General features: G+C 44.0%; 3 protein-coding genes across 3 annotated transcripts; 2 read left to right on the top strand and 1 right to left on the bottom strand.

Moving 5' to 3' along the window:
* Positions 1 to 17,995: 17,995 nt before the first annotated feature.
* On the top strand, positions 17,996 to 27,826 carry C2H2orf69 (chromosome 2 C2orf69 homolog). The gene is made up of 2 exons (XM_054971014.1): positions 17,996 to 18,350; positions 24,711 to 27,826. Exons 1-2 carry the CDS (start codon positions 18,027 to 18,029, stop codon positions 25,542 to 25,544), a joined length of 1,158 nt encoding a protein of 385 aa, XP_054826989.1. The 5' UTR covers positions 17,996 to 18,026; the 3' UTR covers positions 25,545 to 27,826.
* A 1,153-nt stretch (positions 27,827 to 28,979) lies between these two features.
* On the bottom strand, positions 28,980 to 46,681 carry TYW5 (tRNA-yW synthesizing protein 5). The gene is made up of 9 exons (XM_054971015.1): positions 46,598 to 46,681; positions 45,124 to 45,309; positions 43,755 to 43,909; positions 41,628 to 41,697; positions 36,816 to 36,860; positions 34,977 to 35,114; positions 33,372 to 33,459; positions 31,644 to 31,760; positions 28,980 to 29,255 (listed from the first exon to the last, which is right to left on the bottom strand). The coding sequence occupies exons 2-9, from the start codon at positions 45,244 to 45,246 to the stop codon at positions 28,999 to 29,001; spliced, it is 993 nt and encodes a 330-aa protein (XP_054826990.1). The 5' UTR covers positions 45,247 to 45,309; positions 46,598 to 46,681; the 3' UTR covers positions 28,980 to 28,998.
* MAIP1 (matrix AAA peptidase interacting protein 1) lies at positions 46,604 to 55,242 on the top strand. Its single transcript, XM_054971016.1, has 5 exons — positions 46,604 to 47,275; positions 49,399 to 49,470; positions 51,184 to 51,310; positions 52,672 to 52,822; positions 55,002 to 55,242. Exons 1-5 carry the CDS (start codon positions 46,925 to 46,927, stop codon positions 55,078 to 55,080), a joined length of 780 nt encoding a protein of 259 aa, XP_054826991.1. The 5' UTR covers positions 46,604 to 46,924; the 3' UTR covers positions 55,081 to 55,242.
* Positions 55,243 to 71,421: the final 16,179 nt, after the last annotated feature.

Here is a 71,421-nt window from a genome sequence, read left to right as displayed (position 1 = left end):
TTAAATCGCCCTGGCACAAAGGACAATCTAAACTTCCCTCTGTCTGGAGATCAGGGGGCGGGCCACTGGCTGTGTGACCATTTTCAAGAGGTGCCGGAACTCCGTTCCACCGCGTTCCAGCTGAAAAAAAGCCCTGTGTCTATCAACACCTCTGCCTCCCACCAGTCCAGTCCTTGCCAAATATTCTGCTGTTTCAGTGGGGGAAAGACTGCTTTTTAGTTCATCATCCTTTTCTTTACTCTGCTGTAGTAGGCATTGCTGCAAGTGTAACCAGAGAGTGTCAAGATACAGCATCCCATTCCAAAATCTTTCACTGAAGAGTGTTAGGAAACATTCTTTTTGGAAAATCAAGAGGGAAGTGGATGTTGTTGCTATCTTCCTTTTGACAGCAACAGCCGCTTCTGAAAGACCTCTGGGATCGTTTTTTTTAGACCACACACATCAGAACTGCCATTCCTGTGAACGGAAATTCAGGTCTAAATAATATACATACAGGAGCCACGTGTCAAAAGTGAATTTGGGACAAATCAGTGCTGAGATTTGAGTAGCAGAACATGCAGCAATTCCCAGCTTGGATCGCTACTCTTGGGCTGCATAAATACACCAAGAGATATCCAAACCCAGAACTTCCTCATCATGTGAACCCACACATTCCCTAACACGCCTTGGGGTTTGTTACCTTGATTTATATAACAATAACCTGGTGAGATGATGTCATAATAAATTAAGTCAAGAAACTACATGTTACGTACATTTCTATGGAGTAAAAATTCTTTACCCTGCAGTGGTGGGTTCTAATAGAGTGATTCCGCACACGTTGGATAATGCACTTCCAATCCTCTTTATAGATCATTTGGAATGGATTTTTTTGTGTGCGGAACAAAAAATCCACCTCAAACGATTGATAAAGTGCATTGAAAGTGCATTATGCAACGTGTGCAGAATTAGCCATTATAAATGGGTTGGATCCCATAGATGTGTTCTGCTAACAGTGGTGTTTTCTCAGTATGCCACTGGTATTTCTGAATCTTAGAACAGAGACAACAAAAAAAGAAACCCACCTTTAATCAGGCAAACCGTGGAAGCCTCAAGCAGCCCATACTTTTTATGAAACAGACTCAGAGTTACACAGTCAACACATACACACAGACACGCGCACACACACCTGATTTTCTAGTCTGTTGATCTCTTCATCCAACAATGTTTATAAATTGTCCCCAAATTATCAAGCCGACATGTTATCATACGAAACTGATACCACTCATCCTCCAGAATTCAATGTCATCAAGCTTTAATTCACAAATAGTGGCACATATAATTCCTCTGGCACAAACCCTATCAGTGTTCATTCCATGGCCCCCAGCCAACTCCCCCACAAAAACCTCTATCATTTTCCCAAGAAAGCCGTATGAAACATTTCCAAGCCATTTTGCTAGAGTAGCCAGCAGATTGCCACAGTCACCAAAGCTTTCTGTGTTGCATGTTATTTTATTTTATTTTGCAGCAGCAACCTTTATTGGCATTACATCCATGTTAACAAAAAACACTCGACGCAACCAGAACTCAGCCTACAAATACACAACTCGCCTCATAGATGCAAGATACAAAAATTTAGCTACAGTTTCGATAACTTTTTGGTTCTGAGTAGCCAATAGGAAGATAACTTTACATTTATCAGATTTTCCAATTTGCTCTCTCAACAGCGGGTCAATAAGTGTGGGACGTATATCACAGTAATAAGTACAATACAAAAAAAATGTTCCAGGGTTTCTATGTCTCGCTGAGCACAAGTGCATAACCTGTTAGCATATGGTGTTTTATGGAATCTCCCATAAAATATCACAGAAGGTAGCACATTAAACTGAGCGCTGCAATAATGTGGGGTCACTAAACAAGTGAGATATTCTGCCCTATACCCATGGGGTAAAAACCCCAAGCCTAGGGGTGAACATCTGCCTATTGCAAGACTCCTGAGATTCTGAATCTCGATGTCAAGGAGTCTTTGTCTGATCAGTGCATAAGCTGATTTTTCTGTGAGGGAAAACAAATCTTCAATATTAATCCCTATTGAGTTAATTTTTTTTCTATGTTGTTAAGCTACATGGATGACTGAGACTAGAGATGGGCACGAACCAAAATATGAACCAAAATTAAATATGAACCAGGCTGGTTCGTGGTTCGTGAACCGCAGTTCATCAGATCCCATTTCTGATGAACTGCCACAAACTTTAGGCTGGTTCATTTTTTGGTTCATGACTGCAGACAGCCTGGTGCCAATCAATCAGTTTCCTAGGCAACAGGGGATGGACTTCCTGCAGACCTTCTGCTGACCAGGAAGTGACCTTCTGCTGGCCCAGAAGTGACCTTCTGCTTATCAAAAAGTGATGATTTTCTGACCCGGATGTGACATTTTCATGAACCAAACGAACCAGTTCGTGAACCAGGGGCAGGTTCGTGAAAGTTCATGGTTCATGGTTCGTGAAATTTGACGAACCACGAACCGCAAGGTTCAGTTTTTTTCCAGTTCGTGCCCATCTCTAACTGAGACTACATCAGCTTGTAAAAGATGAGGCTATCCTCATTATTCTTAAAATGTAGATGTAACCAAAATTTGATAGTATTAATCCATGCTTTAGTTTCAAGGAGTTATTTTGATTGTCCTGTTTCATAGGAAAGCCATCCCTTCTCTTCAAGCCCCCTGCACTATCTCCCCAGAGATAACTTTCTCTCTCTTTTGCCTTCGCTGATCCCTGAATGTCTACAGTCACGTCGCAACTCATCACCTATTCTATCACCTCCAGGGCTTTTTTTCAGCTGGTATGCGGTGGAACGGAGTTCTAGAACCTCTTGAAAATGGTCACATGGCTGGTGGCCCCGCCCCCTGATCTCCAGACAGAGGGCAATCTAAACTCCCCTCTGTCTGGAGATCAGGGGGCGGGGCCACCAGCCATGTGACCATTTTCTCTGCTGGAACCCACTAAGTTCCACCACCTCTTTTCCCAGAAAAAAAGCCCTGATCACCTCCAATGCTCAGGAAGTAACTAGTCAGGGTAGACTGAGATGGGTGGTCTTCTGTCTCTATTTTTCTGAGACTGACCTTCAAATGGACTCTGACAAAACCTTTCCTTACACACAGATAAGAGACCCTCATCTTCAACGACATGAGAATCTGGGTGGTCTTAAGGCCAGAGGACGTTAGCTGGATATAGGAGACCACAGGTCCAAGGTGATGAACTTATTGTGTGACCTTCTGTCAGCTGCCACCTCCTATCTATCAAATTAGTGAGCTGTCGCACTAATAGTGCCAGCTAAGTGAGAAAGCCTAATAAAAGCAGGACAAATAATGACCAGCTGTCAGTGATTATCACAGTGGTTCCCCCCCACCACCACCACCTGTTTTGCTTGCTCATTCCTGCTCAAGGAATTTGTGCCAGATGAATTTGGTGTGCAGGTTAAGTACCCTGAAGGCCTCGAAGGCGGATGAGAAAGTAACCTACCAATTGCAAACTAAGACTGAGATTGAAGGGGGAAGAAAACAAGCCGCAGCCAAACCCATGTGAGCCCCAGACTATGCATTCTCTCCACACAACAGCAGACATCTTTCCCATCACCTGCAATGCTGCCCTTGAAACTCTGGACATCTTCAAGATATGCAATGAAGTCATTTTATTAAAAACAAAAACCAATTGTCTTGCAAGCCCAAAGTCAGCTTGCCCCAGGTATATACTAATGGGCAGAGGTCATTTTGTAGAAAAAGAGCTGGAGGAACTCATTAGCATAACTGATTTGCATATGCCACACCCCCTGACCACCTATTCTGGCTGTTTTGGACCCAATCCTGGCCATTCAGGGCCAAAATTGGGCCCAAAATGGCAAAAAGGGGCTGAAAATGGCCAAAAAGAGGCCCAAAATGGTCAGGATCAGGCCGCTGCTGAGTGGGAGAGTGATCTACCACCCGTCAGAGGCCCGATCTAGGCCATTTTGGCCCCAATCCAGGCTGAAACCGGCCCAAAATGGCCGAGAGTCAGGTGGGCAGGGCCACCTGACATGTAACCTCTTTGGGGAACTGCCGGAACAGCGTTCCTGTGCATTCCCCCTCGAAATGAGACCTGCTAATGAGTCCCAACTCCTCTTGTTACCAACCCCCCTACAAGCACTGAACATTGTTAAAGGGTCCCCCACCTTTTATTAACACAATTAGCATATGGTCCAATTACTCCATGAATTATCCTATTAGTACAGCTAATATTGTGGTAGAATTGGCAAGGGGAAAAGAATGCTTCGGTACCAAATCCAGCCAAAATTTAGGGATCCTGGAATGTAAGCAAATATTGTTACATTGATTTAGGCTTTGTTTCAGCTGAAGGAGAGGACAGTAAACAGACTTATCTAGGTAACTAGACTTTTCTATACTCATAGACCTGCACACACACACACACACACACACACACACACACACACACACACTTCCCTTCAAAATTGAGCAAAATGACAAAGAGTTGTACAATTCTAGAACATGGGTATACTCTCCCATATACAAACGTTAATAATAATAATAACAACAATGTTCGATTTATATACTGCCCTTCAGGGCAGTTTAACACCCACTCAGAGTGGTTTACAAAGTGTGTTATTATTATCTTCACAACAATCACCCTGTGAAGTGGGTGGGGCTGAGAGAGCTCTGAGAAGCTGTGACTGACCCAAGGCCACCCAGCTGGCTTCAAGCGGAGGAGTGGAGAATCAAACCCAGTTCTCCAGATTAGAGTCCTGCTGCTCTTAACCCCTACACCAATCTGGCTTTAAAACATTTTGAAAATCCTATCACCTTTAACCACATAGAGGAAGGAGGCAGGCAGTGCCTTTTAAGCAGGCAATAGGGCACGGCCAATTTCCCTCTTGGGCGGGCAGAAACACGGGTGATTTCTCTCCCTTCACCTCCCTTCACAGATGTCTCCTGCAGAGCTGCATTTGTTCCAACTGTGGGCTTAAAGTCAAAGGCTACAAGTCACATCTGAAGGGATGAGGCTTGGGCTGCCAGCTCCAGCTTGGGAAATTCCTGGAGATTTGGGGCCAGAGCATGGGGGGGCAGAGTCTGGAGAGGGAAGGGGGCTCAGTAACGCTGTACAGTCCATCCACTGAAGATGCCATGTTCCCCAGGGGAGCTGGTCTCTGTAGTGTGGAAATCCATTGTAATTCTGGAAGGATGCCAGATGGCTCCACTTGGAGGCTGGCATCACTTCAGTGCTCTGAAGAAGCGTTCCAGGAGCAAGCGAAACAAGGATGTTGTGAAAAGCAGATTTCAGACTCAATTCTGAGCTACCTCAGGACAGAGGCCTAGCAGTAGCCCACTGGCCCAGTGTTGGCACAAACAGCCGCTGAGTTCAGGACTTTCCTCCCCACCAGAGAACAGACCTTCTCTCTTGCTCATAAACAATGTGAGAGAATGGGGTGCGGGGGGGGGATAACTGGTCTCCTGGTAGTGGCTGGAGAGCTCCTGGAATTACAACTGGTCTCCAGGCCACAGAAATCGGTTCACCTGGAGAAAATGGCTACTTTGGGGGGGGGGACTGTATGGAATTATGCCACGCCAAGGTCCTTTCCCTCCCCAAAACCCACTTTCTCCAGGTTTCTCTAGGTTTCACCCCCCAGATCTCCAGGAATTTCCCAACTTGGAGCTGGCAAGCCTAGGGATAACCCACTTGGGATAAATAAGCACGGCAAAATATTCTATTTAATATATACTAGGGAAGAGAGAACACGTATAATGTTTCTTTGAGGTTTCTGGATTTTCCCCTCTTGAATTTCTGACTCATTGTCTGAAAAGAAACAAAGATCTTTACAGTTAACAGAAAATAACGCAAACCCTCAAGGCCAGATTGTTGAGGTAGAGGAAAAATAAAAAACAAAAGCACTAATTAACATCTGGTGTGTATTCTTTTTTTTCTCTCTTCCAGACATAAATGCAGTATTTGTGTTACAGCCTTGGCAATAAGGACTGTGAACTATATTATTAAGTCTGTTTTAAGGATTCTTGTGGTGGGATGACGTCTCAAGCAACACAAAAGGGGAAAAATAGATTCAGACAAAACAATGGTGAAAAGCCCATTAGAAATATATAAAACGGTGATCACAGAAGACAAAATATTTCTTTCCTCGGAGAGTTTTATTCACATATCATAATTGCTCTGGATCCAAGCACTGTTATTTTCAGTAAAAAGAAAGGCGCCCAAAGTAATTTTATTAAATGTAAGCATGCACAGGGAGGGGAGTGGGTTTGCAGAAAAATATCTAAATAGGTTAATTCAGCAGCACTATTGTTAAGTATTCTCTCGATTTCCACCCCCCCCCCCCCAATTAAATATTTAACTGTGCTAGTTTAATAGAGCATTCAATGTAATTTACAATGCACTCTTATGTCGGTCTACTGAGATCCTTACTGAAGTCTACCCTATGGGGCTTGCTTAGAAAGCATTCTTAAAATTGCATGGCTTAGTGGGCCACAATCCAGGAAGAATACCTCCATCTCAGTCATACTGAAATCTATGAAATATATATTTTTCAAAGAAATAAAGGATACTTGAGTGCTCAATTGTGTGCGTTCAAGGACAGCTACAGAAAGAAGACTGTTGGTCTGATAACCACACAGCAACTGTGCCCGTCTAGGTATCCGTGGTGAACATGTAAAATGGCTGTTTCCTGCCTTTTCTTCCCAAGGAGCAGGGCTCATTTTGCGTTCCGGCAGTTCCCCAAAGAGGTCACATGTCAGGTGGCCCCGCCCACTTGACTCTCGGCCATTTTGAGCCCATTTCAGCCTGGATTGGGGCCAAAATAGCCCGGATCAGGCCTCTCACGGGTGGTGAATCACTCTGCCACTCAGCAGCAGCCCGATCTTGACCATTTTGGGCCCCTTTTTGGCCATTTTCAGCCCCTTTTTTGCCATTTTGGGCCCAATTTCGGCCCTGAATGGCCAGGATTGGGTCCAAAACAGCCAGGATAGGTGATGTTAGGGGGTGTGGCATATGCAAATCAGTTATGCTACTGACACACTTCCGATGATGGCAAGGGGTGTGGCATATGCTAATGAGTTATGCTAATAAGTTCCTCCAGCTTTTTCTACGAAATGACCCCTGCCAAGGAGGAAACCCACACAGCCTCCTATAACCTTGAGAACTAAGTTGGTTTTGAAACGTAATCCTTCCCTTCAGTTGCTAGACGTTCTTAGGGTAGTGAGTGAAAAGGCTTTGGGTTCACAGCTGTAAGGTAAGTGTTGTGGTGAGATCACTGAAGCAGGGGATTTATAGAAATAACAACAACGATATATTCATGTGCATGTTGTTTTTAAAAAAAACCTATTCGCCACCCAGGGACTCCCCACATTCAAGGGAGAACCCTGGCTGAGGCACACAAATTTAAGATAGTTATGGCTTCAGAAAATGGTCTGAATTCTCTTTACTTCTTGCAGGCACAAACAGGCTTCACTGCCTAGCCACCAGGTTAGATCCTCGCTTGCACACATAGGATTCCCGCCACAACAGCCTGCCCTTTCCTGAATCAGACTAAAGGGTACAAGGGCTGCTTGTCACCAGAGACAAGACTCACAACTCTGTCCTCTCCCAGAGGTAAACCACTCTGCCATACCGGCTGGCAGCGCCATCCCTGACACTGCCTGCTGTCTTCCTGAGGCAGCCCGGAATTGAACTGCTGCTGTGTTTCCTTCCAACATCCCACCCCTTCTCTGAAAAGTGATTGGATGTAGGGGCAGCACTCCCATAGGCTCAGAGAGCTGAGTGGCTGCTTTACCTTTCAGGGGTAGGACAGCCTTCTGTCTGTTATACTGCATTATGGAGAGTCAGTCCTAGAATAAACAAGCAAAAAAGAAAAAGGAGTATTCCCACTTGTTAAGGAATACCTGCTTGTTGGGCTTTCTTGCATAAGCACCCAATCTTTGTTTAGTATTATTAGCAGAGTTGCATTCTTTGCAAGGAAAATGTGGGGGTGTCGGAGCTTGTGTGGCTGGTGTGTACCAGAGAGAGAAAACAACAAACTTACCCCCAGAACCCTTAGTTAAAGTTTGGAAAAGAAACGAGAGTGCTTTATTGTAGGAACTCCATATTTGATAGGAAAAAGAGAAATAGATCCCTACCTACCTATATAGTCTATGGATGGCAGTAGATAGCAGGACAAGTCTTGCATCCGTTATGCAAGGTAGTGAGGAAAGGAGATTGTGACAAAGAGAGGAAGAAGACGAGTTACAAGGAGGAAGCCCTGAGAAGAATAATCTACACATGAAAGGATAATGCCAGGGCAGTAAAGAGCAAAGGCTAAAAAGACCTCTCTGTGATTCTAACTTTCTGGTTTGCCCCCTCTGAAATATGAGATAGAAACAGTGTTAGTCTTCCTCTTCCAACAGCTATCATCAACTTTGTATATGAATAAGCATGTTTGAATGTGATCCCTGGAAAAGAGGAGATTGTTCCTTCCTCAATCAATTTGAATTTTTTCTTATAGTAGAATACCCTTTTGGGACCAGCCAAATGGGCAGTTCTCTGGTAGAAAGGGAATCTGCACCTACCCTTCCTATGTAAGGCTTCATTTATACTATTGGTAGGACAGAGGCTGGGTGAAAAGAGGCAGAGAGCAAGTGGGAGAGAACGGGGCGGTTGGTGGAGGAATTGGCTTGATGGAGTTGTGAGATGGGGTAGCTCAGGATGGAAACAAGAGTGCATAAAGCAATGAAAGCAACAAGCGAGGGGGGGCAGTAAGAGGGGGAACTGTGGGAAGTTGGCTACCAGGTTGTAACAGCCAGGCTGAGTGCTTCTGTCATGTCTCTGTATATCCATGCCATGTTTGTTTGTTTGTTCTGTCACCGATGCCACAGTATATAGGCCTCCTGTTATCTTACAGAACCAGGCCTCATTTCGAGGGGAAACGCGCAGAAATGCAGTTCTGGCAGTTCCCCAAAGAGGTCACATGTCAGGTGGCCTTGCCCACCTGGCTCTTGGCCATTTTTGGCCCATTTTGTCCTGAATTGGGGCCAAAACGGCCCGGATCGGGCTTCTGACGGGTGGTGGATCACTCTCCCACTTGGCAGGGTCCCGATCCTGACCATTTTGGGCCCCTTTTCGGTCATTTTCAGCCCCTTTCTGCCATTTTGGGCCCAATTTCGGGTCTGAATGGCCAAGATTGGGTTCAAAGCAGCCAGGACAGGTGATGTCAGGGTGTGTGGCATATGCAAATCAGTTATGCTAATGACATGTTTCTGGTGATGTCAAGGGGCGTGGCATATGCTAATGAGTTATGCTAATGAGTTCCTCTAGCTCTTTTTCTATGAAATGACCCTTGTACAGAACTATGCATCTCCGAGCTGGAAACGACCTTGGAGACTCCAAACGCTTGCCTTTGTTACTTTGCCCAGATGCTGGGAATTCAGTATTGTGTACTCACTGCTTAGCCATAACTATAATGGGTTTTCACAGAACCAGTGTACCCCTGCGGACCAAAACGTAACCGTTGCTGGAACACGGGAAAACTCGAGTATAATATTGACCTGTTGTTTTAAATGGTCACTTCTACCAAGCTCTGTGAAGGAGGTCAGACCTGAACTGTAAAATCCTGAATAAAGCCTTTTCTATTGGAACCAATGTGTGTTCATTGGAGAGGGACTGAGGGATCTACCTGCCAGGAACTGACAGCTTCTCTCCCTCCTGCTAACGGCATTTAAACCCTTGGTGTGACCATGGACACAAACAAAGAAGCCTAACTAAGGTCTCTTGGCTCTCAGCCTGTGGCTCGTAGCCTGTGATTTTGGCCTTGATGGCTAACATGATTAGTGACGTAGGACATGTTGTATACTTTTTGTGGTTTTGTTTGTTTTATGCTGTGTTTTATTGAAAGACTTTTGCGAGCTACTTTGGGTTCCCACTGGGGAGAAAAGAAGGATAACAATATGCAAAATACATAAACAAATAGTGGGAGTGAGCCAGATGTCCAAGTATCACAGAGAACAGGGAGGCTGATAGGCTGGGAATGGTGCTAAATTTATACAGAGCAATACAGGAAGAGCTGGGGAAGGGGAGGAAAGCTTAAGTGGGGCACAACATGAGGAACCAGACTGAAGAGGGAACTGAGAGTCTCTCTGCATGAGACATCTTACACAGGATGCTCAAGTGTAGGGAAATGCAATGTTACCCGGGAAGCGTAGTTTAAAAAGACAGAGCTGGCGGAAGTCGCTCTTCAGAGGGTTTGTTAATTTCATCTTCACCTCCCCAAAGGCTGTCAATTTCACCTCCCCTTCAGGGAGGCAAAGATGAAATTAACAAACTCTCTGAGGAGCAATCTCCACCAGATCTGTCTTTTTAAACTACCCTCCTGTAAAGAGGTGAAATTTATGGAGTCTTCACCTCTGTCTTTTAAAACTACGCTTCCCAGCTAACATTGTGTCTCCCTACACTTGAGCATCCCTGTATAAGATGTCCTGTGTAGAGAGACTCAGAGCGGGACCACAAGTGACGCCTGACACAGGTTGGACACTTGTCTGCTTCCCTCAAGTTTTGATGGGAAATGTAGGCAGCTTGGCGGAATGTTGGACAAGTGACAGTTGAAAAGTCCATTGGACAGCAGTCAGAGAGCCAAGCTGCGAGACCAGGATGCCTACATTTCCCATCAAAACTTGAGGGAAGCTGACTAGTGTCCAACCTGTGTCAGGCGTCACTTGTGGTCCTGCTCTCAGAGAGAGAGTGAATTGGGAAGGAAGATGATTATTTGAAGAGTCTGAGAATGAAAAAAGAGGGAGGAGCAGGTTACAGAATTTAACACTTTGCCTGCTTTTGATTCACCAGCAATGTTAAGAGCCCTGATTGACACAGCGTGGTGATGGAGGTAATCTTTTGAATGGACGAGCCTAATTCTGAGGCACTTGGGCGTCCTATACTGGACCCACTTTTTGCTAAATTTCTGATCATGTCTTTTCAGAAGGGGAGGAAGGGAAGAGAGCAGCCTGAGCAGGTATGAGATGGCATTTTTCCTTGTTAATTAAATCAGGATAAGATGTGGGCTGCAGTATCTGTTAAGACTGGATTTCTCCAGAGAGGTTCAATTGCCGCAATTAATTACCAGCTATTTGGGACTACTGTTTTGCAGAAGGGATCTCTTGGGTCGGTCACCTTTGGTCTGAGTTTCAGAACTTTTGTTTAGGTGAGGTGTGCCTTCTGCCCCTGCACTTTTCCTGTGCAAAAGATAGGAATCCCAGCTGGCTGACTTTTTCTCATCCATCTGTTGTTAATAGGCAACTCAGCATGCCTTAGACATTTGGGGCGCTGAATGTCTCTTTGTGTATGTGTTATTGTCCTGATTAGCAAGTTACTGGTCTTTGTCTAAGGTAGGGATACCTTTTTTATTACCTCATCATACCTTTTATTGGCATAATAAAAATAATAGAATGGTGTTTACAATCAATAAGAGGGTAAGATCATATATATAACATAAAAACATAAATGTAATATAGAACCTCATTCTGCAGCATATTTGGATTTGATCCTCATTTTACAGCATATTTGGATTTGATCCTCATTTTACAGCATATTTGGATTTAATCTTAAGTATTTCCTCCAAAAATCTCTAGTAATTTCCGCTACCGAATCACTCAATAAGAACCGACAATTGATCACAGTATTCTGAAGAACCATTCTCTGGAGAAGACTATCAAACCTATTCCTACATAGGTTTGCATAAAACTGGCAGTCGAACGTTATATGTTGAATTGATTCGTGAAGATTCACTCCACAGGGACAAAGCCTCTCGTGGAAAGGGACTTGCTGGTATCTTCCACAAAGGACGTTAGAAGGAAATGCATTCAATCTAGCCAACATAAAAGCCCTACGTAGGAGAGGGATCTCAAGGTGGTATAAATAATGAGACATCTTCCCGGTCTGATAGTCGAGACCTAATGAGGAGGGAGAACATATATAAAGCTGTACAGGACAAAGTTTAGGAAGTTCCAGATCTAAAAGTCTCCGTTTAAGAAATCTAAAATTATATAGTTCATCAGACAGGAAGAAATCCTCTACTGCAATCCCTATATGGTGCCAAAAAATGGAAGCCAGATGGCCCGCAACCATTTTGCCAACGGAGACATCTAGATTCATGAGGAAAAGCCACCAGCTTATGGTGAGTGGGCCGCCCTTTAACGGCATGTGGAAATGGCCTAAATAAACACTGAGGTGAGATTCTTGTAGCCTTTCCCCAGAACCTTTACCTCGGGTTAGGAGGTTTACTGGACCTGGTTACCAAAAGACAGGTTCTGTCAAATGTGTCGGTTTACCTTTTCACCTTTCAGTCTCTGGTTCTCAGAAGATACCTAGGTAGGTTTGGTGCCTCTGACTTTTACCAGTGTGCTTATTTATCACATAAAATCAGGTCTACCCACTCTAACTAAAAAAAAAGGCAAATAAAAATTTGGGCTAATTCAGCACTCTTAATCAGTACCTCCAAGTCCCTATCTGAGGAAAAACCGTCCCTCCCCCTTTTAAACTGAGGCTTGCTTGTCCCCTCCTGCCCAGTGGAGTTCTATTATCTCTGACTGGCTGACAAACGTTTGGATTTGCATGAGGGCAAAATCGCAAATATTGGTGCAGAGCCCAGGAAGGGAGGTGGAACTTTTGGGGAATGATTGCCACAACACCATTCATACAACATGGTGACTAAGCACTTGGGGAGGATCAGCACATGGTCGGTAGGTACACACCATTGTAACCTCTGAAATGTCTGTCTTCCATTCTCAACACCATGTTATCTCTTTCCCACCGTTAAGAAAACTCCATCCCTACCTAAAACTATGCCTAAGCTGTGATTCTGAGCATGCGTTTGGGGGGTGGGGCGGAGAGTAAAACTTCTTGAACTCTGTGATTTACTTCCATGCATACGCTTGGGCAGCTAAGTTTCTGTATTTGCCCACCTTTTTGACTTTTCCTCTTGCTTTCTTCCCATCTCCGTCTCCATCTCTTCTGTCACCTCTCCAGTTGGTAAGAATGCACCCCCTGTGTGACATGATACTATTAGAAATAGTTATATTTAATTTGCAAGGCAGGGGTGGGAGTCGAACCAGCAGAGTGCTGATTTGCATCCCAGCCACTTAACCTCTATGGTGCAGCAACTCTCTACTGCAGTGGTGAGAGTGTCAGACGAGGATACGGGAAACCCAAGTTCAAATCCTCACTCTGCTATGGAAGCTTGCAGGTGACCTTAGCCTAGTCACACCCTCTCGGCCTAACCTAATTCACAAACATGTTGTGAGGATAAAATGGAGGGAGCCAACAACGGAAGCTGCTTTGGGTCCCAGTTGGGGATAAAGGAGGTAAATGAATTGATAATGTGAGTTTTATTCTGGCTTTGAAATGCTGACATAGATAGATAGATAGATAGATAGATAGATAGATAGATAGATAGATAGATAGATAGATAGATAGATAGATAGATAGATAGATGGATGGATGGCTCATTTCGAGGGGGAACGCACAGTTCTGGCAGTTCGCCAAAGAGGTCACAGGTCAGGTGGCCCCACCCACCTGACTCTCAGCCATTTTGGGCCCATTTCGGCCTGCATTGGGGCCAAAATGGCCCGGATGAGGCCTCTGACGGGTGGCGGATCGCTCTCCCGGTCATCAGTGGCCCTGTCCTGACCATTTTGGGCCCCTTTTCAGCCATTTTCAGCCCCCTTTTGCCATTTTGGACCCAATTTCGTCCCTGAATGGCCAGGATTGGGTCCAAAACAGCCAGGATAGGTGATGTCAGGGGTGTGGCATGTGCAAATCAGTTATGCTAATGACACATTTCCGGCTATGGCAAGAGGCATGGCATAAGCTAATGAGTTATGCTAATGAGTTCCTCCAGCTCTTTTTCTACAAAATAACCCCTGGATGGATGGATGGATGGATGGATGGATGGATGGATACTATCGCATATTGGTATTCTAGACTGCATTCAGATGTTGTAGTCTATTGCCCACCACACATGATCCTGACATGTAGCCCTGGAATTGTGACTGAATTGGAATTGTGAGAGAAGCTTTGCTCACCTCTCCTGGCCTTCAGGAAAAAATCCTATAAACACACAAACCACTGTACCTGCAATCCCAAAGACACACACACAGCCCACACAGCCCATTCGGCGTGGCTGGAACTGCCCAGGGTGCTTCCAGCCCGGGGCCTTGGCTTGTTTCTGCTTCTCTTGCGGGGACCTGGCTGGCGCGCCGCCAGCTTTGCACGGAAAAGCACGCGTCTTCCCACGCCCCTCTTCCAACTCGGCTTTTGTAGCGAAGCGGGAGCTTCTTCTGCGTTGCAAAAGCGTTTCATCCGCTCGCGAGGATCATGGCTGATTCCGCACATGTTGGATAATGCACTTCCAATCCTCTTTAGAGATCATTTGGAACTGAATTTCATGTGTGAAACAAAAAATCCACTTCCAAACAATTGCTAAAGTGCATTGAAAGTGCATTATTTAATGTGTGCGGAATCAGCCTCTGTGCCGCAACGCTGGTCTAGAAGAGTAGCCAAATCGCATCGTCCTTGTCTAAAAGCAGTGTGGGGGGCTGTTGGGATAGTCTATAAAGTTTGCCCTACTTTTACTTTTTAACCCTTTCTTTTCCTCCCCTTCACTTTGTTCTAACCAGAGCTAAAGTGACTCTCTGTGCCTCCCCCTTGCATGCACCAAGAAGGTGGTGCGGGGAACAAATAATTCCTCCTGTCTCTTGGGACCTGGTTCAGGGAGCTCGGAGAGTGGCGCAGAGACGATTGTTAGGTTTTAAGCAATCAAAAACCTCCTCTGTTTTGAAGCGGTGCAGCCCCACAATTAGCCCCACAATAAATGTCGTAAGATTTCGTTCATTTATGCTAATCATGAAGTCTTAACAGTTGGAGCCAGATTAGCTTTCACACCCGTTCGATAATGCACTTTCAATGCGCTTAAGCGATCGTTAGCAAGTGGATTTTCTCTGGAAACGATCCGCTAAAGTGGACTTTCTTGCAAAGTGCATTGGAAGTGTATCACCCAACGCTTGAGAAAGCCGGTAAAACTCACCATCCCGTAGATAATTGCTGATTCAAACTATGCAGTCCAGCGCCATCTTGTGGGGATCAATGGTCCTTCTCTGTTTAGGGTTGCAGTTAAAAAGCTAGCTGCACATTTCTGTTTTCTTAATGAAACCGAATGGAGTGTGTGATCCATTCCTACCATAGGGTTACACCAGGGGAACAAGGATAGGATTGCTATTAAATCTACTTGCTCCACTGGAACAAAATGTTACCCTTGTCCTCTTCTGTATTTGACCAGTTTGTATCATGCATCTGACGAAGAGAACTTGATTCTTGAAAGCTTATGCTACAATAAAATTGGTTAGTCTTAAAGGTGCTACTGGACTCTTTTTGATTTTGCTACTACAGACTAACACGGCTAACTCCTCTGGATCTTGTGCTAACAGAACACCATTTGCACAAGGCAAAAATGGATGGCGCTAGAAGGGAGAGATGGAGAGGTACAGAATTTAGGAGAAATCCCATCCTGGCTCAGAGTATTCGATATTACTCTTGAAAGGAGACGGCATACGTTTTTTTAAAAACTTCTATTGAAGTTAATGGAGCACCCTAGAGAGATAAGTAGGGTGGAGTGAGGGGAATTATCATAAGCTTTCGAGAACCACAGTTCTCTTCGTCAGATGCGTGCTGTGGTTCTCGAAAGCTTATGCTACAATAAAGTTGGTTAGTCTTAAAGGTGCTACTGGACTCTTTGCTATAATGCATAAAAAGATGGTCCATACCTTAAGTTCTGATTCTTATGTCACTTGATGTAGAAGAAATTAGTTTTATTTATTGTACAATCAGAGTGCTTGAATACAAGGCATATGTAGATTTAAAAAAAAAAAATTAGCATCCTGATAATCTGGTTTGCAACAAGGGTGGATAGTCTGTTACTTGGCACCACTTTTGAGTGGTTTTCTTCCAAATAATCTTCAGTGTTGAGCAATTATAACAACTCTTCATGTATTGAAATATTCATATATTGAAATAACATGTAAATGGCTGTGGTCAGACCCACTGTTTCCCACCCTTTGGAGGGAGCCAGTTTGGTGTAGCTCTAAGAGGTTGTTAAGTTGTCCTCAAGGATGGTATATAACAATATATAACAACATTGTTGTTGTTACGAGTTCCTTAGTTTGATGTTAAACTGCACCCTTCTTCTCAGAAATGCTACGTCTATTTACTAGATGTTGCCTTTTCTCCTAGGAGCACATAATACCTTGACTAAAATTTCATCCCCCAAACAACCCATTGATATAATGTGAGCAGACAGACGGCAGGCCGCCGAGTGAGAAGCATTTAGGCACAGAGTCTTCTGGTCCTAGATTGGCTCTTTAACCACTGCACACACTGTCTCTGTAAGGGCACATGAACCCATGAATCCCAGCCCTGCTACCCTCCTGTAACTTAAGAAGCTAAGGACCGAACCCTGGACTTTGTGTGCACAATGCAAAAATCCAATTGATTTCAGTGGGGTTCGCTCCCAAATATGTGACGTTAGAACTGTAGCCATCAATGCTCTTTGGGAGTGAATGCTAATGAATAGGCCCTGATCCAACTAAAATTCTTGTGTTCATTTCGATGACGTGTGGGGCAAAATCCTGAGTGCCTTTGCTCAGTCTTGTTTATCAGGACTGCAGGAGACGGCCTCTGCATGCAACAGAATGAGGTGCTAAAGTGAGGGATGCCAAGTCCCTTTACCCTCCAGAAGGCAGGCGGAAGACCTGGCACTAGCCTTTTTTCAAGTGTATTCCCGGAAGTGATGTCATTGCGCAGGCCACATGCTGCCCCTGGGAGCGCTCCCATGCTCCACCGTGGGCCAATTTCGAACTGTTTGGGGCCGAAATCTGCCCACTGAGAAGCATGGGAGCACTGATAGGGTTGCCACCTCCAGGTTGGGAAATTCCTGGAAATTTAGCAGTGGAGCCTTGGGCAGGGTGGGGTTTAGGGTTGCCAGCTCCAAGTTGGGAAATTCCTGGAGATCTGGGGGAGGGGGGTGGAACCTGGAGAAACTGGGGTTCGGGGACCGAAAGCACCTTGGCGTGGCATAATTCCATACAGTCCACCCCCAAAAGTAGCCATTTTCTCCAGGTGAACTGCTCTCTGTGGCCTGGAGACCAGTCGTAACTCCGGGAGGTCTCCAACCACTACCTGGAGGCTGACAACCCTAGTGGGGTTGGGAGGATGGACTATATACCATATAGTCCATCCTCCAAAGCAGCCATTTTCTCCAGGGGAACTGATCTCTATGACCTGGAGATCTGTTGTAATTCCAGGAGCTCTCCAGTTCCCGCCTGGAGCATGACAGCCCTACTTGTAATTATGGGAGAACGCTGGCCTGGAGTTCGGCAACCACAAGTGATACCCTTCTAATTCCATTGAATAATATCATATATAAAAATGTCGCCTGAGGTCATTAATACAATAGGACTCCCGCATGCTTTCCCTTCAACCCGTCACTGTTTTCATTTTAACTCTTTAACACAGTTTTAGCATTCCTAATACCAAACTTCAATATCTTTTTTATTATTAAAACAACAACAAACTGCAATATCATGTACCCTCGCGTTTAATTGAAACTTAAAGGCTTTTTAAAAGTCTTAAAATCTTTATTACGGATTGCGTGAGAGGCGCACAGCCGTTAAGTCCGTTAGAGCGTGCTGGCACTGCGCATGCGCCAGATGCCGTCGTTCCTCAAACTCTGACACCATCAGCCGACACCCCCCCTCCGGCCACGCCCCCGAGACTTTGAGCTTCCCGCCCCTCTGTTTCCGCGCCAACAGGAGGCGGGGCCCCCGGCACCGCCAATAGCGAGAAGGGAGGAGAAGGCGTTTGCCCACCCGTTCTGTCTCGCCCCTCCCCTTTGGCCGCGCGTGCGCCGTCGGTTTGGGTAGCGGTGGGCGGGGCGTTGCGGGCCGCGACGGTTGGCGGCCGGGGAGCGCGCGGCGAGCCCCCATGAACCGGCGCTGCCCGCCGCTCGCCTCCCTCCTGAGGGGACTCCTCGGCTCGGCTTGCCTCTGCCTGGCGCGGAACATGAGCCTGCGCGGGGCGCCGGCCGCCTGCCTGGCAGGGCCCTCGGGCGGCGGCGGAGGCAGCCGCAGCCTGGCCGCCGCCGCCCTCTCGCCGCCCCCCCGGCTGAGCCCTCCGTGGCTGCGGCTGCCCCAGGTGCCGGGCGCCGAGCCCGGCAAGGCCAACGACCTGCTGCTCTTGCTGCCCTCGCCCGCCGCCTGCCCGCTGCCGCCCCAGCATCACGTCATCTACTTCCCCGGGGACGTGCAGGTAAGAAGGGCTGCGGGGAGCGGAGGCCGGAGGGGCTGACTCCCGAGCAAGCGCCTGTGCAGGGATGCTCCCCTCTGAGCCCCTGGGTTGCAACGGAAGGGCTCAGTTGCCTTGCCCTGTTCCAGCCTCCTCGTTGAAGTCGGTGGGCTTAGGCTGGAGCGGCTCTGGGTAGGATCTTGGGCATCTGCATGATAATAGTAGAAATATAGAGGCATAAAGCTGGGGCGCACCTAAGGGTCATCTAGTCCAACCCCTGCACAGTGCAGGGAATTCACTGCTCTCCCCCCCCTCCATTTTCTCATGCTCTATCTCTAGGTGGTGGTGGAGAGTGCTACCAGGTCATAGCTGACTTATGGCGACCCCTGGTGGGGTTTTCATGGCAAGAGACTAACAGAAGTGGTTTGCCATTGTCTGCCTCTGTAACCCTGGTATTCCTCTGAGGTCTCTCATCCAGTTGCTAACCAAGGCTGGTTCTGCTTAGTTTCTGAGATCAAGATCATCTGGGCCAAAAAACCCTCCAGGATCCTTGGCCAATCTTGCCTAGAGGAAAAATTTTCCAGACCCTACAACATAATAACTGAACCAAAAAGTCTTTAAAATTATTTTCTTTCATTCATCCTCACCTTTTATGTGAAGGTGAACATTGACGGAACAACCACCATGTGTTACTTGCCCCTTAAACATGCATAGGTTTTGTCTTTGGCTCTAGGATCTGAGTCCTAAACAGGAGATAGTCCGCTTTCACTCCTCAGGGTTTGGCATGTTAATTTTCTAATGCTAGGTGCCTTCTGTTGGCAGGATCTGAGCAAGGCTGTTAATGATGCAACTTTACCCTGGACATATAAGAATGGGGCATGAGAGTCAAGGAGCAGCTCATCTCTTCCTGCTCTCCCTCTCCTGATCTTCCTAAATTCGTATCAGGCATCTGACGAAGAGAACTTGATTCTCGAAAGCTTATGCTACAATAAAATTGGTTAGTCTTAAAGGTGCTACTGGACTCTTTTAGATTTTGCTACCACAGACTAACACGGCTAACTCCTCTGCATCCTAAATTCGTACTGAGTATAGAAATAGCTGGAAGGGACCCCAAGTAGAAATGCAGGTGTGTTGATATTGATGTGACTGGTGTTGCTGGGAGGGAACAGTGCATTTGGGAAAAGATGGTGATGATCCCCAACCTGCACCTCTATCATTTCTCCATCACACCTCCGTCATGACTTCTCTTTGGAGGGAAGGGTATAATTGCTTCCTCTGAGTGGTGCCCTCCCACTCAGAGGATGAAGAGACCTTACAGTTACAGATCAACTAGTCACAGCACACCATTAAGTAAACTGAAATTGAAATCCATAGGTTGAGCATGCTTAAGGCAAGGCTCAACAAATCCCAGGTGCCAGTTCACCATGATACCTAGAAATTTCATTGTGAACTGACCTCCAGAAAGTTTATAATGAACCAGTCTTGCCTTTTTCAGGTCTTGCAAACTGAAGGCACCAGGTATTAGAAAATTAAAATACCAAGCTCCAAGAAGCCAAAGAAAATTTGAGGGCAAGTAACACATGGTGGTTCCATCAGTTTTCAAAGGTGTGCATTCAGATTTTAAGCTGTGAGGGTGAATGAAAAATAATTTTAAAGCTTTTTGACTCAGTTAAGTTGGAGGGACTAATAAGGCATAGAATGAAGAATTACTGGTTTTGCCATTTCCATTTTACATGAAGGTGGACAAAGAGTATGTTGCTTTTCTGGGGAGTTAACACTGGTCTAGTTGAACTCAGAGAGCATTCTTGTAAAGGAGAACTCAACAACTCCCAGGTCGCCATGACAGCCAGATTTTATTGTGGCATCTCTCAGCAGTTCTCAGGGTCAGTACAAAGGGCTGGATACAGCCAGTTTCCCCCCCCCCCCCCGGTTGAAAAAGGGAGGGGTGGTCCCCTCTGACCATCAAAGAGGCTTTGTTTGAGATCATAAGACCAGCATGGATAAGGGCCATGTGGAACAAGGGCTGAAATAAGGAGAATTGCTTGAGAGAGTGTGAAAAAGATGGATGGTTCCAATCCAAAGCTTATGTATCATTTCACATTGGAATGTTTTGTGGAATGACATAGAAGCCGATGAAGTTCTTGTCGTTACTTGCCCGTATGGAATTTAACTTTATACTTTTCAATAGTAGTGGATGCATTCATTTCTTAACCAGTTGCTTTCTTTACTGGTGCTCTGATATTCAATTAAATGATGGTTATTAAAACAATAATGGCATTAGGAGAAATTGAGCCACAGAGATCAGTTCCCCTGGAGAAATTGGGAAGAAGTTAGGGTTAGCCATAAGCTTTTTGTTTTGGTGATAACCAGGGTTACCCTTGTATTTATATACTACAGTAGTTTTGTCATAATTTTAATAAAATTATGAGAAATTTTCAGTGGGGGGGAGAAATTTTCAGTGGGGGGGTGCAATAATTAGAAAATTTGGTCACTTAAACACAATACTCTGAACGATGAAAAATGAGCCCAGCTCTTACATTTTTCGGCTGCTTTCCTGGAATAATTAGGCTGGAATATCTGGAAGGATGTAAGCATCGATGTATTGTCGAACAACAACAACCATGTAAGCATCCTTAAATGACATATGGCACTGTTGGTTCATGATACTTTATTATTTATATTTTATCCCACTTTTCAGACAAAAAGCAGCTCAAAGGAATAAAAAAGACATAAACTGCAAATTCTGCTTGAAATGGGAATTCTCAATTGAATTGATATCAATGTGATGGAGTGGTACGTGTCGGCTTCCTCCCTGTGTCTGACAGTACCAATGATGGCATACAAACTGTGGAGGAAAATGGCATTCTGTTTCTAACAGTGAGGACAACCACCAGAATAATTGTGAAAGGTAGCAGGGTCCAAATCCTGCTATAGCCGCAGTAGATATACTTACCCACTTAAAGGTGTAAGATATGATAGGCAAGGAGCAGCAGTTGCCACTCAGGAAAAAAAATCTCCTGAGACTTCTGCTATAATGTTTGAAAAGGAGCTGACCAAAACTGTCAGTCGAGGGCAGGAGTGAAAACATAGCAGATCCAAACCATAATAATGAAACAGGCACAATGGGGCCAAAGAAAGGACAGACTGCATGCATCATCAATGAACCTTGTGCTGCTAGCAGAACAACCTGTGCAGCAAAGACAGCCAGGAGATAAAACGTACAAACAGATTACCTTGCCAGTGGTTTAGCAAGGGCATTTCCCAGTGACGGGGATCCCTGTCAGCAAAGGAACAAACAAAAGGGCAGGTCATGGAACATCAAAATATGCCACAAGGCATGCCTCCAATCAGAGTATCTAGGAGTTGGCACCAGTTAGTTGAGGAAAATATAATTGCAGTGTATTGCATTGGAGCATTTGCAGTAAAACAGAGACAAAGGCAAGGTCTGACTAGTATTATAGGTGAGAGCAGTGGTAGTATGACAAAATCATTTTGCAGAAGATCAGGAGCCACCTGGAGGCACACCCTCATAGTAGGGCCCCCACACCACAGGGGCGGCCCCTGAGTTTTCCCAGATCCTAGCCCAATGCTGTAACCACTATTCCAAAGAGGCTTTTGTTAGAAATGGTGTCATTAGGGTTGCTAGGTTCTTCTCCCCTTCCATCAGGAGGGTAGGGAACCTGGCACTTACCTTGTGTTGGGCATCACAGTTGCCTTACCCGGGCTGATGCGGTGACATCACTTCCGGAAGTGATGCACCAGCTGCAAGTGCGCTTCTGTGCTCAGCATGAGCCAATCGGCCCCAAACAAAGTGCGGGAACGCTCCTGCAGCTGGCACGATACTATCGCTTCCGGAAGTGATGTCTCCATGCCCCCAGGGCCTGGGTTCTTGCCAATGGCAGGCAACCTCCAGCAGGCTTGCTACCTCCTGCCGATCACTGGGCAATTGCCAGACGAAGGGGCAAATCCCCGGGAGTTTCCCCACCACCAGTGGGCAGCTGGGAACCCTGCTCCCCACAATGGCTCTTCTCCAAGGTGGTGGCTGCATGCTGGTCCGATTAAAGGCACCCGTGTCCTTGGTTCCGAGGGAAGAAGCCTGGACCTCGGTTCCCAGGCTCTTTCCCAGAGGCTTTGCTTGCATGCCTGCCTGGATAAAGGCATCTCCCCTCCTTGGCTGTGTTCGCTCTGAGGGGAGACATCTGGAAATTTCTGGGTTAGAAGGCTGAGAGGCTTTTTGTCTAAAGGCTTTGCTGCCTGTCAACCTGAATAGTCCCCTCCACTCCCTTGGCTGTGTTGGCTCTGAGGGGAGACACCTGGAGGTGTAACTTAACAGAGGCCTGGGATCCCAGGCTGAGAGGCTTTGGCGATGTGCCTGCCTGCCTCATCCCAGCCTGCCCTTCGTTCTGAGGTGCAGTCCTTGGAGGCCAGGGTCAATACAGCCAGCACAGTGAAATAGCAGCCTGGAACCATCAGTGTAATGATTGGGGCTCTTCAGCTGCTTCCGTTTAAACCGAGATGATGATAAACCAGCACAGCCCAACACGTTTGAAGGCCATGTTTTCCTGTCTGTTCCACGCATGCCCACATTCCCTTTTTTCTACCAGGAAATAGTACTGGATCTTCCCATGGTTCCCAATCTCATTGCTGTAAGATTCCATTTTATTCAATTATTTATTCAGTTATTTAGAACTGTGCAGAGTCTCTCTTTTGGTCAGCACAGTGTACTTTATTCAGGAGAGACAAAGAAAAAAACTCAAGGTCTAGCCCCAGCCTTCCCTAGCAGTCCTTCAACCAGTTTACACAGACATGAGTAAAACCTGGGCTGGAACTGCTCCAGATGTTGGTATCCTGCAACTAACATAAAACATGAAACAGACTGCACAGCATCACAGTTGCCAGTGCAAGGAGAGACTTCTTGTTGCCATTTGTGTTCAGCCAGTTTCTTGGGTCATTCCAGTATAACACTTAGGGTTGCCAGGTCCAGGTTGGGAAATTCCTGGAGATGTTGGCGTGGAGCCTGGAGAGGATGGGGTTTGGGGAGGGAAGGGGCCTCAGAATGGTACAATGCCATACAGTCCACACACCAAAGCAGCCATTTTCTCCAGGGGAACTGATCTCTGTCACCTGGAGATCAGTTGTAATTCCAGGAGATCTCCAGATACCACCTGGAGGATGGCAACCTTGATTTTCCAGCATCTTGAAGAGGCCTCTCTTGAGCCAGAACGACAAAGGGAAAGACAGAAACTTTTCTTCTTTGAATGTCATGGTATTCTTCACTAGAACATCTATTGATGGTTTAAAGATTTTAAAAGAAATAATTCTCATCCTCAAGGATAAGGTGAGGGAAAGGCAGAGAATGGCAGTGGAGATCCTCTGGGGGGGAGGGGCAAAAAGAGCACGGAGGGAATAGCACCCCTCCTCCTGGTCATGTGATGTTTTCATGGGAAAGCGCCAACGGAAGGAGGGGCACTCCTAGTCTTCTAGAAAGCTCTGGAATCTTCGTGGCTGGTCCGCACGTGCATAGTCCCAATGTGTGCCTGCACAGAAGTCATGAGAATGAACTGTATTCAATTAACTTGTTTTGAAACTTAAGCAATTATAAGATAAAAATTACCTGGCTCTTCATAACAATATACATAGCTTTCACACTCCCTTTTAGCTGTCTTTTCCTAAAGCGAAAAGCACTGCACTAGTATTCTTTTTATTGTAAGAAAGATCCTGCAACTTTTGATTGCCTTAATGGCTTTTCTGGTGTGCTTTGGGTGGGTAGCCATAGTGGCCTGAAGTAGAAGATTCAAACCCAGTAGCAACTTAAAGACCAACAAGGTTTTCCAGGATATAAGCTTTCAGGAGTCAAGCTCTCTGGCATATGACAAAGGGAGCTGATACCCTGGGAAATCTTGTTGGTATTTAAGATGCTTTGGGACTTGAATCTTGCTTTTTCTGGGTGTGTGTATATGTAGAATCCCTTTGAAATTAGCTAGCCAGAGTTATCCATATGTAGTCATATTATCAAATATATTATCTGTTATTTATGTAAACTGAAATGTTGTACTCCGCCCTGAGCCTGCCTGGTGGGGAGGGCAGACTAAAAAATCTAATCTAATAAATAAATATAATAATAAATAATGGCAATGTGATACTTGATCTATTTTCAACCCCTTTCTTAATAATGACTAACATCTTCATTTTCTTTCACATACCATTTTTAATTCTTCAACCTTATGCTATCTACCCTAAAAGACCCTTTTCATTTGTGTTCTTAAAGTTTTGTTAAGCAACTAATAACCTATGGCATCTATAGTTCATAGTAAGAGAATATATTATTTATGGCTTACAAGATACATTCGGACTCTGCTAAAATTTTGTGTTGTCTGATTTCAGAACTATCGTGAAATTATGGTTTGCCATCCAGAAAATTTCCAATGGGAACACTGGTGCTTGGAAAACATTGCAGCTATTCTTGGCCATCGTTTCCCGGGCAGTTACATTTGGGTCATAAAATGTTCTCGTATGCATTTGCACAAGTTCAGCTGTTACGACAACTTTGTGGCAAGCAACATGTTTGGAGCACCTGAACATAGCACTGACTTTGGAGCCTTCAAACACCTCCACACGCTATTGGTTAATGCTTTTAAAGTTGCTCAGAATGTGCTGGTGTCTCAGAAGAGCATGCATAATTTTGGCAAGGATAAAGAGGCAGCCCCGTATAAATCCCCTGCTATTCCTACTGCCAACGGCTGTCCAGCAGCAGAAAAGGAGCAAGACTGTGAACTCTTCAGCAATTCATCCATGAACTTCATAGAACCTTCCGTTATTGGTGGAGTGTCGTTCACTTTAATAGGATTCAGTAAAGGTTGTGTTGTCTTGAATCAATTGCTTTATGAACTGAAGGAAGCAAAAGAAGACAAGGACATAGATTCCTTCATTAAAAATATAAAAGCAGTTTTCTGGTTGGATGGTGGCCATTCGGGAGGAAGCAATACATGGGTGACCTACCCTGATGTGCTGAAAGAATTTTCACAGACTGGGATTGGAGTTAGCACTCATGTTACGCCATACCAAGTGTTTGATACAATGAGGTCATGGATTGGAAAAGAGCACAAGAGATTTGTACAAATTCTTGAAGAGTTTGGCATGAATGTGAATAGCCAGCTCCATTTTGCTGATGAAGCACCTTCCTTAGACAACCACTTCAGAGTTCATGAAGTATTCTGACACTGTGAATGTAACAAATTATTGTATTAATTTGCAAAAGCACATCTTGAATTGTGACTTAAGAGTTTGAGACAATGGCTTCTAAATCCTGGAAGGGGGAAATAATATAATGTGTACTGTTAAGTTTTTATGATAGGACTGGGCTCTAAGCGAAGATTGTCTTGCATTTGCTGCTGAAGAATTGTTGCTTAAAGACACGGGATTTTGTTTGGATCCTGACTGTGTGACTCCTCAAGAAAAGCAACACCTCTGAAAATACTCTTCTTGACAAGCAATGAAACACTGGCTTAATATTTGCTTTTACCATGTTTGGTTATAATTTGTGGCCAAACCTTTATAACAAGGCTACAAAAATAGCTTTCTAAAATGCCTGTGGTGATTTCTAAAAGCTGTAGGTGTTGAGGATCTCTGAAAAACACATCCTTTTCATATAGAAGCCATCACTGAAAAACTGAAATCGAGGCTTCAGTAGCTTTTTTAGCACTTTGGTTCATAGCACAAGCAATACGGTTTGAGTTGTATTGACATTAAATCTTCAGTGCAAGTACAGTGAAAATACTTTCCTCGGGAACTGAGAAGTAGCTAATACACGGTTTCAGCAAAGGACTCTGCAGTTTCTAACCATTGCTGAACATCTGTTAATAGCTTTGTTTGGCAACTCAACAGTATTAAGCATCTTTTTTTTTTTTAAAGTGACCAAGATTTGTGTAATCTTACCCCTGGTTCAACATTCCCTGTTAATACTAAAGCTTAACTAACTCTTAATACATTTCTAAATTTTGTATCTTGAGATTGTTAGACCCTTTGGAAACAACTTACTTTTTCCTAAAAATGAAGCCACAGACATCTACAAGATATTGATGTAGTTTACAGTAAATCTTAGAATAACTTTACTTGCAGAGGTGTTTGGGAAAGTTCATAGTAAGAGCAATTACTGTTAATTAACATGATGAAACAGATTCCGTAGAAGAAACAGAGATACAGTTTTCTATATAAAACAAGCCCTCAGAGAAGACTGCAAAGGCACCGTAGTGTAAACCCTGAAAGCCAAAATTTATTTGGAGCTATGAGAAAAGCGGTGGTGGTGACTGAAGAATACTTTCTAAATAGCCTCAAACTCAGTATTTGCAACAACAAAAAAACCCTTCATGTTGTAATGGAGTTGGCAAAACATAGAATTAGACAGTATAAACCTGTCATGCTCTGCAGAGGTACTCCAGTCTAAGCCCACTGGTTTCAATAGGCTTAAACTTGAGTAACTCTGCAGAGGATTGCACTGTAGTGTGTGTGTGTGTGCACACACTTTTTTCTGTTATGGAAAGTATTGGTGACAGGTAATGGCAATCAAATTAGAACTATTAACAAGAACAAAAATGATCTTATTACCTGTTAGAATTAAATATATACAGAGCATAAGCTATAGAAGTGACAAAACTGCATGTATAATGCATTAGAAAGAGATGAAGCGAGGTTTTTATGAAAATGTGGGACTAAACTCCTGTCTGTTCAACATGGACACTTGCTCTGATTTAGCAATTCCTTGCTGGGCCAGAAAGTTACGTTCATGCACACGGAACAGAGAGCCTGCTTTGTGCGGGGAACTTTTTAAGTTTGCCTGAGAGTATGTGCAAACCTCTGGATTTGGGTTTTTATGTGTAATACTAGTGTGCATTCTTGGACAGGAGCAGTATTTGTCATCACACATTCCAGCCATGTTTCTGCAACACTTTGAATTACATAAGAGAAGTAGGTGAAGGAGTTTTTTGCACTTCAGTTTGTGGAGGCAACTTTTTAAAGTCAAGATATGCTTGGGGGTAGTCTGATTTTGTGACCAAAATCCCTAGTGTTTCACAACCACCATTTTAGTATCAGCTTGAATATGAAGATGGAGAGTCAGACAAAACAGCTATTACATAAAGTAGTATCTTTCATTTGGATAACTATTTCAGAGATGAAACTCTTTTCTTTGCTGATCCATGTGATACAACAATCTCTGTTGGCCTTTGAAAGTTTTGTGACCCTGGTTTTTTATAAATAAGCACTTTTCTCCAGCAAATAGCATTGACCTTTTTGAAATGGTTCTTCTAAAGTTAATTTTTTACAGAGTACAACTAGCTGTGGTGTTCATATTCCTGAGATAATTGGCAGACTCTCGGATTGTCTCTCTTTTCATTACAATGTATGAAAGAAATATGCAGATAATATGGAAAATAGAGATATGTGCATATAAGCACTATGAATGTAAGAATATCAAGATTCCATAATAAATTGTTTTGATATTTTGCCAGTGTCCACAAATGTAATCTTTGAGACTTCAAAATTATATATTTACTTGTAATCTTTTAAATCAGTGTTATAGTTAAATCTGAAAAAATAAATTTATCCTAATAATATAGTAACTAGGTTGGAGTTTGTTTTTTGCTAACATACTTCACCTGTTGTCAAGGCATTATGGTAGGCCTACATTCTGAAACAGCATTAAGAAAATACATTCTTGTTGGAAGTAGACGGACTACTTGTAGTTATCGCAAAGTCCAAGGTCCAATGAATGCATCTCAGATTCTGTAATACAAGGTAAAGAGTGTTCAAAGAAAAGCGTACAAAAGCCTGTTCTGGGCAAACACGAGCAAATGGGCAAAAAGATGCCCATTGTATGTTAATGAAAGTATTGTTAGCCATTTGATAGGTGCCAATTTTCCCTAAATGACTATTGTTTGCAAAAGAAAGGGCTCAGTGAATTATTTCTCCAGTATTGCAACACATGGGTTTTTGCTCAAACTCTTATCATTATGTTTGTGATGCTTATTAGTACCCTACCTGATTAATCAGATAAGGACTTGTATTCTTATGTCCATTAGAAAAGGGTAGGCTGAACAAAGCAGCAATGGGAGATTTCTTAATTAATCCAAATGGCTCCGTCAAAAGCCTTGAAATTGGGCATATTTTCTTACACAGCTGTGTAAATACTGCTTATCTTCTCTCTTCCATAGACAGATTAACACAGCAGTTTTTCTACAATTCTATAAACTTTAAAATGCTTAACATATGAATGTATAAAACCAAGTTTGTTTTTAACATACTTTTCAGTGTAGAAATCAGGTTCTTGGTGGGCAGTTGGGAGACGCTTTTACTGATTGTATGTTTCCCTTGTCAGTACATGGAAAGAGGTGTTCTTATTAGGAAAGCAAGTCATTCTCTGGCAGTACAATCCTAAGTGGAGTTACTCCAATCTAAGGTCATTGAAATCAATGGGTTTCGACTGGAGTAACTTTGCTTAGGATTTCACTGTAAATATCCCAGTGTACCCGATTCTAAATCACAGACAAAAACCCATCTAACCATGTAGGAAGTATGAAATACTCAACTAAAATGTTTCCATGAAAGTTAAATATTGTAAAATGGTCTATGTGCCATGTTTGTACGAATGGCAAGGTCTGAAGATCTAGCATACTCTTTATTCATAGTTAGTGCTGTATGTTTTTTTTTGGATATGTAAAACCATTCTCCGGCCATAAAAATCTTTGTATTCCTCAGGTAGCTCTTCCAGTGTCTTCAATGCTCTGTCCAAAATCTGAACTGCTCTTGATGCTGCAGCCAGGTCTTTGTTTCCATAAGTGTCTGTCTTGTCATAACATTCAGAAGGAAGATGCTTCCAAAAAACATTGACTCCAACTCCAAACTCCTCTGAAGTCACGTTGTGGAACCACAAAGCTGTAAGCAGAATAAAGACTTGAAAGGAACTGTTGAATTTCTTATGAGCAGCAAATTGCAGTTGATTTTTTGGACCATTTCAGAGTGACTCCCTATCAACATCCAAAACAATATTTTGAGTTTATGTTAGTTGCAGGTACTGTGGTATGTTTTTCAGTTGCACAGAGAAACATTCTAGGATTTAAACCCCGAGGAAACTCTTGGATAACTAGTTCCAATTCAAAGGTCTTGTATGAACGACGTAACATAAATGGGTGGCTCAACATGATGAATGCAGCCTGCTAGCTGCCTGACTGCATCCCTTGCTTCCACTGTCCAAAGCAGGCAGCAAAACAGGTCGCTTATTGAGCAACCTGGGGAATGCCAACTTGAGGAAGGGGTCTGTATTTGACAAGCCCACACATTATGGTCTGCCCTGGAGGTCCTTTCCTGTGTGCCAGCTTTGTTGGAAGTTTTGCTGGGTGGCCATCAGCTAGGGTTATCTCAAAGAGGCTGAACCATCTCTCCAGGGAGAGCTGCCTTCAACCTTCCCTTTGGTATTTATAAGCCAGAAAAAGCTCTTTAGGGAAAAAAATCAGAGCTTCGTATTTAAAGCAAATTGAAACTAGCCTACAGCAGCTTAGCCCCAGCCAGCAAAAGCCAGTTTCTATAATGAGGTATTTTACATGTCTTCAGAGGAAGGCTCTTGAAAAACACCTTCCTACATATAATAACTAGCAACGTGCCCCATCTCTGTACGAAGAAGAACTCTAGTTGAGTATAAAGATTTCAGAGGTTTAGGAGAGGAAAGACTTCTGCTTAGACACTACACATTTAAAATTAGTTCTGCTGTATTTTATATTCCAGTCTGTGTGTGGTTTAGGAGACACTGTTATATTAGAAACCTATTTTCCGAGAAAGTTAAGGGGCTAGGTTGACACCAGCCCAACAGTCTTCCACACAGGAAAAACGAAACTCACTCATGATAAATCAATCCAGTAAATGCATTTTTTTACTATGAAAAATCAAAAGTTATTTCTTCTAACTTAATATATTGTTATGACAACGTCAAATCTATGCAAGAGGCCAAAAAGCTGCATCATATGGGTAAAGCATTACACAGAAAGAAATCAGATGGATGTACACAGTGTGTGACGGGGGTCGATAGTGTTTTTGTATGCCAATTGCTAACTCAGATGGTGTAATACTTGCTGACAAGCTCAGATAAGAACTGGGGATAGCTGCACTAGCTCACAGCAAAGAGAACACAAGCATCTATCTGCCATAACTTTTCAAAATGTGTCTGCATGAATTTTAATTGAAGAACCGCCAGCAACTCTGTTACAGCTTGGGTTGCAAAGGATGGCTTTAAATTTTGGGCCCAAACTTTTCTTCTACCCTTCTCTAGCCTGTAAACGTTCATCTTTTTTTCCTCCAAGCCTGTTCACTAGTGTTCTTTTTTCCGCTGCATTTTTGTTGCTTTTCTGGTAGCCAGTTTGGTATAGTGGTTAAGAGCATGGGACTCTAATCGGGAGAACTGGGTTTGATTCCCCACTCCTCCACTGGAAACCAGTTGGGCGACCTTGGGTCAGCCAGAGCTCTCTCAGAGCTCTCTCAGCCCTACCCACCTCACAGGGTGATTATCATTGTGGGACTAATAATGACATAGTTTGTAAACCGCTTTGAGTGGGCATTAAGTTATCCTGAAGGTCGGTATATAAATCAAATATTATAATATTATGACCACACAATAAATATCAGTATCAGTATGTACTCAGAGCTGGCTGTGACTTGATGGGTGAGCAACCATAACCAGGTAAGAGCAAAGGGAAAAGCTTTCCAGCAGCCAAAGAGGTGTTCCAAGCCTAGTCCTGTGCACTGTTTCTGCAGCTGAACATATACTACTTTTCCAATACAATATCTGAAAAACAAGTCTCTGATCATGTCCCCTTCTTCCTGCTCAGCTTCTGTCGTAACAGAAAGCATCCTAGAGTACGTGCGAGGAGAAGAAATTCTGGAAAAATTGAGATGCGTGTCGGTGGGAAAGTCTGCTATGCCTAGCTGGTCAGCTATTACACAGATATGGAATAAGGTGTAATATGTCCCGTGCTGCCAAGCAAGCAGCTTATCATGTGAGTGTTAGGAGGTAGTCAGTCATAAACGCTGCATCCTAATCAGTGACAATGTATGAATTAGATCTAAGATGGATGAAGTCAAAGAGTACTTATGCTTCATTTACGAACATAGCCCTTAAATAGTAATCTTTTAAAGGAAAAATACAGATACTTGTTCCCTACAGCTATGTTCAGCAATGTTTAAAGCCTGCCTCTGCCCAAAGAGCAACCTCTAGCAGAGGAAAGTGTTGCAAAGTAGAAGAGGATACAATCCTGTGGTTGTGTGTCCTCTTACCTGGTATGAACAAAACGTCTCCTGCTTCAAGAAGACACTCGTAACGTCTGGCCTTGGCAAAGAGAGGGTATCTCTTGAAGTCCGGTCTGTCTACATCTAGCACCTCTGACTTGGTGCCTAATGAACATTAATTAACAATGAGTATTATTACTTCTGTTAAGTGACTCAGCTGTCATTCCTGCCTATAGGCTATGCTAGGCCCAGGGTGCTATTAATATGTTTAATCCTGGCCCCGTGACAGATGTTCTGAGCTTACTGATTCAACTGTACCTGTGACAGTAGTTGATATTTTCAGCTATCCTATATGACTGATTACTTTAAATCATGGTGTGAGTTTATCAGAAATCCCACACTCATATCTTCATGTTTTAAATAGGCAACTTCAATCCCAGAAAGGTTTTAATTACAGCACTCTTAAGATCTGGGCATCACAGCATTCTTAAGATCTGATATAAAAACAGCAGAATTCGTTAGGTAATAAATTCAATCTACGTTTGTTTGATGTATTGTCGGAGGCTTTTCACGGAGGCTTTAAGAATGAACAGAGCATGGTTTCCAGTTCTGAAAAACACCAGGCTAACAAAACACTCTATACCCGACAATAGCCCTGCAGAGAAGATTAGCACATCAAGCACCAATCCATATGCAAAAGAACCTCCTCAGGATACAGTGAAGCCTCCCGCCATTAGCATTCTACACCCTGGGAAACTCTTACAGGATGACTCAGCTCAACCCCACCCCTCCTGAGTAGATATAAATGACCTGCCAACATCTTTTCCACACTGCGACACTGAGAGATCTCTGTCTTTTGGTGCTACACCTCTGAAGATGCCAGCCACAGCTGCTGGCGAAACGTCAGGAACTACAATGCCAAGACCACGGCAATACAGCCCGGAAAACCCACAACAACCATACGTTTGTTTGACTTTCTTTTGAATGGTAAGTCTGCAGTGAAGTCTGGCTGCATGCAACATTCATGCAGAATAATGTAAAGGCAAACGGAATACGGCTGGGGTGGGAGGGTGGCATAGTTATACCTTGCCTTAACTCCTCAGACACAAGCCAGCAAAAACTGCAAGGACATACACAACGCAAGTGTCTAGCAACAAGTTAAAGCGGAACACATTTAATTACATAAGTGAAAATGTAGCCAAAACAGTTTATACTCCACCAAATGCCTTCTGGGATGAAATAGTCTTATACATCTTCTTGAATGGGGCAAGGAAGGTACCCTCTGCACCCAATCTGGAAGGCTGCTCCAGAGCAATGAGCCCACCACCAAGAAAGCCCATGACCAAGCTTTTGCTAAATGGATAATTCTATATGAAAGTACTACCAAAAAAACCCTGAGAAACGTAATTGGTGCATGGGATTATACCGGGAGATGTGCTGGAAGAGGTATGAAGGCCCAGGCCATTAAAGACTTCAAAGGTGCTACTAATTCTGAATTGGGCCTGGAAACATGTACAAACATGTGGATCTCCCCCCTCCCCTTCCCAGAAAAATATTTGTTCCAGAGACTTGATTTACAATTACAGTGTAAGTCTAATAGTGTTCAAAATGTATAGAAGAGGGATTCGCGCTTTGGACAAGTTTCAGTCTATTTAGAGCTTACTTGTGGAGAGCTGTCTCTTTCAAACAAGCCTCCTGTTGGTGGTGAGTTTTTAAAAGTACACACTTGCTCACTACTTAGAATTCAGGTTTTTTTTTTAAAAAAATGGCACAAACCTGATAAATACAAATAAGGAGCATCCCGAGGACTGTACAAGACAACTTGTTTCCTTCCAGTCACTTGAATTAAGAAGTTATCCATTACCTGTAAGAGTGAAAGTGGTAAGTTTGCTGATCAGAAAAAAAAACATTTCACTATCATGCATCTGCACTAAGTTATGACAACAGCTTTCTAAAATTGCTTTGAAAATCTTTGGTGTGGGGTCTGTTTAGATCTTGGGAAGGCTTTTTGATCAAAAAGAAAAACACTTGTCTTACGTAATGTTTTGCAGGTAAACATTGTTCATGTGTATTACTGTGGGCATTTTGAATATTCGTTACTGTGGGTTTAAATGCCTTTGAGTTGTTGCTAGATTTGTTTTATTTTGGTGACTTAAATAGCTACCCCATTGCAATCACAGCCAATCACTGGTTTAGAACTTCCAGCACCTGCCCATAAAAAGATGAGAACTAGAGCCAGAGCTGGGTGTCATCCACATATTGATATGGAATCCCAGATCTCCAGATACCCATTCTCAACTGTTTTCATGTAGATGTTAGATAGTATAAAGGACAAGATGGAACCCAGGGGAATCCTAAAGATAAAAAGCCGTGTGTGTGGGCAGGGGGGCAGAGCTCTCCCCATAGCATCTTATAAGACTTCTCTTTCAAGAGGGAGTGTACTTCCCATACAACATGGTTACCCAAACCTAGATGGGGTAGCCATGTTAATCTACTCTAGTATGTTTATTTTGCTATCCTAGTCTAACTTGGCCGGATCATCCAGAAGGCTATCAACACCTGATCACCGCAAAAGCTACTGAGCAAGTATCAACAGGGATGCATTCTTCCTGTCTGGTTGTGGACAACAGTAGCTAAAGCAGTCTGTTTACAAACAAGATCACTACCTTATTTAAAAGATACCAACTTGCTTAAAAGGTCCTTGAGATGCTTGGGCAGATATTGGAAAGAATGCTTCTGGCTGTATGTTTCGACTGTAAAGCAGTCTGGAGGGATTTTCCTGCAGATGGATTGGGAGCCACTCAAAGTGGTAAATGGGCAGCAACGTGCCAACAGACGTGTTTGTATTTAAGCCACTCAGCCTGTTTCTTTGGCTAGTGCGCTTACTTGCATGTAATTTCTGTGCTGTTATTCATGTGTATGGATTCAAATGTGCAAAGAACGATGCGGAAGAAAAAGGGAATGGCAGGGTGAGCTGCAACAAGAAGGAATTGGGAACTCCTGTGTAGTTGCAGCCTTGCCTTGGCTGTGGATTCCAGAACACATCAACACGACATCGACCACAACAGCAACTTTTCTGAGATGCACATTTTAAAAGGAACGGGGCAGACAACTTGACGAGACACTCATTAGCAAACCAGCCCCTTTCATCAGTTAAGAGCACTGGCTTTTGGTCCTAAACTTTGGTTGAACTGTGAGGTGCACAAAACAGATAACAGAGGCGGCAGCAGCGGGAACCTCCACAGCTTCATGTCTGAAAATCTAACCAACCATCAACAGGAAGAATGCTGTGCCAAAGCACAAAGACTACGCCATAAGTTCTTTGTCCACAAAGTTCAGCGTTACCCTGTGCTAAAAAATGCTCAGAGACGTGTTGCCTACATCGTAATGGGTCCAAAGCTGTAGTCCTGCTGAGCTAATGCGGAAGACGGTGGAGAAGAGCTTTTCCTTGTCAAAGTATTCAGGGATCCAAATGTCATCCCCCAGCAGAGGAAACTGTTTTCTGAGATCTGCAATATCCTGAAAAAAAGGCGGCCACATTTAGACTTCCCATTGCATCACATAATTGGAAGAGGGAAGAGGGAATCTATTCAGACACAAATGTATCAAAACACTCCATACAGGCAATACCTCCAACCCCAGTGGTATGGAAAAATCAGAGCAGGCCCATCAGCATCTCTGACGAACAGAGCGGTGTTTCTCAAAAGCTTATGCTCCAGTAAAGTTGGTTAGTCTTAAAGGTGCTACTGGACTCTTTTCGATTTTGCTACAACAGACTAACATGGCTAACTCCTCTGGATCTATCCCCCCACCCATGCAAACTACAGTACAGTACAGAATATTAATAAGACATGAGTTGCCAACAAGACAGTTAAGTAAGCAATGGGTAATCAAAGCAGTCAGGTCACTACACCCACAGCTATTCACATTTTAGATTCACATAAGATTCAGTATACTGATTACCCATGCGGCTGTTTTGCATGGACTATGCATGTTTCATTCCAAATCCTATCTTTATTTAGTTTTGTCGCTTGAGATGTTATAGCAGAAGTATAGGTAAGGGAGGGGCAACGGGGGTATATAGGCAGAGGAACACGACTGACGTTCATGTGGAAAAATGCCATGCCGTACCTCTGCCGTGACCAACAGGGTCTTTGGCAAACACTGCATTGCCACTTTTCACAGGTATATTCAAAATCATGAGAGCCAAGGAGCTTATGATAAGGAAGGTTCTGTGAATTTCTTCTACCTCCACCCCAATCCCACAGAATTATCATCAGTGTTTTGGGGGGGGGGGGGGGAATGACGGACAGTGGTGATTAAGTCAGATTATATATTGTTAGACTAATGACCCTACTTTATTAAGCTTGCTTACAAGCCAATGTAGTTGGTGATTCTTCAAGAGATTTTCTCCATTGGACAAGCCAAGCAAAGCTGACCTCTGGAGATATTCATAACTCCAGTCATCAAAAATGGATAATGAATGTAACATTCTATCAGTCTATACCTGAATTTTATTACCCTCAAGTCATTTTCTTTTCCACAGCAAGAGCAGTTAGCCAGTCACTTTTAGATGAAAAGGTTTCACCATCTTTTAGCCTTTGCGGACAGTCTTGCAACAAGAACTTCCATGATGATAATTCCAGAATGGTAGCCATGTTTGTCTACAGCAGCAAAATTAAGCAAGAGTCTAATAGCGCCTTAAATACTGATAACATTTATTCCAGAATTAAGTTTGGGAGTCACAGCTCATTCTGTTGGGTGCATCTAACAAAGTAAGCGCTGATCCGCAAACATTTACGCTTGAATAAATGCTAGTCCTTAAGGTACTACTGGACTCCTGGTTTAACTCTGCTACACGAAGTTTCTAGAATCAGTTTTCCCCTTGGTATGTATGATTGTGGTCTTTAACAGTTAACTGGAGTCAGTCAGCTATCCCAGAAAGCATCTCATTATTTCAAGCAGTTAGTTGTGACGACAGGAAAAAGCTGTCCTCTCTATCTTGCTTTTTGCCAGATAGCTCCTTTGAAATGGCTGGCACCTGGTCTAAGCTCCTGCAATGGAGCGACAAACTAACACGGTCATCATCTCTTCTCAGACATCTGAGCACGCAGCCACAGTTTCCCTTCCTTGAACACTGTTGTCCTGTTACCTTGTATTTAAGTTTCCGCTTCTGAAAAGAGAAGGCTGATGACACGTGCTTGAGAAACCATTACTCACCTTCCGAGGGTCATCTCCAAGGGATCGCAAATAATACTTTTCATCCTGAAAAATACAAGTATCACAAAATTCACTGTGATGGAGGGACAGTACAAATTATTCTAATCATCTAGCTGCTAGTGAAGCATTTTACATTTCGAGGTAACTAAAAGGCTCAACAAATTCCACTCGATTTGCTTGCTTTGTATTTATTCTGTTTTCTAACAAAACTGTTTTTAATCAGAACGTGACATAAGGAAACCTGAGAAATAAGTGATGCAGGATTGTTTAAAGCTGTATTCCAATCCATCCAATCCTCCTGGCTTATGGTTGAGGACCGCAATGGTTACCTCCATAGCCGGCCCCATTGTCTGTCCCCTTATGGAGGGAGAAAATACACTGTTTAATGCCACATATGGCTTTTAACTTTGATTTATTCAATTTATGCTGTTAGAACTGTATTAGAATGTTGTACTCCACCCTGAGCCCAGTTAAGGGGGAGGGCAGTTTAGAAATCTAATTAAATAAATAAATCTTGCCATCTGCTGGCATAGGAGGAGAGATCAGAAATTCAGTTGTTTCCCCACAACTTTGAGTCTCAAAGACAAGACCAAACATGGTTTCATTAAACCTCTCTAAAAGATTACTGGGTTGTGTGTTTTTGTACTGTGAAGGTGCAGGCTGCATTAAGCAACAGCGCAATTTGCTGTTCACCTTCCCTCTTAGAAGTGATTTAACTCCTTATGTTACCACAGGGGGTTGAATCCAATGAACCTGAACTTTCCTCTGGCACTCTGAACTTTCCTCTGGCCCTGATGTCAGAGGGAAGGCGCCCTACACTAGAGGAAGGCTCTGTTTTTAATGGAACAGATCCGTAGGATGCAGCCCAGTACTTCTACATAAGCGGCTGTGACCTTTAAATCTGTAACAGTTTCTGTTAGTGAACAATACAAACATTTAGCACATTAGCTTAAACATCACAAGTCTGCCTTCCCTCTCCCTACAGGGTTCTTTCATTTTGCTTTTCCTAAGGAACTCAAGCAATGAACATCCCCTCTTTCCCCTCCACAACAAACCCTGTGGAGCAGATTATACTGAGAAAGCACAGCTGTCCTCAACTCGTTCTGCGAACGTCATGGCAGGGTGGGCACTGGGACCTGGCTTTTCTCCACTCTCCAGCCAATATTCTCACGGCCACACACACTAGCTGGCCTTTCACCCCTAGGTCAGAATCCAAAGAACCTTGCAGCCAGTTCCACATGCCCAAGAGCAAACTGAGATCTGGCTTCTTAAATAACAGCCCCCTCGCACCATATAAACAACTTTTGAAGGGGAGGGGACTTGGAAAAACTATTTGTGATTAAGCATGGCAGTCAGAGTCAGAAATCCCATGGCGTATGCCTGAAGTAGGGCAGGTGTTGGTCCAAAAATAAAATAAAAGGCTCCACCAGACAATGATTTTCACAGATAGCCTTCTGTTTATCTTGTCTGCCCTCCCCATCTCAGGACTTCTTGTCACATTAATCATATCATAGGGTTTGAAGGGACCTCCAGGGTCATCTAGTCCAACCCCCTGCACATTGCAGGAAATTCACAACTACCTCCCCAACACCACCACACCCATAGTAACCTCTGCTCCATGCCCAGAAGATGGCAAAACACTGTAAGGATCCCTAGCCAAACTGGCCTAGGAAAAATTGCTTCCTGACCCCCAGATGGTGATTAGCATTACCCTGGACATGTAAGAAGGGGCCACAAGAACTAAGCACTGATGTAATCCTTCCTGCCCTCCATCATGATCTCCCTAAGTTCACAGAATCAGAATCTGCTTAAATACCAACAAAGAAGGAGAGCCCACCACCGCCCGAGGAAGCCTGTTCCTCTGAGGGACTGCTCTAACTGTCAGGAAGTTCTTCCTAATGTTTAGTCGAAAACACTTTTGATTTAATTTCAACCCATTGATTCTGGTCCAATCTTCTGGGGCAATGGAAAACAACTCCGCGCCATCCTCTATATGACAGCCCTTCAAGTACTTGAAGGTGGTTATCATACCACCTCTCAGTCGTCTCCTCTCCAGGCTAAACATTCTGAGCTCCTTCAATCTTTCCTCATATGACTTGGTCTCCAGACCTCCCACCATCTTCGTTGCCCTCCTCTGGACTTGCTCCTTCATTAGTTGTGGTGCCCAAAACTGGTCACAATACTCTAGGTGAAGTCTAATCAGAGTAAAGTGATACCATCACTTTGCGTGATTTGGATGCTGTATTTCCGTTGATACAGCCTAAAATTGCATTTGCCTTTTTAGCTACCACATCACACTGCTGCTGACTCATGTTCAGTGTATGGTCTGACTCCTAGCTCCTTTTCACACATACTACTGCCAAGACAAATCTCCCCCATCCTATAATTATGCATTTGATTTTTCTTACCTAAATGCAGAACTTTGCATTTATCTCTGTTGAAATTCATTTTGTTTGTTTTAGCCCAGTTTTCCAGCCTGCCAAGATCATCCTGTATCCTTACTTGGTCTTCTACCATATTTGCTACCCCTCCCAATTTAGTATCATCTGCAAATTTAATAAGCATCCCCTCTATTCCTTCATCCAAATCATTCATAAAAATATAGAACAGAACAGGTCCCAGGACCGATCCCTGAGTTCTTTTTCAAGAGGACGAGGAACCATTAACAAGCACTCTTTGGGTGCAATCTGTCAACCATTTACAGATCCACCTAATAATAATAGGATCCAAACCACATTTTACCAACTTGTCAACAACGCTATTATGTGGCACCTTATCAAAATCCTTAGTGAAATCAAGATAAACTACGTCTACAGTATTCCCCTGATCCAGCAAGGTAGTAACTTTCTCAAAAAAAAAAAAGAGATAAGGTTAGTCTGACTTGACTTGTTCTTGAGAAACCCAGGCTGGTTCTTAGTAATCAGAGCCATCCTTTGTAAATGCTCAAGGACTGACTGTTTAATGATTTGTTCTAAAACTTTTCCATCAGCTTGACTTTTATAGATGTCAAGCTGATGGGTCGGTAGTTACCTGGATCCTCCTTTTTCCCCTTCTTGAAGATGGGGACAACATTTGCCCGCCTCCAGTCTTCTGGCATCTCACTGGATCTCCAAGAATTTTCAAAAATGATGGCCAGAGGCTCAGAAACTACATCCGCGAGTCCTTTTAGTACCCTTGTGTACAATTCAACTGACCTGAGGATTTAGTTTCGTTTAACAAAACTAGATGTTTATGTACTACCCCTATACAAATCCCCCATCAAATGTTCTGATATTGTCATGTTAAGGACCATTTTCTTCGCAGGAAAAGACTGAGGAAAAGTAGGAATTGAGCAGCTCTGCCTGCTCTTCATCACCTGTTACAATTATACTTTCCTGTCCCTGCAATGGGCCTACCATGTCCTTGCTCTTTTTCTTACTCTGAACATAAGCAAAGAACACTTTTTGTTTTTAGCATCTCTTGCTAGCCTAAGCTCATACTTTAGCTTTTCTAACACTCTCCCTACAAGCACTGGTTATTTGTTTATATTCATCCTTGGTTATAAGGCCCTCCTTCCATTTCCTACATGAGTCTTTTTAATGTCTCAATTCTTTAGAAAGCTATTTATGAAGTTGTCAGCAAGACAAGCCAGGAATTTATTTGACCTTTCATCTTTAGCAGTTAAGACTTCCAACCGATATCCGGGTAATTGAAATCTCCCATGACCACTGTGTCCCGTCTCTTTGAGACCTTTGTAATTTGTTCTAGAAGCAACTCATCCAAGTCCTTTGCCTGGTTTGGTGGTCTATAGTAGATCCCCACCATAATATCACTATTATTTCTTACTCCTTTTATTTTTACCCAGAGACTCTCAACTGAACTTCCATGCTCAGATACATCTATTTCTTCACAAGTATATATCTCCTTTACATATAATGCTACCCCCCCCCCCGGTTCCTTCCCTTTTAAACAAGTTGTATCTCTCAATCCTAGTATTCCAATTGTGAGTGTCGTTCCACCAAGTTTCAGTAATGCCTGTTGTCTCTTTTGAACAAGTTGTTTCCCTCAGTCCTAGTATTCCAATTGTGAGTGTCGTTCCACCAAGTTTCAGCAATGCCTATGATGTCATAGTCCCCTTCCTGTATTAGGACTTCAAGTTCCTCCTGCTTGTTTCCCATACGCTGCGCATTAGTGTAGAGACATCGAAAGCCATGAGTTATATGTCCTGAGGTTTTTGTTTCTGTGCTTACCTGCAAGGTAATATTTCCTAGCATATATTCTACTCCCCACAAATCTTCAGTGTTCCCTTCTCCAGTTATAGGATTTGAATTTTTATCTCTCTCCCCCAAAGGATTAAGTCTAAAGCCCTCCTTCTCCAATTTGCAAGGCTCTTACCAAACACATTTTTCCTACTCTAAAGGCCCTGCACTGCACAAATAATAATTATAACAATATTCATTGTTGTAACTTATCCTACATTCCATTTTAATTTAGTTTTATTTATGTCATTTATCATTTGCCTTTCTCACTGAGACTCCAAGAGTATGACTGTTCTAATCAGGGCTGGAATCTGCTACAAGTACATCTTTTGCCATGAGACCATAATTAAGCATAGATGAGACTTCTATTATGATAGTTCCACTTACTGGAAATAAATTTCACTGAACTCGTAGAGATTTACTTCAAAAGAATTATGTATAAGACTGTATTGCACATATAATTTAATCTGGAAAGTATTGAACTGAGTTTGTCTTTTGAATTACAACCCTTTTTCCTCAAAAAATTTAAATTTCAAGGTAATTGGGAATATTGGTAGCAAAGCTGTACAGTTACCTCAGAAATAAAGTACTCTGTGTGTTTGGCTTCAGCTGCTCTCTTTACAAATACATCAAAGGGCAACGTTCTGAAATGAAAACAGGTACAAATAAAAGAACTGACAATACTTTTCAAACAGAAAAGAAGTGTTATGACTCTAATGCTCACTCCAGACCACTTTCTTCAATTTTACAGGAAGCAAAAAACCTTTATATCTAGTCTACCAATCAGCACAACAATCCTAAACACAGTTATGTTCTTAAGTCCTAAAATCAATTACCTTCTTGGAATAAGAGTGCTTCACCGATTTGTGGCTTAATTTACATTTTAAACCCTGCATGCTATTACTGTTTTTGTGTTTCTTTTACATCACGTATGTCACGTTGAACTCAGTGGGACTTAACTTCCAAATACACTTGCAGAGCGTCTGATTGACTTGTTCTCCCTGGAACTAGTTTGTGCCTTCAATTTACGCTTGCGGCTTTGCACAAAATTATGATTTCATATTTCTTTTACACAGACCACTGATTCATCATAAGCTCCAGGAATAAACCAGGGTGCATGATGTTCTCACTTTGGTTCAAACTGGTCACACTCTAGCCATGAGAAAAGAAGCTGGAGAAGACAGCAAAGGAATTTTCACGGACAAATGATAAAAGACAATTGGATGTCCTAAATTACGTTAGTCCCATCATTCTGTTTTGGTTCAATGGAAATGAAGGCACAATTATTCACAGCCACAGAAAAGCAAAACTGCTTTGTGCCTCAAGGTGGGGGAGGGGGAGACACATCTGACAATTAGGTTTTAGAAAACAGCCCCAACTAATTCAAGCAACAGTACGACGACAGAGTGCTACACGGACGCGAAACAAATATTATTTGTATTAAAAAGCATTCTTCAGTTAATTGAGATGGTATCATATCACTTCTAATTATGGAAGCCCTCAAGAGCACAGTCAAATTCATTCTAGAATAAGAGTTTTGTGGAGAAAACGTTCCAAAGGTTAAGGGGACGTTTCTTTCGATGCTAAAACTTGAAGCAGACCAGCGTTTCTGAAGCTTAATTTTCTCCTAGATAAACCGGATCTCTTGGACGACCTTCTCTCAACCCGTGAAGCTCGTTACGTATGCTTGTCTGGCTTCAGAATCCCGAGCATCGCTTCTTCCTCACGTACCTAGCTCCTACGTGCACGCACACATGAACACAGGGGCATTTCTCATCCCTTTTCTACCATGTCATACCCAGCCTACGAAACCAGACCCCACTCTTGGCTGGAGCTTGTGATCTCCCTCCTCCCTTTTAGCAATCCGAGTGAAAACTCTCAACCTCGATTCTTTTCAGGTTGATTACCAATAAGATAAACACTGATGTGCCCTCAACTGCCTTAAACCATGAAATATGTATTGATGATGTATAACTTCAATCCATGCTTTAGAATATTATTACGCTTTAAGAATGTCAGTACATCAAAAAAGGTGCAAAGAACTATATTAAATATGTCACAAAAGGTTTCGAAATTCAGCAATTTGACTTCTCTCGTATTCAAAAAACTGCCACTGTATCCTGCTAAACCAAGCCTGCACAACTTGTACCCAGTAACATAGCCCACCCTGTGCTTATCAACCGTCTTCGTCCATCCAGAAAAAAATAAATTTATTTATTTTATTTACTTTCCATTTCTATTCCGCCCTGACCAAACTAGCAGGCTCAGGGCAGATTACATTCTGTAAAAATTACACTAAAAACACAGTTTATGATTTCGAAACAATAATATAAAACAGTACAATATAAATATATAAATTTAAGTTAAGAAGAAGTTAATTGAGACTTCATGGCATGCTTTTTTGGCTTGGTGGGCAACAAGTTGCATAGGCCTGTGTTGAACCTGAAGAGGAAACTTTACAGAAAAGCCATTTTGGGAAAGAAGACAATTACAGGGTGCAATCCTGTGCAGAGTTAACTCTGCGTAAGATTGCACTAAAAAACTTCTAAGCCAGACCAAGGTGATAACCAAAATCTGGACCGCATTTCCTGATTACAGAAAGTAACGGCATTAATCACAAATAAATCTTCAACTGTAAGTACAGAATCTCCAGGAGTTAGTGGTATATCGCTAAAACAGAATAAGGCTTGGAGTGAAATACCTATACACAAAGTTCTTACTGAGGAAATCCATCTGAGGCTCAGCAGCAACGTGAACTTTTACTTCTTTCTTTCCTGCTGCTTGAATGAGGTAATCCACAGTCCATTTGGCCGTGCAAGGGCCCAAATCTATTCCTCTCAGTACTACCGGCTTTCTCTAAGGAAGAAAAAAATCCCAACAGAATTATTTCATTATATAATAACAATAATAATATTTGATTTATATACCACCCTTCAGGAGAACTTAATGCCCACTCAGAGTGGTTACATAGTGTGTTATTATTATCCTCACAACAATTACCCTGTGAGGTGAGTGAGGCTGAGGGAGCTGTGACTGACCCAAGGCCACCTGGCTGGCTTCAAGTGGAGGAGTAGAGAATCAAACCCGGTTCTCCAGATTACAGTCCTGCCACTCTTAACCACTACACCAAACTAGCTCTCACTACACGAATACTGCCTTAACCCAAATTCAGTTGCTCACAATTCCTAAACTGTGAGCCACTGATCAATTTTCAGTCACTGAGTTAATGGAAATACAGATGCTTGCTTTCAAAGCAGAAGACTCCATTAAACATAGCTTCCACTGTAAGTTACTGTATTATATTGCTGTCAATACTAGCATTATTCAATTAATGCAGTACTTTGGTCAACTTTATCTCATTTTTCCTCACAACACACTATTCTTGTACTATTATTTTTTCATAAGCTCATGTACCAATTCTGTCTAGCAAAGGTCTCAGGATGGTGGTGGTGGAAAGTTGTCATCGCTGGAGTTTTCAGAGCAAGGTTTGCAATTCCCTGCCTCTGCATAGTGACCCTGGTCTTCCCTGGAGATCTCCCATCCAATTACTAACCAAGGCCGACCTTGCTTAGCTTCCAAGATCTTTGGAGCTCGCCTGGGCTATCCAGGTCAGGGTGAACGGTCTCAAAGTATCCACAAAAACTTACACTGGAATCTAATCTTCTTGGTCTTTAAAATGCAATTTCAGGAGAGGTCGCCCTACTAAGCTGCTGTAGCTGAAATAAACAGGCATTTTGCAGCATCTTAAAGAGGAACAAAACTTTATTCCTGCAGAAGTTTTTGTGGACTAGAGCCTGTTTCTTCTGATGCAATGCGTGCATCTTTAATAAAAATTAAAATGTCTGCACAGGGAGGGTCCACGTATCAGAAGGAGCAGGCTCTAGTCCAGGGAAGCTTATGCTTGTTACTATGCCAACAGACTCCTGTTTATTTCAAGGTGCCACCTGGCCACTCCCAAGGTTTAATAGCCAGGCCCTTTTCTCCACAAGAGAACCAATTAGAAGCAATTCTGGAGACCAAATTTGGGGGGGGGGGGGCTGAAGGTGCTGGGGCAGCCAAGTGTTCCCTACCAGTGGGTAGATCTCCTGCAAGAAGAACTCCCGTGTGACTCCGGTGTACTGAGCCAGGGGGATGACTGGCTGCCTCTCCATGGCCACCTCTTGGTGCTCAATTTCAAGCTCCTTCTCGCCCATTTCCTCCAGCTCAGCCAGCAGCTTCGCCTCTCCAGAAAAGGCCTCCAGTCCACAGGTGCACTTCTGCAGGAATAAAAAGCATTGCTAGGTTCAATGGGGCCACCAGCTCCTTTGGAGGACTCCAGTTTCCAGCGCCTCCCAAATGTAGACAGGGTGGTGAGGAGAAGATTGGATCAAATTCAGAGCTAGAATTCAAACCATGAATTGCTTCAATAAACATCCCAGGCTGTAAGCGCATGCCACACACCCCTCCATGGGAGTAAAGACTGCTGAACACGGTGGGACTTGCTTGCAAGTAGATGCGGCTGACCTTGGCTCTCAAGCTCTGACTGCTCTCTGCACCAGCAGGCAGGTGTGGAAAGCAATTCTAAAGTGGCCCACTGAGAATATCCCACTAAAGTCCATTTAATGGGCTGTGGTCCCCATAAAGCCTTCTTGGGGTGCCTCTGGAGTACAACTGCCAACTTTTGGACAGGGCCTGAAGATCTTCTGGAATTACAAATGATCTCCAAGCCAGAGAGCTCAATTCCTCTGAAGAAAATAATTTCAGGTAGGTAGTTGTGTTGACCTGCAGTAGAGCAGCAGGATTTGAGTCCAGTGGCACCTTAGAGACCAAAAAGATTTTCAGGACATGATCTTCCAAGAACCAGTTTGATGTCATGGTTAAGAGCAGCAGAACTCTAATCTGGAGAGCCAGGTTTGATTCCTCATTCCTCCGCTTGAAGCCAGCCAGGTGACCTTGCCTCAGTCAGAGCTCTCTCACCCCCACCCACCTCACAGGGTGATTGTCGAGAGGATAATAATACCACACTTTTTATAAACTGCTCTGTGTGGGCATTAAGTTGTCCTGAAAAGCAATATATAAATTGAATGTTGTTCTTGTTACAGATACCAAGTATCTGAGTAAAGGAGTTTTGACTCTCAAATGCTTTTGTTGGTCTTTAGGGTGCTACTGGACCCAAACCCTGGAGAAAATGGCTGTTTTGGAAGGGGACTCTGTGGCATTTAACGCCCCCCCCCTCCCAGTTTCTAGGAATCTCCCAACCTGGAGCTGGCAACCCTACCCAGGTTAGCCCCCCCGCCCCCAACCCACTTCCCAGCTATGGTTGCCAGCCTCCAGGTAGCGGCTGGAGATCTCCCGGAATTACAACTGGTCTCCAGGCTACAGAGATCGGTTCACCTGGAGAAAATGGCTGCTTTGGGGGGTGGACTCGATGGAATTATGCCATGCCAAGGTCCTTTCCCTCCCCAAACCCCACTTTCCCCAGGTTTCTCCCTCCCGATCTCCAGGAATTTCCCACCTTGGAGCTGGCAACCCACTTCCCAGCCCTTCATCCTCTCCCCAAATGACCTTGCGGGGATCCCCAAAGGGCGGCGCGGCTTGGCGAGCAGAGCCGCCTCCCCTCCAGGCCGAAAGCGAACGCGGGGCTTTTCTGGCCTCCTCAGCCAGCCGGCCGGCCGGCCGCTGGAACGAAGCGCCTTTTCCTTCGCGGCCTCACCAAGGCCGGTCTCCAAGGGGCGGAGGTCGGCTCAGGCTCGGCCCGTTGCCCTCAGCGGGCCTCCTCGCGCGGGAAAAGGCGAGGCCGGCGGCGGCGGCTGCTCTCGAAGGCGGAACCCTCCGCGCGGCTCCCCGGTCCCCGCCCGGGCTTCTTCCGCAGCCGGACCGCGAGGGACGGAGATGAGGGCCGGGCTGGGGCTGGGGCTGGGGCGGGCGGCGATGGCGCTCTCCTGCCGCCGGGGCCCCGCCGCGGCCTGCCGCCTCCTCCTCCTGCCGGCCGCGCCTCAGGGCCAGCCCGGCCGGCTCGGGCCTCCTCGGCCGGCGGCCTCCTCCTCGCCCCCGCGGCCGCCCGCGCGGGCCCTCAGCGGCGACTCGGAGCGGGGCGGCGGGCGGCGGGGGCAACGGAGCGTGGTGGTGGTGGGCGTCCCCAACCCGCTGATGTGGCTCCGCACCCGCCTGTACTTCTTCCTCATCCGCGCCTACTTCGACCAGGAGTTCAGCATCCAGGAGTTCACGGAGGGCGCCAAGCAGGTGAGGCGGGAGAGCTCCCGGAATCACCACGGGCCTCCTGGCAACTGAGGTCAGCTCCGCTGGGGAAAACGGCTGCCATGGAGGGTGGGCTCTATGGCATTGTATCCTGCTGAGATCTCTTCCCAAAGCCAGCCCTCCGCAGGCTCTGCCCCCAAATCTCCAGGAATTTCCCATCAGGGACCTGGCAACCCCACCAGCTCGCCTGGAGAAATGGCTGTCTTGGAGGGTGGGCTCTATGGCATTATACCCCGCTGAGGACTCTTCCCCAAACCAGCCCTCCACAGGCCCCGCTCCCCAAATCTCCAGGAATTTCCCAACAGGGAGCTGGCAACCCTTCCAGTTCGCCTGGAGAAAATGGCTGCCTTGGAGGAGGGATTCTATGGCGTTATACCCTGCTGAGATCCCTCGCCTAGCCCCTCTCACTTGTGGCGTTTCTCAGAGGCAACGTGGTGTAATGTTTCAAGCATTGAACCACCAACCCATCTCCCTTTCCTGTGACCTTGGACTGTTCTCTTTCTGGCTCTCCTACCTCAAAGGGTCATTGTGCGGAGAAGGTGGGGAGAGCCATGTTGACTTTTGGGAGGAAGTGGGAAGGGTTTTTTTAAAACACAGTAAAAAATAAATTCAGCAGGTTAAATTCAAAAGGGGACAGTAGAGGCAGGGCACTAAATAGAATCTTTAAGTCCCCTTATTTATTCACACATTTATTCACAGTAAAATAATCCATGAAGCACCATGGCTTGTTGGATTTGCTGAGACGAGAGCCAGTAAAAACAGGCATATATAAATATGATTCAGGTTAAAGTGTTCACACACTAGACATTAAAACAAGCCAATTTGGAAATAGTTGAGATTTTGATAATGCCTACTACAAGCGGACTATTTTACTATGTGTCTGAAGCCTTCAACAATATATTTTGCTATGTGTCTGAAGTTTTCAGATAGCTGCATGACTATCATGCCCAGGGCCAGGTTAAGACATGCTGGGGCTCTAAGCTGTGGCACGTTCAACAGGTCTCACTAGAATTCCCCCCCTAAAGAACAATGTTCAGTAACTTTTAGTAATATTTCTGTATTTAGAGGCCCCTTATAATCCAGAGCCCTCAACTGTAGTTTATTTACCCTGCGTGTAAATCTGGTTCTGTTTGTGCACTGTTTTCTCTTGGAAATATCTGACTAGCCACTCCTGGACACAGAATAGTATGCCTGAACCTTGAATGCCTGAATCGGAGCGATGGAGACAACAGCTGTCTTCCAGGCAGCTGTTTGAAAGCATGGAACCACTAACTCTAACCTCCTGTTTGCTGGGATTTTTTCTCTGAATTTTGGATAAAGGAGTAGTTTATGTTGGTTTTAACTTCAGCTGGCTGTTAATGATACCGCTTGTTATGGCTGCCATAGAGTGATTTGTAAAAGGAGACCTGAATCTTGGTTCTATATGTATGCTCTTTGGGATCTAACAGGGGACCTTCTGGCCCCTGTGTATGCGGTGCAAGAAGCAAAGCTGGGCTGCTTGTAGAGGAAGAAGAGGTTCCTGCATATTAGGGCACTCCCCAAAAATGCAGAAAAGAATGTAAATCGATCTCCAAAAATTCAGAAATGGCCTGACGAGAACTGAAAATTCTCCAGACAATTTGGAAAGCTGAAAGCATCAGTTAATGAGAACAAGGGGATAGGGAGGAGAAACCACCTGTTTGTTTGTAGCCCTGATAGCTTAGAGATTGGGGGTGTTTGGGGGGGTTTCCAAATTTTCCTCCCGTTTCCCACCTTCCCTTTGGTCTTCTAGCTGGTTGTTATTTATAAAGCACCTACAACTGTACAGAATTTAAATATAAGCCCAGCCCACAGATTTAACAATAACAGTGCAATCCTAAACAGTTACTTCAGTCTAAACCTATTCATTCCAATGTGCTTAGGCTGGAATAACTCTGTTTAGGATTGCACTGTAAGTGTAAATGGCAAAGGCATTTTGGTAACAAAATGTGAAGTAAAATATGTTTAGAGCTGTTCTCTAAACGATAGAGCATATATAAGTATTCTGTCCGCAATGCCTGCTTCCTCGATGTTCCTAGGAAATCAAATTGACTTGTAATAAGTGGAAAAAATCCTGTCTTGTTTTCCAGGCCTTTGCGCTTGTTTCGAGGTTGATATCCCAGTGCAAATACGATTTGCTGGAGGAGTTGATATCAAATGAGGTAAAAAAAAATTAAACCTCCGTTGCTGTGGGGAGAGCAAACCTTAATCCGAAAGCATGCGTGGGTAGCTTAGAATACAGTTTGTGCAATGTTTCCTCTCCTCTGCAGAACTCCAGGTGATCAGTAGTTGCTGGCACTGAGTTTGTAAAGAGCATGCAAAGTGGAGTCTTCCTTCTGCCGGCGCTGCTGCAAGTGCCCATAGCTCCATCTTTCCTTCATTCTTTTCCCAGCTTCGGCACCTTTGCTTTTACCATGTCTAGAAACTAGACATGGGCCTAGTCTATGCATGCAACTAAATGAGGTGGTAGCAGGGCTCATTTCGAGGGGGAACGCACAGGAACGCAGTTCCGGTAGTTCCCCAAAGAGGTCACATGACAGGTGGCCCTGCCCACCTGACTCTCAGCCATTTGGGGCCCATTTCGGCCTGAATTAGGGCCGAAACGGCCTGGATCGGGCCTCTGATAGGTGATGTCAGGGGGCGTGGCATATGCAAATCAGTTATGCTAATGAGTTCCTCCAGCTCATTTTCTACAAAATGACCCCTGGGTGGTAGGATGGGCCGTACCATTTCAGATGGCAGGTGAAGGAGAGTTGTATTTTTAATGTTTCCCATCTTAAAAACCGCCCGCAAATAAAAAATAGGAATCCAGCGAGAGAGATTATAGCAGAGCTCTTCACAGACTCTGCTGGTTTTCCACTTGGTGGTGGAGAGTGCCCTCAAGTCACAGCTGACTTATGGCAACACCCCCACCCCCACCCCCTTGGGTGGGGTTTTCATGGCAGGTTTTCCACTTCCAGAATCTATAAAGGAAGAGAATCTGCGAAAATGACCTCCCTCCTCTGTAGCCTCATGTGCAGTTTATTCTGCCACCTCATTTTCCCGCATGGGTAGACCAAATCTTAATTGCAGTTTTCCAAGGTTCACCAACAGAACTTTTCTTAGTGGCTGGGCTCAGCAACTGGAATGTATTGCAAAGGATGTCTATAGAGCCAGCACGGTGTCACGATTAGAGTCTCAGACTAGATCTGCAGGATCCAGTTTCAACCCCCCACTCTGCCATGGAAGCTGGTTTGGGTGACCTTGGGCTAGCCAGACACTCTCAGCCTAACCTACCTCGCTGGGCTGTTGTGAGGATAAAATGGGAGGAGAGGAGATACAAGCTGCTTTGGGTCCCCGCTGGGGAGAAAGTTGGGGCTACATTAAACGAACAAGTAGATGCTGAGCGCTTTCCCATTATCACTGAATACTGTCAATTAGCGTTCACTCACTGGAAGAGAGGCTGCCAGTCAGCTTGAGCCCCAACCCCTCCAGGTTAAGTCCTGCATCAACTTTGTCCTAGTGAACGAGTGTGCTCACTGTTCCATCTCCCCCTCCTTCCAGTTTGATTCCTAGAAAACCTTGGTAGTCCGGTCCATAACATACTGTAACGATATGTATAAACAGCCACGCTGTGAAACATTTCCTGGATATTCATAACTGGAATCCTACAGGAAACGAGAGAGTTAGTGCTGTATAACCGGGGTGATGCGCAGTATAACCTGTGCAGTGGGGTGCTTGACTTGGCTGGGATTTTCAGGTACTTCTGCAAGTTTTTTTTTTTTTAAACCAAGCACTGATTATGATTGGCAGCAGTAGTGGGCTAATTATGTGCCTCGGTTTCAAGGCTCCGGTGTCCTGCAGGATCGATGTTAACCGTTCCCCTGCTCCTTCAGGTGCTTCAGGTGCTAAAGGAGAAGCTTTCTTTGCTGCCTGAAGACCACAGAAGCGCCCTAGCTGCTGACGTGGATGAAATAATGTATACGACGGCAGGAGATGTCGGCATTTACTACGATGAAAGTGGTACGTATCTGTTTTAAAGCATTCATACAAACGGTGAAATGAAGCTGCCTTGTGATGAATTATTGGTCTGCCAAGGTCAGTACTGTCCGCTCTGACTAGCGGCAGCTCCCCAGCATCCCAGACGTGGGTCATTTTTCATGCCACCGGACGCTGGTCCTTTTAATGGGAGATGCCTTGGATAAAACCTGGATTATTCCGCATGCAAAGCAGACGCTCTGCCAGTTTGGTGTAATGGTTAAGAGCAGCAGGACTCTAATCTGGAGAGCCGGGTTTGATTCCCCAGCTGGGTGACCTTGGATCAGTCACAGCTTGTCTGAGCTCTCTCAGCCCCACCCACCTCACAGGGGGTTTGTTGTGGGGATAATAATAACATACTTTGTAAACTGCTTTGAGTGGGCATATACTGTCCTGAAGGACAGTATATAAGTCAATGTTGTTGTTATTGTTGTTGTTGTTGAGCCACAGTCTTTCCCTCTGAACCATGACCTCTCCCCTTAAATCCTTTGCAAGCTATTCCAGAAAATTTCCATTATTTTCTTTTGGTTCAAGTGCTGTAGTATTGAGGGGCTCTGTCTGTCTTGTGTTTCCTCATCGAGTTAATATATCCTCACCATTCTAACCCTGCCTGGCATTTGTATCAGCCCCAAGCAAAGCCTCAATTTCTTTTCTGAAGTGACAAGAACAGCCTGTGGCCGAGAAGGGTTTTAATTCAGCTTTCAGTCTCTTTAGCTAGGAGCCCAGTCAGCTTGACATTTGCATTTGGGGAGAGAAAGTCACTTGGCAGTAGAGAACAAATGTCTGCCGTGTTGCTTTCTAAAGCCGCCCTCATAATTTGAGGCCAAGAATTGTAAACATTCGGTGTTCACACTCCAGAGGAGTTAGCCGTGTTAGTCTGTAGTAGCAAAATCAGAAGGAGTCCAGTAGCACCTTTAAGACTAACCAACTTTACTGTAGCATAAGCTTTCGAGAATCACAGTTCTCTTCATCAGATGCTTAATGCAGTCTTCGCATCTGACGAAGAGAACTGTGATTCTCGAAAGCTTATGCTACAGTAAAGTTGGTTAGTCTTAAAGGTGCTACTGGACTCTTTTCGGGGCTCACGCTATTTGCCAGAAAATAACCCTGCAGATTCTGTTTTAGAGCCCATTGTGTGAAAGCTTTTTCAAGAGCTCTCAAGCTCGGCTGGCTTCCTTATTTTCACAAGCCGCAAAACGTGGGTGCTTAGACAATGCAGAATCACTTTTTCTTTAAATTATGCACTTTTCTGTGCTGTCCCGTTCACTCAGTCTACTCCGCTGCTTAAAGCTGAAGAAATCCTTTTCCTGTTCCTGCCTCTAATTTCTCCTTCATCTTGCAAACAGGAAGGAAGTTCGTTAGTATCCTGATGCGTTTCTGGTATCTGACTAGTGCCGACCTCCCTGACGAGACTCCAGATGGAACCAAAGTTTTCCAGGTTGTGTTTGGCGATGAAACAACAAAAGAAACGAAACGCCTCTTAACGGCAAACTATGAGTAAGCCTCTCTCTGACTTTCTCTAGGGACTTGACTTCGTTTTTTCTGTGTGACACTCTGTCTGATCAGCAGAAGGACTCTTCTGATGGCCGAAGAGCCACTGGAGAAAGGTTTGCAGCTTTGGAGTGGTAGGATACAGTCAATCCCTTGGCATATTAATCAGGACAGTTTTGTGAAGAACCCCCTTTGGTGGTCATAATAGGGGCAATGCATTGAGGGAAGGCAATATTTCCGTCCTAGTATTTTCACCCTGTTAGCAAACTGGAATGGAAATTCACCTTGTCATTGCTTGCTTCCCTGCAGCACCGGGAGTTTAGAGGTGCATATGGCTTCTGAAAGAGTTGTCTCAGATGCAAGATGTTTTTTAAAAAAACAGCCTGTTTGGTAAGCATTGGACAAATCGCTTAACGCAGTGCATCATCTCATAAAGCGGGAATAATGGTGATATTGTAGAGAGTGAAATTGTGTTCTGCCATAAGCCTGAATCAATGGCCGATCAAAGACAGGGTGTCGCAGTCGATGTGTTGGACTATTCTTGGGGAAAGATTGAACTGATATTTGTGACTGCGAGACAAAAAATTAGCAGTGACAAATCAGTCTTGTAAGAACAAGAATCAAAGTTCAGGGAGCGGAGACACATCTCTAGAGCACGATGCTAAAACATGGCAGGGGGAAGGGGAAGCGAAGAGATGGCCCGTACCTGTAGGGCCTTTGTGGGCTCATGGAGCATCGCTTCACGCAGGAACACATTTTGTATGACCCCTGTGGAGCCCCTGTTAATCAGTTACATTTATAGGTGATCTTTCGTCCTTCAGAGAAGAGAAGGTGGTATACTTGGGGTTTCTAGATCATCGCTCATCCTGACACTGACTGGACTGGCTTACCTTCAGCAAGGTTGCTGGATCATGTAATTTTGGATCATAGCCTGGGACCTGTTAGGATCAGGCCATACAATACAAGGGTCTCCAAGTGCCGCACCCCACTTTTCCCCTGTAGTTCTGATTCATTTATATACGAGAGAGGAGTACCTTAGGGATGGGGCCGGATCTACTCCAGCAACCCACTGTGGTGGCAAGGGGCAGGTTTTTCTTCTTTCTCCAGCAAATTTGCTAATTGCTTCTTGTTCATTTCCCCTCTTCAAATGTAAAAGGGAGGTGGGACCCAGAAACTACCTTTTTAATATGTAAGCGCTAATGCCAGAGTGGCTTCACTAATAAAGTCTTCAGATAAAACCAATTAGTGTTTTAAGCCGAGTCCTTGAAATCTTGCAGTGCCTTTACTTTTGACATAAATTGAATTTATGGTACCTAGCCAAAGGGATTAAGCAGCTTTTTCTAAACTGGCTTTTACACTGTTTAGCTGCTTAGTATTAACTAAAGAGTAACATTCATGCCTTCAATCCTCATTCCATTTGCAATAGTACTAAAAGCTCTATATCCTTCGATGTTACTCCATCTGCGATGACACCCAGCGTGTCATTAAACTCCAGGACTGGGTGTTTCACTGTGACGCTGTATTAGATAGGCAGGCAATCTCCTGCTCTAAATTTTCTCAATGTTTTAAACTATTCAAGAAGGATCATGCTAGAGCCTCCTATTTGGTTAATACCCTTGCCCGCAACCTTAGAATAGCTTTCACCTCCATTCGATTTCAAACTATGCCAACAGCGCTGTTAGCTGGATGCTGCTCTAAAACACCTCAAGCTCTTCACTATTGCATTTGTGGAGCCCGAGTTCTAGAAGATCTACCACGCTACTTATTATCCTGTTCTCTTTACGCAGAGCCAAGAACTAAATTCCTTGCAGAGGTTTAAACTTCAGATTCACAGAAGCTTTTTCTCCTCTCAGACACTGATCCATTGGTTTCTTATAGAGTGTAATTTTTTGCTTTAGCGGCCAAAAAAATCTGAGCTAGATCTGTATCCAGAGAAAGCAATGCTTTTATTTGATCCACATTTCCTGGTTAGATTGTTTTCATTGTTGATATTTGCATATATGATTAATCGTTGATACTTGTGTACATGATTCACTTATTTACGTCAGATTCTTTTATGTATTTGGATTGTAACAGCCTTTGGCCATAGACAATAAACTCTTTTGAGGGTTGATAAAAGCTCGATAACAATATTTAAACGATATTTTTACTAAATCTGCTTATATTTCTTTGGGTTTTTTTAAAGATTCCGAAGAGAATTTACACAAGGAGTAAAACCAGACTGGATGATTACACGAATTGAACACCCGAAACTCTTAGAATAAATTCACTGAACACTCATTTTCATGGACAATTATCGATATGTGGCATATCGAGCATCTCAAGATGGGAGTGGCACGGTCTCTTGTGGGCTAATTTTGTACTTGTTTTCCAAATACAGTATATTGCTGTGATGCGTAACAATAAAATCTTTTCCACCAGTCTCACACATTTGTTCTTGACCTATTGCTGAAGGCTTCGCCTTAGGCCTGTTGGGCTGTTACACTTGGAAGTCTCAGGGTAAGATGGACATAAGCTGGCAATTAACTAAATTATAATGTATAACTACAGCAAATATTCTATTTTTCTTCGGTAACATATGAAGTGGGTGGCTGAAAAATGCTAAGGGAAAAAAACCAGAAGTGACTTCACCAAAAGTAATGACCTAATACAGTCAAAGTCAAAGATGCAGAGGAGTTAGCCGTGTTAGTCTGTAGTAGCAAAATCAAAAAGAGTCCAGTAGCACCTTTAAGACTAACCAACTTTAATGTAGCATAAGCTTTCGAGAATCACATTTCTCTTCGTCAGATGCATGGAGGGCAAGAAGAAACTGGTCAGATATAGAGAAGGAGAGGGGAGGGCGGAGTAGATGCAAACAGTAGCTTCTGATATGGTTTGCTTCTGTTAAGGAAGTCAGTTACTTCTGATAATGAGATAACCATTCATAGTCTCTAGTCAAAGTCAGAACTCTGGAGTCAACTCTAGACCTAGTTTACCGAAACTTCACAATTTTCTCGTCTTATCTGCACCATATCCACGCAGGGGGAGGGTGATACTCAGTAGGCTAAACCTGACAAATGACTCCTCCCTTGCCATCTTTTCTATGTATGCACATTAAGCAGTGGGAAATCAATGGCTAAGAAGTTGTTGTAGAGCAAGTCAGACAACTGGTTCATCTAACCCAGTATTACTCATACCAATAGCTGGGAAGTGTGCAGTGCTTCAACCTCAGTCCTTTAAAACTCGGCTACTTTTCCAAAGCTTGCCTGCAGTTTCTACATATGCAGTAGGTATTCTATACCTGAGCTAGGAACGCAGGTGGTGCTACTGTTTCTGTAGGAATGACACGACACCGGGTTGAAGATTCTGAGCATCAGTCTGCGAAGGCCAGTCTTTTTTAGCCAGGCAGTGGCTCCTTTATTTAAGCATAGCATGCATACACATGGACAAAATGTTTATCTGTGCTGACATCCAGTTCACCAGTTACTGACAGGACCAGCGAAACTGCACGTAGCTGAGAGAAACTTTGCATTGTTAAGCATTTACGAGCAGAGGGGAGCAGAGCGCCCTTTGGTCAGGGTAGGTATGCCTATCCTGCTGACCTACAGACCCACAGTTTCCAAGAGTGAACTGCATGCACCTGGAACGGTATACTGGGGAAGGACTTTTGGGGGCTGCTCCTGTGTGCCCAAGATTTAAGGTGCGCTTGAGTCTGTTAACAGTATGTGGAAAGTTGAGTTTCATCTGAATAAAATCCAAGGGCACTTTAAAAGATTAGCATCATTTATTCCAGCATGGTCTTTTGTGCGTCAGCTCTGACTCCCGAAGTGAGAAGTGATCTCTTGATACCCAAAAGTTTATGTTGGAATAGATGGTGTTGGTCTTTGTGGTGCCACTGGATCTCTTTTAATTTTCCTAGAGCAGGCTAACATGGCTGGCAAAGCGTATGCTGTGGAAAATGTGAAGGGCCGATGAAATGGAAAGCTCTTGTTGCATTTTATGTCACAAATTGACGTGAATAGAAGCCATGTCAGAATTGGTAGACAAGCACGTAAAGGGAACTTTTTGCCTTATATGGCTAACCTTGAAATAAAGACGGATAAAATGTAATTCTCTTTTAAAGGATGAGGCTAAGGTCACTTGGACCAAAATAGCAATAAATGCTACTCATCTTCTGTAAATGCTAATAATACTAATCTACCTCACAGGGTTGGGGGTTTTTTAAAAAAATTATTTCATATAATACACTCAAACATATACATGAAAGCAAAACATCATATGATAATCCAAATCATATCTATAATTATCCACTCCAGTGTTATTGTCTGATAACTTTCCTGACAATCAAACCTCTGCTATAGTGGCTTCCTTTTTAGCCACGGTGATAAAGAAACAAAATCTTCATGAGCTTAGATAGTTTAAAGTGATAATGACGAGTTATGTCTGTGTGAATTGGGTATGTTCAAGTGTACAGTTCATATTTTGTTGGTGTTAGTATGGCTTATGGCTTCGGCCGGAAAAGCAATAAACATATTATTATTATTATAATTATCCACTCTTTCAATAATCATCTGGATCATATATGAATTTAAACACAACATCTAAATCCTAAAAGAAACATAAAGGATAAACTACCATCAATGGAATCAAATTGTCATTAACTGTAAATCATGCACCTATATAGAACTTGCCTTTATATATTCCTAATTTCCTACTTCTATTAGATATCTTTCCCCCTCTAATCATATTTAATAACGGTTGTTCTTAATTGTTCTTAATTTTCAGCGACATCCTCTAAAAATATTTTCCCCTTACAGGATTGTGAGAATGACAAAATATTTGTAGAAGGATTTGGAGACAGCCAAATAGTCCTCAAGTAAAAGAAACAGCAACATAATGCTTTTTTTTTTACTATTTTTAGTAGTAAAACGGTTTAATGAAAAGACCTTTTGCAAAACTTGGAAGATGCCGCTCCGTTTCTAAGATTGCAAGATGCTATCTAAGAGTGATTGGCATGTTATCAGTACAAAAGGCACCTTGGAATGTCACTACTTAATCTTTTTTTTCCTCAGCAGACATTTTTGGATACTGACACAAAACACAAATGAAATGAGTCAGCTCAGTGATTTAATCCTTGACAGATTTTAGCTTTTCTTGGGCAGGACCCACTTCCAGGATATTTCTTGAAAAACTGATGGCTCTGCTTATCTAACCATTATGTAAGCTCCAGTGCAGCCAATTTATTGTGTGCTTCATGAGCAGTGATGGTGATTTAATGTGATTGGGGCCCATTTGCTTTTCGGTGATGCCTTATCTCCCTATTAAATTGATCAGCTTAATGTTCCAACTCATATTAGTCTTTAATTATTGATTTATTGATTGATTATTTATTATATTCGATCTTTAGTCCGCCCTCCCCACCAGGCGGGCTCAGGGCGGAGTACATCATTTCAGTTTACATAAATACAGTTAAAAACAGATAAAACAGTATACAAATAACATTAAAACAACTTTATACAATACAGCTTCTCTCCAGATGGCAATGATAAAATACTGCTTTTCAAGCCCTGGCTCATATGTAGGGTGGTGGACAGAGTGTGGCCAGTGGGGGCCCAACCTAGCCTCCACCATATGCCTGGCGGAACATCTCTGCCATAAGGTGCTTTTGAAGGATATAAAGCAAGCACAGGTTTATAACTTAATAAAAGCTATGGTTCCTTGTCTTTACAAGGGACCATCTTTAACAGTTTCCTGTTTGCCTGTTAAAAGTTAAAGTGTCGGGGCTAAAATGGATTTTAAACAATGTAAAAGTGTGCCATTCAGTCTTGAGCTTAACACTGGCCGTTTCCACACACGTTAAATAATCCACTTTCAATATGCTTTAGTGCACATTTGTAACTGATTTTCCATGTGTGGAACAAAAAATCCACTTCTAAAGGATAACTAAAGTGCAAGTGCATTATTTAATGTGTGTGGAAACGGCCACTGATCAACCTGAAACTGTCAATCAGATAAAGCTGCAGTTTTGTTTAATAGATCAGTGAGACGAACTAAAGCCTTGTGCGCCTTTCATAATATTTTATGTGATTCTGTATTATTAGGGATTCCAATTATTACGGGCAGGCTAGCAAAACTGCCACATGTGGAGACAGGTGAAATGGGAAGCAAAAAACAGATCTGTGAATGTGAAACTAGCCTGAAACACTGGAACTAGCCTGCAAAGCTTCCCCTAAGTCTGAAAACATTTTTCAAAATCCCACTGTATTGTTATCTTTGTCCCATGTTTACAAATGTTTCCTGCAGAGCAAAAACTGATAGTTGAAGGAATTCTCTTCCAGGTACAGTTTTAAAAGATTCTAGTTTGTGTATATGTAAGAGGCATTCATTGGGCTTTATTTGCATTTCTGGTCCATATTTTTCTGTAGCTGGAATCTCTCTCTCTTCACGAGACATCTGACATGTAAAAAGCGTGTCGAGAGATGCGATATTAGCTGGAAAGGGTAGTTTAAAAAGACCGGGCCAGCAGCAGGGCAAAGGCTTTGCTATAGGGTGGAGTTGTGTGAAGGGGCTGTGAAATGCCAGAACAGAAACTTCGGCCCATTATAACCTCTCCAGGTCCAAGCCTGGCTCTGGAAGGCAGCTCCAGCCCATTTCCATTCCTCGCTGCCTTCTAGTTGCGACTCCACACAGTTTCAGACTGGAGAGGTGAAATTGACAGAGCTTTCAAATGCAAAGAGGAAATTAACAAACCTTCTGAAGGGTGATCTTGGCCGGTTCTGTCTTTTTAAGATATGCTTCCTAGCGAACATTGCGGTCTCCCTACACTTTATGAACACGCAACGAGGCATCTCATTAGAGAGACTCTTGAATTACATCCGGGAACAGGTTATTTCCTTCGACCAAGAGCTAATTCTTCCAACTGAACATTTTTGATTACTACAAAGGAGGCCATTATGTGATGACTGTCTATGCTCTCCTTTAAAAAGAAATTCTCATAATCCAAATTATGCACCAATATCAGTTAAAAGCTGTGATTGGATTACATTTTGCCAATTCACCACATTATTTTGCATGTGCTTATTTAACACAGTTTATTAACTGTACCCCTCTTAACATTTACGGGGTAGGGTATGTAGCTCTGACCACAAAAATTCCCACCTTCCCCCAAGCTAATAGTCATGCATTCTTGGGATTGTACAAATAGTGCAAGTATTTTTATTTTTAAAATTTACCTTTCGCTTTCCATCCTTCTCAATTACCTTCCCTTCTTCCTTATTATTTTTAATTGGTACTTTTTAATTTTCAATACTTTAATATGTAAAAAAATCAAATCTTAAGTATTTCAAAAGGAGCAGCATATCAGTCCCAAAATTGATAAAAGAAGGGGAATTTAGAATCAAGTGAAAATCATTTAAGGTGTGAATCGGTATAAAACCAAAAAGCAAAGAGTCTGCCTTAATACAGCTGGTCACTAGAGGTCAGCATGTACCAATTTTGGCAACAACTGAAAATACTATTATAAATTACAGATAAAATCAAAAAGAGTCCAGTAGCACCTTTAAGACTAACCAATTTTATTGTAGCATACGCTTTCGAGAATCAAGTTCTCTTCGTCAGATGCATGATCCGAACTGGTCAAATACAGAAGAGGAGGGGAGAGAGGGGAGAAAGAAGGGGACAGGATGCAATTAGCGGGGAGGCAATCAAAACATTCCTTTGCTTGGAAATGTAAACATCTCCTTTTGGTGTGCAGTCAGTTTGCCGTATTAGTTTGTAGCAGTGAAAGTATCCAATTCCTATGTAGTATAAGCCTTCGATAACCACAGCTCTCCCTGCCAGCTGCATCTGACAAAGAGAACTGTGGTCCCCGAAAGCCCACACCAGGCGTCACTGGGCTCCCCCAGACCACGCCTCTGTAAAGGGAATCTGTTACCTGTGATAATGTGATAACCATTCATAGTCTCTATTCAGTCCCAGCTTGACAGAGTCAAATTTGCATATGAATTCCAATTCAGCAGCCTCCCGTTGGATTTTGTTTTTGAAAGGTTTCTGTTGAACCACAGCGACCTTTAAGTCTTTGGTGGAATGTCCTGGTAGATTGAAGTGTTCTCCCACTGGTTGATGTTATAAATAACTAGGTTTTTACAATGATAAACTGAAAGATGGAGCACTTTTCTTATGATGAAGGGCTAAAGAGTGTGGGGCTATGAAGTTTGGAGGGGGGGGACAAAGTGTGAAATATGATAGAGATTTATACAATTATGGGTTGGGGAAAGTGGCAAGAGAAAATATCTTCTCCCACCGGTCTAGAACTCAGAGGCACTCAATGAAGATTCAGGATATGCAAACGGAAATATTTCTCGATGAGTAATTAAATTGTGGAATTCACTGCCGGCGAATGTAGTGATGGCCACAAGCATGGATAGCTTTGAAAGGGAACTGGACATGGATAAAAGATGGGTCCGTCAATAGCTAGTAAACACAGCCACTATGCCCTTTTGATGGCCCTCCAGAATAACTGTTTGGCCTCCGGATGAAACAGGATGCTGGAATAGATAGACCGCTGGTCTGACCCAGCAGGGCTCTTCTGATGTCCTTAAGCATTCGTTAAATCAAACCGTCATCCTCTTCTTGGGCTATTTTTTTCTTTCTTATTTTCTCTGGATTAGAATCCAATCTCTTCCCTCCTTAGCTACCAATTCTGAAGAAACATCAAATACAATGTGTTCAGCTTCCAGATGTTTGGTATTGATAAACGGAGACTTTGAGCGCCTTTAAATACTTTTAAAAGGTGTGAGTCACATTTTTTGCACCCTTAAATTAAAGGGTTAGATATTCCCATGTGTATGTAATGTTCAGCTCCTCAAGAGGCTTTTCATGAAGGTTTCTGTAGAAAGAACTTGATAAACGTGTATTTTGTTGTTTTCTAAGTAACAATTGCCTTCCTTTAACATTCAAAGTAGATTTTTTTTAAATACCTGTGACTAACAAAAACTCACACAATGCCATGGCTGTTGCTGTGTGATTTGTTGTTACAAAAATTTTCCTTTTAAGACACACGGAATAGTGTGTTGCATTTTTTAAAAAATGACATGCAGGCTCTCAAAAGTTAATTTCACCAGCTTCTCCCACACAGTGCTATGAAGGAGGGATAATCAAACACCTGCCAGTTCAGCTTACCTGCCAACTATGAACATACAGCCAAATTTTCACCAGTTCAGCTTTTTGTGAACAGTTGGAACCTGTTCATTGGGCTACTTTTTACATATTCAAAGAGTGCCATACAGCTAGCGGCTAGCAGTCTTTCATGCATGCACAGTCTCACACAGTCCATCAGGAGTCTTGCCCCACCCTCATCCGAATGCTACCTACCACTCAGCAGCCAGTTGTGTAAACAAATGGCAAATCAGTCCACCAGCAATTATAAACACTGCACTTAAAAAACAAGTCTTACTGTTTTATTTTGCACATGCACAGCCTTCTGGAAGCCATCGATTCATCTGCTCGTGTCACTTAATTACCTGACTCAACTGTCCATGACCGTGGATAGAATCGGCTCACTTGTTGTGCCAAAGTCCCCACAAGGCAAGGCAAAGAAATTCCACCACTATACCCACCACACAGCTGCAAAGCTTTTTAGAGTTCTCCATGGAGGAGGGTGGCTACGTGACCAAATGGGTGACAGTGGCTGTTAAATACCATAGGCTTGCTTATCAAACATGTTCGCTGTAAAGTTTGGGGCGTTTCTACTATAAACATCCATGAGAACGCACTTGGAATGATGTGTTACTACAGTTCATACTGCTTCTAGAATCCCAGTATAAGCAGAGTGTATGTTATTTACTTACTAATTTTGAGAATGTATATGCTGCCCTTCCAGACATGACTGAAGAAACATTCTGCTTTCAGTCCTCAAAAAACCATCCGCAGCTGGGCCCAAAGACACAATAACATTACTTTTGAGCAGGGCTTTTTTTCTGGGAAAAGAGGTGGTGGAACTCAGTGGTGGAACTCAGGACCGCACAATGACGTCACCTTGGGTTAGCTGGAACAAGGGGGGAGTTTTTTTTAATCACCCTCGGTGAAAATGGTCACATGGCCGGTGGCCCCTCCCCCTGATCTCCAGACAGAGGGGAGTTTAGATTGCCCTCCACGCTGCTCCAGCGGTGCAGCGGGCAATCTAAACTCCCCTCTGTCTGGAGACCAGGGGGCGGGGCCACTGGCCATGTGACCATTTTCAAGAGGTGCCGGAACTCCGTTCCACTGCGTTCCCGACTGAAAAGCCCTGCTTTTGAGAAATCTGATACTTCATGGTTACACCCTCTCACCATTCTCTCCAACCCCAATTTAGCTACACGAATTTAAATTTGGCCACTCTTGAGGTTACAGCATCCACAGTCTGAATCATGGACATCACCATGAGGTTAGGCATTTAAAAATGCCATCAGGGCTCAATCCCCATCAAGCTCACAATGCGGTGGGGCCAGGCGGTCACGCCATTGTCCCTACGCCTTTCCAAGTACCGAAGTTTCAACACTGGAAAAGGACTGGGTGACAATATTGCCTGGTCCTGCTGTGCTGTATACCTGATCAGGACCGGGGCCTCGTGGTGTTTTAAATGGTCAACTTCAGCTTTATCATGATGGTGGCACCCACGGGTCTGACCCGTGCATGTCATAACGTCTAGTTTGGCTCTAAAAGCAACGTCTTGGGATGGAGGATTTGGGCATAGCCTTTTCACCTCTACCACTCACTTTTGCTTGCAGAATGCTGGAATTACCTCTGGCTCGTGATGTAAAATAGACTTTCTCTTCCTTTTCACTCCTACCAGAGAAAATGAAATAAGATCCACTGTCGTTGGGACTTCCTCCTACACTGTTATGCTCCATTTTTAAAAGTTTTCCTCCAGGAATTTACGATCATTTTGTAATAATACTATCTTTAAAAAAAAAATCCTTCATTCACAATAGCTGGTCTGTTTCAGTGATTCACTTTCCTTCATTCACAATAGCCGGTCTGTTTCAGTGATTCACTTTTCTGTTTTCTTTGCATGTAGCACTCTGGAATGCTTTTTCCATCCTTGCTCTGTCCTTGAATGTTTGGGGTAGCTCTTGTCAAGTTAAAAAACAACAACTATGCAACATTTGTGTCTTTCAAAAGCATGCACACAAACTTTTTGCTTTCTCTAGTCTTAAAAGTCAGAGTTTTTAAAAACAACTTTCCTTTTTGCATCCCCCTGCTGTTGACATCGTGTGCTCTTCTCAGGGCCAAGCTACAAGTGATGAATGACACTTGAACGGCCAGTGAACAGACTCACGTGTATTCCTCCCTGTTCACTTGCGCTCCACTTGCTCTCCACTCAGAGCCTTGCTACAAGTGACATCTTACACGCGAACGGCACTTGATCATTTTCGCAAGTCTTTCTGGGAATTGAAGTCCCTCTCCCCCACCCCTTTTCCTTCTGTTTCTTCCCCTCTCTGTTAGAATGGCTGCCTGAAGAGACGGAGAAAGCCTACGATAGCAGCTTTTGCAAATCGTCTTGCTCGAGGAGGGGGGGGGAATGCTCTGGAGAAAGCTGACATGCCAGTGAAGTCCTAGGGCCAAGCTACACATGACGAATGACACTTGAATGGCAAGTGGATTGAGTGGAGGGCAAGTGAACAAGGAGAAATACACTTGCTGTTCAAGTGTCATTCGTCATGTGTAGCTTGGCCCCTAGTGTCCTTCCCCTCTCTGTCAGAATCGCTGCCTTAAAAGTCAAAGAAAGCCTGCTTTTGCAAATCGCTCCTCCAGTCGCAAGCCTGCTCTCAGTGATATTTGGGGGCGGGCAGCTGCTGCTTTGCTAATCGTCTTGCTGGGGGGGAGATGCTCTGGAGAAAGCTGAGAAAGTCGCAGCTGCCCACCCCCAAAGATCATTGAGAGCAGGCTTGTGACTGGAGGAGCGATTTGCAAAAGCAGGCTTTCTCCGTCTCTTCAGGCAGCCGTTCTAACAGAGAGGGGAAGGAACAGAAGGAAAAGGGGTGGGGGAGAGGGACTTCAGTTCCCAGAAAGACTTGAAAAAATGATCAAGTGCCGTTCACGTGTAAGATGTCACTTGTAGCGAGGCTCTGAATCACTACGTCGCTTGGCCCTCAGGCTCAGTGTATCGTGTTCTGGATGCCTGATTCCATTCAAGTCATGGGTGTGTATTGATTCCAAGCTAATTTGCAACATGTCATAACCCTAATGGATGTCTAGAGATTTATTATGTTGGCTGTCGTTTGTGCTGTTTAACCTACTGACTAAGATGAGTGGGATGCCAGACCTTGCCAACATTCTGTCTCATGTAGTTCTCGTTGACTAAAGCTTTGATCCTCAGGTTGGTCCATCAGCAGACATTCTTAACCTTTTGAGAGGATTTGCAAGGGCACCTGCGAACTGGGCAAGAACACATCCTGATGCCATTTGTTCAAGGTGGAGGCCAGGCATAATTCAACTCTTGTTATTTTTAAAGTTTGCTGAAACGTTATATTTGCACAGTTTTTCTTATCTCCCTAGGGTGCTCCAGGAATTTGCCATTTAGTGCTGTACAACCTAGCCAGTTTGGTGTAGTGGTTAAGAGCGCGGGACTCTAATCTGGAGAGCCAGGTTTGATTCCCCATTCCTCCACTTGAAGCCAGCTGGGTGACTTTGGGTCAGTCACAGCTCTCTGGAGCTCTCTCAGCCGCACCCACCTCACAGGGTGTTTTGTTGTGGGGCCAGTTTGGTGTAGCGGTTAAGAGTGTGGGACTCTAATCTGGAGAGCCAGATTTGATTCCCCACTCCTCCACTTGAAGCCAGCTGGGTGACTTTGGGTCAGTCATGGTTCTTTGGAGCTCTCTCAGCCGCACCCACCTCACAGGGTGTTTTGTTGTGGGGATAATAATAACATACATTGTAAACCCCTCTGAGTGGGCATTAAGTTGTCCTGAAGGGACGGTATATAAATCGAATATTGTTGTTGTTGTTATAACCCTATGCATATTTTTCTCAAGGTACATTTCACCATGTTCAGTGGGGTTTACTCCCAAGCAATAGAGTGCCAGCCCCAAGGGTTTGGGGCACCCTAGGCAATCTGTTACTGTGTTACTCCCCCACCCCAATTCAATATAGAGAAAAATAATAGATAACATACCATACTTACTTGAAAAGGTAGCCCTGAAATAAGACACAAGCACTCCCAAAAATGTTATATACAAAAAGGGATTTTTGTATTGGGCATAGCTGTAACTTGTACTTGAATTTAAGATGTCCTCTTTTCTGTGGCATACCTGGGGGGTGGGGGGGACTAGTCTTGCATTTGAGTAAATACTGTATTAAATACAGAAAAGAAATTCACTTCCATCTAATTTGGTGCCCCTTGAAACTTGCTTCCCTAGGCAATCACCACGTTCACCAATATGGTCAAGCCAGCTTTGCACACAATTTCAGACTTTGTCATACATCCTAGCTTACTTTGTAACAAAATCACAGGCCATCCAACTTCCTCTGGTCATTAAGAATCCTCCCAGCCATTTACATTTTTCAATCAGTCCTACCAGAGGAATATAAGCAACATTTAAGGACCTTGGTGTACAATCCTAAACAGATATATTTGTCGAAGGCTTTCATGGCCGGAGAACGATGGTCGTGGATTTTCCGGGCTGTATTGCCGTGGTCTTGGCATTGTAGTTCCTGACGTTTCGCCAGCAGCTGTGACTGGCATCTTCAGAGGTGTAGCACCAAAAGACAGAGATCGCAGTGTCACAGTGTGGAGAAGATGTTGGCAGGTAATTTATATCTACTCAGGAAGGTGGGTTTGGGCTGAGTCATCCTGTAAGAGTTTCCCAGGGTGTGGAATGCTAATGGAGGGAGGCTTCACTGTATCCTGAGGAGGTTCTTTTGCATATGGATTGGTGCTTGATATGCTAATCTTCTCTGCAGGGCTATTGTGGGATGTAGAGTGTTTCGTTAGCCTGCTGTTTTGCAGGACTGGAAACCATGCTCTATTCATTCTTAAAGTCTCTTCTTTCCTGTTGAAATTGTGTTTATGCTTATGAATTTCAATGGCTTCCCTGTGCAATCTGACAAAGTAGTTGGAAGTGTTGTCCAGTATTTTAGTGTCCTGGAATAGGATACTGTGTCTTGTTTGAGTTAGGCTGAACATAAAATGACTCAGCCCAAACCCACTTTCCTGAGTAGATATAAATTACCTGCCAAATCTTCTCCATACTGTGACACTGAGAGATCTCTGTCTTTTGGTGCTACACCTCTGAAGATGCCAGTCACAGCTGCTGGCGAAACATCAGGAACTACAATGCCAAGACCACGGCTATACAGCCCGGAAAATCCGCAACAACCATCAATCCTAAAGAGAGTTACACCTCAGCCCGTTGACTCCAAAGGACTTAGAAGGGTATAACCGCACTTAGGAATGTACTTTTCAAAATCTCAGAAGCCCTTCATCACGATTATCAGCAAAGCAATGAATTTATACCATTTGGAAAAGCAGCCAGAATGTGCTATAAAACATTGTGACATAATTGGCCCATCAAAGCTGTCAACCTGCCAGGGTGGAAATAGGAGATGCACAAGATGTCCCTAATATACAAAATGGGTTACAAAAAAGCAGCTTAAAAAGCTATACAATTCTCTCTCTCTCTCTCTCTCTCTCTCTCTCTCACACACAAACACACACACACACACACACACACATTTGCATGTGATGTGTGTGGTTTACATGCAATGTGTCACTTAAATAATAACTCTGGTTATGAAATGGCCTTTACTTCAGAACCAAAGATTTTTTTAAAAAAATAATAAAGGCAGGGATCGCAAGAGTCATAGTTATCTTTTCATTGCAGATAGGAGGCTCTATTGGTCAACACTGGGCCTCTGTAGTGAACATGAACAAAAGTGGTAGGATTGGAAAAGACAGCCTGAGATCCTGGAAACCCACTGATAAATAAACCCTAGAAACCTAATTATAGGATTCCATGTTTGGGCCGTTAGCAGAGTCTATTGTTTGGCATAGGAAGCATGATTATATGTGGTGGTAAGCTTGTTCTGCTGGCTGATGTGTGTGCAGGAATGAAAATAACAAAAGCATACACTTGCTTTATATTTAGAAAAGAAATGAGAGTTCTTTATTGTAGGAACTCCATAGTCTCTGGTAGGATAGGAGGAGAGACAGATCCTAACTACCTATTTAGTCTAAGGATGGACATGGATGGCAAGACAAGGCCTACATCCATGCTGCCAAGATGGAGGGAGGAGGAGAGAGTTGTGGCCTGAAACAATGCCAGAAAGCATACCGGCTTGTGGGAGGCTATCGGTAGCAGCAGGCGGTCTCGTAAATACCTAGGCCCTAAGCCATGGAATGCTCTAAAGATGGTAACCAGCACCTTGAAGCACACCCAGAAGACCACCGGAAGCCAGTGTAGCTCGCGCAGGAGAGGTGTTACATGGGCGCGCCGTGTCACTCCCATAATCACCCACGCAGCCGCATTCTGCACTAATTGCAGCCTCCGGGAGGTCCTCAAGGGGAGCCCCATATAGAGAGTGTTACAGTAGTCCAGACGGGAGGAAACGAGGGCATGGGTGACTGTGTGCAAGGCGTCCCGATCCAGAAAGGGACGCAACTGGTGAACCAGGCGAACTTCACTCGCTCTGCAAGATGTAGTCAGATAGCAAGGAACCTATTTCTCTCTCTTAACTATCAAGTATGTATTTCCTCAAATACACTTTTTGCTTCTTTAATCAGCACAGTGTAACTTCACTGCACTATTTTGCACTCAGGTAACACACCCTCCAAAGCAGCCATTTTATCCAGGGAAAATGATCTTGGTCCCCTAGAGGTCAGTTGTAATTGTGGGAGATCTCCAGATCCCACCTGGAGGTTGGCAACACAAATGACAAGGTTGGTCCCTGCCAGGATCCCAATCCACTCCACTGTTTTTGCACTCTGCTGCAAGTTCTTCTCTGCATGTTATAACCTGCGTTCAGTTAATCTTCAGCAGTGTGTTCTCTACTGATTTGAAAAACAAGATTGTTTGTGTTTTCGGCTCAGGGGTCGCTAACCGTGTTGAATCTGCAGTCACTTTTGAAATTTTGCAAAAGATCTTTGGACAACACAACGAAACAGCTGCCATTGGGATGGGACCAATCATAAAGTGGTGGGTTTTCCACAAAATACTGGGAGATTCTAAGCCTATGACGGAGACAATTGATTCTGTGAACAGACTCCAATGGGAATAATTTTGTTGTGGTGATATGAAAATTTTGTCTGAAGTGCTTAATCTGTGATCGGGGCGGTGCCAGGGTTTCTGGCGCCCGAGGCTGGGAGCAGCATCAGGTCTGTTGCTGCCCCTACACGTGCACACAGAGTGCGCACGCGCACCCCGGACTGCGTGATGACATCACTGCTTGTGTGACATCATCATGCAACAAGCCGGCCCCATTGGTGCGGCGGGCGGCTGGGACGGCGCGCGAAGGCTGCCCACGCTCCCATTCAGGCGTGGCGGGTGGCTGGGGAGGTGCACGTGCACCCTCCCGCTCCATTGTTCCGCATGTTGCCCCCGAGGCCTGCCACGCCTGGCCCGTGGTTGCTGCGCCTGGCTGGGGGCGTGTGTTGATGGCGGCGGCAGCACGGGGCAGGAGGGCTGGAAGGCTGCAGCAGCTGCAGGCCAAGCATGGCAGGCAGCCAGGGCAGCATGCAAGCAGCTTCCCATCTCGCCCGCTCAGCCTCCAGCACTGCCACCGCCAGCTCCACGGCGTGCGCCCCTGCCCCCAGCGCCCCCTCTGGTGCCTCAGTGCTCGAGGCAGGGGCTGGACCTTCCTCAATGGGTGTACTGGCCCTGTCCGTGATGACACATATGCTTGTCACTGCTGTTAGACTTCCACAAGTATCCTTATCTGGCCTTCTTGTGCCCTTTAATATGCCTTGATGAAGTCTGTCATCTCCCTTCCCACACAGGCCTATCTTGTGAACAAAAGGGGAGGGGAAAGGAAAAAGAGCGGTGGGCTCCTTCTGTACAATTACATGCAACTGCAGCGTGATTTCTCATCTCGTCAAGAACAAAATGAATACAACATGATAGGGGAACATCTGCAATGCGAATGGCCTCAGATGCTGGCCAAGCACTAAAGCCAGACACCAGCACTGAATTTAAAACATGCTCTTTTTTTAAAAAAAGAACAATGCTGTTTAAATTGAATGCTTTTGCTTCAGTTCTTTTCCGTAATAATATCCAAGATAAGCAATGGTTTGCACATGCATAAACTGACCAGAGAGAGAGAGTTTAGGATGAGAATTATGATACTTGCATTTTGGGGAGCATGACCAATTGTCTCTTGGGAGATGAACCTTCCAGCCAGCTGGGATAATCAAGATCTTTGGTATTGCTGACTTCCAATATCCAGACTTGTGGTTAACCATCAAGACTCCTGACGAATATTTTACGCTGTCTGCCTTCGTGACGGACAGATCCCACACTGCTCAATTCTTCTAGCCGTGAATGCAGGGCTTTAGAGGTCTGGAGGAGGCCATGCCTCCTCCGGAAGCACAGCCAAGCCATCCCCCCCCCAGCCCCCGCAACATATTGGTTCAATGTACTCGATTTTAAAAATTTATTTTAAAAAATTCTATTCAGCCTCTTCAGAGACCTGCTTGAGGTGGCTCACAATTAAAAACTAGAATACTTTTTTAAAAATTAAGCCATTAAAAAACAAGCCATTGGACATAAGCACTAGCAGCACAAAAACTATCCATAAAACAGAAACAGACCATTTAAAAAGCTGGTAAAATAAAACCCCTTATTAAAATCCTGGGTAAAAAAGATGTGTTTTGGACTGGTGTTAAAAGAAAGTAAAGAGACGCATCAGGCGAGCCTCAAGCAGGAGGACATTCCAAAGGAGAGGTGCCACCACAGAAAATGCCCTGTCTCTAGTTACCACCTGTGTCATCTCTGATGGCAGTGGACACAGAAAGCAGGGCTTGATAGGCAGGCGTTCAAGGTGATTATTCCACATTGCACGTTCTTATGTGGAACTTCACCATGTGTGTGAGTCCCTGGGCTTTTTTTCAGCCAGAACACTGTGGAATGGCATTCCGGCACCTCTTGAAAGTAATCATATGTCCAGTGGCCACACCCCCTGATCCTGTTTCCTCCTCGAGCAGCCGAAGTGTTGCTGCTTTCAAAGCCAGCACTTTTTTACCATTGACAGGAGGAAGATTCCCCTCCCATAAGCTGAAAAAAGCTGTTTTAAAATGCCGGCAGATTTTTTAGCTGAGGAGGGAAGGAGGAGGAACCTCCTCCTCCTCCCCTCAGCCGAAAAAAAGCAGCCAGGCATTTGAAAGCAGCAATACTTTTCTTGCCACAAGAAAAGTGTTGCTGCTTTCAAAGCCTGTAGTTTTTTTCAGCTGACAGGAGGGGGATTCCTGTTCTGTCAGCTGAAAAGCGGCAGGCTTTTGAAAGCAATACTTTTTTTGCCCTTTGCAGATGGCAAGAAAAGTGCTGCTTTGGGCTTCGGTGTGCTCTGTAAAGATTCCCGAATCTTTAAGGACCATACCGAAGCATTTAAATATCCAAATCCCAAAGCAGCTTGCAGCTTGCTGCTTGAGAGTTCCA

This window comes from Eublepharis macularius, chromosome 2, assembly GCF_028583425.1.
Source record: "Eublepharis macularius isolate TG4126 chromosome 2, MPM_Emac_v1.0, whole genome shotgun sequence".
NCBI classification, from domain to species: Eukaryota; Metazoa; Chordata; class Lepidosauria; order Squamata; family Eublepharidae; genus Eublepharis; species Eublepharis macularius.
This window is presented reverse-complemented; position numbering and strand designations above follow the sequence as displayed.

Coding starts and splice junctions, on each gene's coding strand:
- C2H2orf69 (XM_054971014.1), top strand. CDS start 18,027: ATGAACCGGCGCTGCCCGCCGCTCGCCTCCCTCCTGAGGGGACTCCTC. Junction 18,351..24,710: donor ACTTCCCCGGGGACGTGCAG/GTAAGAAGGGCT, acceptor GTCTGATTTCAG/AACTATCGTGAAATTATGGT.
- TYW5 (XM_054971015.1), bottom strand. CDS start 45,246: ATGGGCGAGAAGGAGCTTGAAATTGAGCACCAAGAGGTGGCCATGGAG. Junction 43,910..45,123: donor TGCAGGAGATCTACCCACTG/GTAGGGAACACT, acceptor TTTCTTCCTTAG/AGAAAGCCGGTAGTACTGAG. Junction 33,460..34,976: donor AGCTTTGGACCCATTACGAT/GTAGGCAACACG, acceptor TCACTCTTACAG/GTAATGGATAACTTCTTAAT.
- MAIP1 (XM_054971016.1), top strand. CDS start 46,925: ATGAGGGCCGGGCTGGGGCTGGGGCTGGGGCGGGCGGCGATGGCGCTC. Junction 49,471..51,183: donor AGGAGTTGATATCAAATGAG/GTAAAAAAAAAT, acceptor CTGCTCCTTCAG/GTGCTTCAGGTGCTAAAGGA. Junction 52,823..55,001: donor CTCTTAACGGCAAACTATGA/GTAAGCCTCTCT, acceptor GTTTTTTTAAAG/ATTCCGAAGAGAATTTACAC.